At 43.2% G+C, this 71,923-nt stretch overlaps 2 protein-coding genes across 4 annotated transcripts; both read right to left on the bottom strand.

Moving 5' to 3' along the window:
- Positions 1 to 1,414: 1,414 nt before the first annotated feature.
- Positions 1,415 to 14,684, bottom strand: CFAP20 (cilia and flagella associated protein 20). Its single transcript, XM_055552582.1, has 6 exons — positions 14,348 to 14,684; positions 4,659 to 4,738; positions 3,851 to 3,962; positions 3,044 to 3,232; positions 2,339 to 2,449; positions 1,415 to 1,843 (listed from the first exon to the last, which is right to left on the bottom strand). The coding sequence occupies exons 1-6, from the start codon at positions 14,429 to 14,431 to the stop codon at positions 1,838 to 1,840; spliced, it is 582 nt and encodes a 193-aa protein (XP_055408557.1). The 5' UTR covers positions 14,432 to 14,684; the 3' UTR covers positions 1,415 to 1,837.
- A 7,852-nt stretch (positions 14,685 to 22,536) lies between these two features.
- On the bottom strand, positions 22,537 to 58,044 carry CSNK2A2 (casein kinase 2 alpha 2). 3 transcript variants are annotated; one of them, XM_055551108.1, is made up of 12 exons: positions 57,829 to 58,042; positions 56,945 to 57,056; positions 48,397 to 48,498; positions 45,531 to 45,581; positions 36,466 to 36,525; positions 33,287 to 33,370; positions 32,370 to 32,480; positions 31,996 to 32,097; positions 31,054 to 31,154; positions 30,107 to 30,255; positions 28,597 to 28,690; positions 22,538 to 22,999 (listed from the first exon to the last, which is right to left on the bottom strand). In XM_055551108.1, the coding sequence occupies exons 1-11, from the start codon at positions 57,930 to 57,932 to the stop codon at positions 28,614 to 28,616; spliced, it is 1,053 nt and encodes a 350-aa protein (XP_055407083.1). In that variant the 5' UTR covers positions 57,933 to 58,042; the 3' UTR covers positions 22,538 to 22,999; positions 28,597 to 28,613. The 3 variants fall into 3 exon arrangements, with proteins under 3 accessions (XP_055407086.1, XP_055407083.1, XP_055407085.1); XM_055551111.1 differs by lacking the exon at positions 33,287 to 33,370 and having other exon boundaries at positions 22,537 to 22,999; positions 57,829 to 58,044; XM_055551110.1 differs by lacking the exon at positions 22,538 to 22,999 and having other exon boundaries at positions 27,038 to 28,690.
- Positions 58,045 to 71,923: the final 13,879 nt, after the last annotated feature.

A 71,923-nucleotide genomic window follows, 5' to 3' on the forward strand; every position in this document is an offset into this window, starting at 1 on the left:
ACCCATTTCTGAGGATCCCTCTGTAACCCAGAAGGCTCAGGACAGACACACGGAGTCTAAGCACGGGAACCCTTGGGTGTTTAAGGATGGAGAAGCAGAGTCAATGTTCAGATGTGACTGGGGGTGGCCCTGAGAGAGCAGGCTGTCACCTGGGCCGACGGGTGCTCTGTGACAGAGCCGTGGTGACTCTCCAAGGAGAGCAACCGTGGCGAAGGTGGCTCCATTCGGTTAGCAGATGAGGAAGGCAAAGTCATCTTGGCTGAACCTACCTCAGTGTCAGGCCCCCGACAACCATAAGAAACAAGAACTCAGTGAGTGTCTGAGGCAGCAGCAGGGCACGCTCCCCTCCAGGCCTCCACATCCTCAGAGTCTCAGCCACGCTTACCCAGAGTGCAAGCTGGAGAGTAAGGATGTGGGACAACAGGGCTCCTTGCCACTTAACTTCTCAGGAGGCAGCCACGGTAGTGACCAATTCAGCCCTGTGGTTTTTTTTTTTTAACTTCTAATCAAAGTAAAAATGCCCACAATTCCAGTCTTATCCTGTGGGATGAAGCCAAATCCGGGGGAAAGTCGGTGAGAGCACGATATCCAGGGTGGCCTTTTATTGTTTTTTGACTTTGAAATTTTATTACTAAATACTACCTCAAAGAAAATGTTTTTTATAGTATTGACAAAAAAGTATATAAGCAACAGCACCATTCTCTCCAGTAGTAATCACTGCACAGTTCTTATGCATCCTGTGAGATCTTGCAGGTGTAGTTACATAGGCTCTTCTCCGCCCCCGAATTGTTTTCCCTCCAGAAATATTACATACAGTAGAGTTGTGTTAAGTGGTCAACTTTTGTAAACTCAGCTGTCTGTGGCAGGGTCATTTCACTAGCCCCAAGCACATGCCCTAGAGTAACTGGGAGCTGGGAGAGTGGTGTTAAGATGTCAGTTCTTTCAAGTGAGTCCGGTGGTTTTTTTAAACACTTTTCTTCTAAATTCCCAAACTCAAGGCAAGTACTTCATCTGGAGCTCAAACAAGGAGGAGGTGATCCGTTCCAATGCTGAGGAACACTAGACGTGCTGATGGTCACACAAGGGCCAGTGAGGCTTCAATGTGACACCTTCCCAGGGGGTTTAAGAGCAATCTGGCATATATGCTGTTTTGTCTAAAGCTCCACTTGAGACCCGCCCCGCCAGAATAAGATGATTCTAGGTGATACGCTATTCATGTTTCTTCCCATTTAGTTTATCTTGGGAGTTGTTCCAAATCAGCATCTATAGATGTCCTGTTCTTTCAGTGCTTACTGCAAGCTACTTCACCACATGAATGTACGGGATGTTCTTCGCAAAGAGTTCTATTTTCATACCATAAAGAAAGAGAAATGTCACCAATTAAAAAAAAACCAACACACAAACCAAGAACAAATTTACAAACCAAGAATATAACATTTTATTCATTTCCAGATTATGAGCGCTACACAGCATATACATATATTTAGATAACATATAAAAGAAAGAAAAAACCGTAGGAAGAAATACTGGTCTGAAACTGCCTTATGGGACCATCTTTAATTCTGTAAGTTCGTGGTAAATCTATCTCCCCACACATCAAGGCAGGCAGCGAGATACACTCCAGCATTCACGTATCAAAGGACGGCTTATCCCCCACTGTACTTACAACGCATGGCATAGTCACTGGTGTCCACGACAAGGGGTGCCAAACAGTAGGTAAAAGAACCACAGCACAGTGAACTAATATAAATATCTGTTTTTTTGCATTGTCCTCCAGATAGTTTCCTTTTTAAACTAAGAGTCATATCCAGGGTCTATCCCTTGAGCTGCATTCCAGTTATTGCTGAAGGGAAAAGAAAAAAAAAAAGAACAAATGCATCAGTTTAAGTTATTAGAAAATAGATGGTCAATGGCTGCGACCCCGTACCCCTAGGGACACTCAAGGGGATGCTGGCCCATGGGGCGGTGCATACGTGTCAGCAGTGGGCAGGCCCAGAAGCACCCATCATTGGGCCAGAGGGGAGGGGTCGGCTGATAATAATTGGGGCTGATGAAGAGGTTCAGATGGAAGATATTCTTCAGGGAAGGCCTGGGGGCAGGAAGGAGCAGGATGCCCCCCAAAGGGGCAGGGTCACTTCACGGAGGTGAGGCAGCAGCTCATGGGATTATTCCTGACTCCCTGCTAGTAGCAGGCTTAAGATCTTCTGATGTAAAGGCCCTTCATACTCCATGTCAACAGAGAGAGGGTCTGCACCTGACCTTGTAGAACGGAGCCCTTTCCAGGGACACAGTTTCTCCAACTCACTATCTGGCCTTCCTCTGAGGAAAGCCGGCTCACCTTTGCCTTGTTCTGAACTGGGAGATACAGTTTGAACTCTGCTGGCAGTTCGTCTTCTGAATAGAGTCTGTCTGAGAAGTAAACCCGTCGGATGCGACAGTTTGCATGGATCTGTGGATGCAAGACTTAAAATAAGTCTCTTAAAGTAAGAGGCAAATTATGACTGTCTTCCTTTTTTTCCTGACTCTCCTCCAGCCCCTCACCCTGCATGGCGCGGTCACAAGCGTCATCTCTTTGGCATCTCCTCAGCTTGGCTTAGGCGGAGATTCTGACAAGAGGGAGATGTTGCTTGTTGTATTCTCCACCATGAGGCTTCCCTGGTGGCTCAGCGGTAAAGAATTCGCCTGCAATGCAGGTGTGGGTTGGATCTCTGGGTCAGGAAAATCCCCTGAAGGAGGGCATGACAACCCATTCTAGTATTCTTGCCTGGAGAATCCCGTGGACAGAGCAGCTTGGTGGGCTGCAGTCCACAGGGTTGCAAGACCTGGACACAACTTAGTGACTACATCACCCCCCCACTCCCTACTATTGCTGAGCCGATGCCTGAACAGGTCCTGAGCCTCTGAGGTTAGAGCCCCCTGGGCGATGACTTGGGAACTCTAGCCAGAAAGCCACAGAGTTCTGCCACCTAGGTCACAAGCCCGGAGCAAACAGAGTGCAGCCCCCTCTCCCATCTGGGGCTCCCTCTTGAAAAAGAGCCAGTACCTGCACCCTGAGGGTCTCAATGTAATTTGTGCCATAGGCCCGCCGAGTGAAGTCTGACAGGTTGAACTGAATCTGGTTCCAGCCGTCATCCAGCCGCATGGGCATGGTACAGATGAAGGGCTTGACCCGGGTGGTGCTCTGGTAGTTGCTTGCCCGAAACCGCCGACGCACGTTCTTATCATCTAGTACCTACGAAATATGGAAAGGAAGAATCACAGTAATTCCATCTTGGAGCAAACAACCTTGGTAAGACCAGGACCTGAAACTCCCACAGCCTGGTTTCCCAAGGCTGAGACCCAAGGGAGAATAAACAGACCCACATGGGTCACACTGGATGCAGATGGCCCGGAAACAGTGAGTTTATCTTGTCTGTTGCCAGGACAACATCAGCTGCTTATGACATATGACACATGCATCAGGCCCTCAGACCATAGCATGATTCCATAAACATTCTTCCCTTTGAAAAATTAAAAATGCTAGACTAGAGACCAACAATAGCCAGCCTGATATTAAATAGTAACTTCCCAGATAGATACTCTTCCAATCCTCAAGCTTTGAAATCTTAGAGCTATTGATTAGATTTTCTGGATGCTTTACTGCTTCTTTTAAAACTTGGCATGAAACTCGGATTACTAATACTGAAATTATGTCATAATAATAATGGCAGAATCAAGTGTACAGCAGAGGCAGAAAGGAATACACTCAAAAGGATAAAGATACTTTCCTACGGTTACTTTTTTCCCATAAATTGACCAGCCACCTCTCTGGTATAGTCGAGAGTATACAGATTCACATGCATATGCTTACCTGTACTTCAAAGGTAAAATATTTCTTCAGGTTTTTGATGATCATGACAAGGAAGGGAAGTTTAATTCCCAGTGTTTTCTTTGGGTCTGCAGGACATGTGATATACGTGGTGCTGTAGAAAGAGGAAACACCAATAAGCACACCACCAGCCTCCTCCTTTGTGATAGGCACAGCAGTAACACTCAGCCCAAGAAGGTAAGCTGGAAGGCAGATCTAAAAGATCCAAAGATCCCTTAACCTTTAAGTTAAGCTAATGCTTCTAAAAAAAGTGCCAGACTCTGAAACAAAAGCTTAACACAGCGGTAGACACCAACAAGAAAGTATCTGAAAAGCGAAAGCCAGGCCAGCAGATCGGATGAAGTTCTTCCAGTGAGAAAAGATTTAATTCTGTTCTAAGAAACTATTAAGTGATAGAAAACCAAAACCAAGACCACTGTAACACTGAAAACTACACTGACCACCCACTGGGTGATTCCGGTAACACCCTCAACCTCACTCCAAAAACACTGGGGTTAAATATTAATAACTAAGACTTACATAGCCCTTACTATGTGCTAAGCAGGTTTTATATATATTCACTTATTTAATCTTCACAATAATTCCCTAAGGAAGATGTATTGTTCTTATTCCTATTTTACAGATGAGGAAACTGAAGCCTGAGGGATAAAGTGACTTGCCCAGGGTGAGCCCTAAGCAGCAGAGCGGGATTCTCACTGGACAGTCTCGCTCTGCAGTCCCCGCTATCAGCCTCTGTGATGTGCTGCCTCTGGGCATACAACGTCTTTGGGAGAACAGGCTGGCAACCTACCTGACGTTTGTTCCTTCAATCTCTAGCACCAGGGACTGGATGTCATTATCAGTGATTCTTTTGATGTGGCCATTCCGTACCTACAAGGGAGAAAATTAAACTGGTGAATACTGAAATATTTGGCAAAAATTTTGTTAAGATTTCGAAGGCTGAATGCAACTATTTAAAGAAAACTACAGTAGTCTAAGAGGCATTAACACAGAACTTTGTGACATGATATGTTGAAGCTTCTACGTAAATAAGCCATGCAATTACCTCTAGACAGGGCCCAATCACCCACCACAGGAAATGCAGATAGCTGGGCCATCTATAAATCAGGACCAATTTCTTCCCAAAGAAATCAATTCAATTTCAACGTAGCTAATGTTTACCAAGTGTCTGCTAAGCACTAGGAACATTCCTAACAACAACAGCAATCTCAGTCCTAACAAGACCAACAACAAAAATCACAAGGTCAGACTTCCCTGGTATATGACTCTGCCTGCCAATGTAGGGGACACAGGTTTGATCCTTGGTCTGGAAGATTCCACGTGATGTGGAGCAACTGAGCCCATGAGCTGCAATTATGAGCCTGTGGCTCTACAGCCCAGAAGCTGCAACAACTGAGCCCACGTGCTGCACCTACTGAAGTCCATGCACCTAGAGCCTGTGCTCGACAACAAGTCACCACAATGGGAAGCCCGTCCACTGCAAGGAGGACTAGCTCCCGCTCACTGCAACCACAGAAAGCCCGAAAGCAGCAGTAAGGACCCAGTGCAGCCAAAAGATTAAACAAAAAAATAAATGTGAAAAAAAAATCACAAGGTCATTGGTGTTGTTTCCACTTGACAGATGTGGACACTGAGAGGCAGAGAGTGCAGATGACAAGCCCTAAGTGAGGAAGGCAGGAGTAACAGCCAGGCTTTTCACTGCCCGATACTGCCTCACACAGATGGTTCTTTGGCTAGAAAGGTCAAATGCTAAGTGTCACTGACAGGGAGGGTGGCAACCCAAAAGTGAACACATTATTCCCCGAGGTTTACTCTGACTTCACGCTTCCATATCTTCTTTTCCCTAAGTTTCTACTTTTTCAAGTATGACCTCAAGTCCCATCTGAGCCACACACAGAAGCCTTCTTTAGCATCTTCAGCCTACACTGACCTCTCTTCTCTCTGATTTGCTTCTCTGGCTCATGCAGCCCAGACTACGTGATTTAGCACCTCACCCTGCATTGTTTGCACTGTTTGCAGCATATGTAGGGGTACATGATGGAGAGGAATCAATATGCAGTATGGAATCCTCCTCTCAAAAGTTATTTAGGAAAGCACAATTATCTTCAAGTATTACATTCGAGCACTGTATATGGACAGAACAGAGGCACATGGAGGCACTTCTGAGATGGGGCTGCCTCTTCGGGCTGAAAGTATTAACTAACACAAGAAAAAGATCAAGCAGGGTTAGAACTGCATGCACCGGAAAGGTAAGCACGTGGTCTCTTAATGGGTAGAGGGAAAGTGGCTGCCTGCGCTGTCACCGTCAGTGATTATCACGTGGCTCGCCATCAGACTCGCGCATAGGGAGAGAACACCGCACTGACTCTGATAGTTGCACTGTTCAACATGGATTACTGGTAACACGGCCTTCTGTCTTGAGACCTCAGCCTCTGTGAGCTCGTTTACTGTGAACTTGATCCACTTGTGGTGTGCTTGGTATTCCCCAGGTGACATCGGGTATTACTGCCCATCTTTTTCTGCAAGATGTAACTGAGTCTTGTTGCCTCCAAAAAGTATAAGCGCAATGGTAAGGATAGAGCATGAAACACTGTATGTTCTACAATGCTCAGTACTCTGCTAGGCATCAACTAAGCATTCAAATATTTGCTGACTTCTGGAATTTGTCACGCTAAGAGCTGGCACATCTGAAGAGATTCAAGGAGGGTTTTTTAAAAATTCCTGGATGACATATCCCCCATGGACTATTATGGGAGGCCAGAGGCCCCAGGGTATATCGCAAAGACAGTGCAGTTGCCAGCATCAAGAATGCCTTCCCACAAATCACCCTTCGGGACCCATTGTCAGAAACGGAATGCTGGGTGCATGGGCCCCGGGTCTCTGCCAAGGCAGCATTTCTGGATTCTCAAGTCACAGACACCACATTGAAGCTCAATCAAAGCTGGCAACATCCAGTGCCCTCCTGCTTTGAATTCCGGGCCTCTTTCCAGAGGAGATTAAGAGCACAAAGGCTTGGATCTGCGTAGCCCATGCCAACACTGCCCACCTCATTCCCCACATAAATGCTCCCAAAGTGGCAATATTCCTCCTCTATTTGCTAGCCCACAGCTGCTGTGGAAAATTAGGCTGACTCGCTGGTAAAGGAGGAATTCATCCAGAAATTCTTCCATATAATATGATGTAGTCACATTGATAAGAACTGACAGTACCCCACTAATTTTATAACACACCACTAATTATTCTCTGAAAAGTAACTTCATTCTTTCTTAAAAAGGTACAGAATGCAACAAACCAAACAGATGGGTAAAAACAGAATTAAGCAATCAGGGTCCAGAAACCACTATTGCTAAAAGGCAACACGTTGCAATTTATCCAACATTGTTTAAAAGTGCGACCTCCTGGACTTCTCTGTGGTCCAGTGGTTAGGAGTGGAACTCCCAACACAGGCTGCCTGGGTTCGATCCCTTATCAGGGAACTAGATCCCACATGTGGACTCCCAACCAAGAGTTCGCATGCCACAATGAAAGGTCCCTGGTGTTGCAAACAAGACCTGGCACAGCCAAATTAAAAGAAAAAAAAAGCAGCGTGACCTCAGATCTTACATCCTGGATGGTCTCTCAGATCACAGTGGACAGGAAGCCTCCCTCAACTCCAGAAAACTCAGCCAGATTACATAGGGAGGAAATGTTAGGAAACTTGCCTTCTGCCCATCTCAAAGTTTACAGCATACGACTTCACTCCAGTAAATGTGACCACTCAGGTCTTTACAGAAGAAAACAATGCCTTATACTGCAAGCAGAAGCCAACAGACTAAAAGCCAAAACAGACTCTGTGTCTTCTTACAGACTTCTGGCCCAGAGGCAAGTTAAAGCTGGACTGTCAGAGCTTCTTAAGAGAAATTTCTTTCACATCAACATCCACACTCACAAACTTAATTCTTACAAAATTAATTAATGCAGCCCATAAAAACTCAAAAACCCAGAGGAGAAAAAGGCAGTTTTTTTTGAAGGAATACCCACCAGTTTCTCTAGAGTTTTAACCCGCCCAGTGGTGAGAAGAGTCTATAAATAGAGCTATGCCCAAGAGCAAAGTTCAATCCTCAAAGAAGAAAAGCACAGGTATGGTCATATCACAAGCTGCCAGAGCTTTAAAATCAAATTGAATTAATTTCTTAGTGAATTATGATTTTTCTTCTTCATTAAGTTTTAAGCACTATAGATACAAATTCACTGGAAGAAACGAGTGGAGTGGGGATGGGTGCAATTAACCAGAGATATGAGCAGTTAAAGAGTAGGAAACCTCCCAAAACTTTTCTCTAGGCTCTCAAACTAGGATCAAAGGAGAAAGAGAGGTGGTCAATTTGGGGCAAGGCCTCCCAACCTCCCTGGCAATCTGCCTGTCACTGCCTTAGCTTGTCAAGGTCTTCCAGGAAGCAACCCCCTCCTCAGTCCAGCTTCTGACAAACATGGATAATAAGATACGTGGCCTCAGAAAGCATCAACTTCCTTTCCTTACCTCCTTCCAGTTCAGAGGCCACTAGGCAGGCCTCGCTGTGAAATGAAGATAAAATGCACGAGGCGGCATTTATTGCTCGTGGTGAAAGTAGGTTTTATTTTACTTCCTTCATCTAAATTAGAAAGTATCTTTTGTTTCTGAATTGCTGTGAGTGTGTGCTCAGCAGCTTCAGCCATGTCAGACTCTTTGCGACCCCATGGACCCATAGCCCACAAGGCTCCTCTGTCCATGGGATTCTCCAGGCAAGAACACTGGAGTGGGTTGCCATTACCTCCTTCAGGGGATCTTCCTGACCCAGGGATCCGACCTGCATCTCCTGCATTGCCGGTGTATTCTTTACCACTGAGCCACCGGGAAAGCCCTCTGACTTGCTAATTCTTTTTATTTCATGACAGGTTCCTGCAGTGTGACTTATGAGTGTTTCATTCCTCCAAAATAATAATAATAAAAAATAAAGCCAATCTTACATTTTTTAATTTCATGAACACCTCCCCTCCTACCCCCACTCCCACCCCCACCCATGAGCTGGAGGTACTTTAGAAGCTTCAGAACCCCAGGCTACTAGCAATTAGCAATCAGAATGGGTCTCAGCCTCTGCAGACAGCAAAAGGGAGCCTTCAAGCCCTTCTTTGCAATCACTCTCCCAGGCTTTCCATGGTTGCTGGGGCAACTAATAAAGAACACTGATTTTTTTTCTTTCCCAAAGTAAGCCCCAGGGAGGAGGGTCAAGCTGAGGCGGGGAAAATACTACTGGGATGGGGAGGAGGCTGTCCAATGCTGCTTTAAAAATAACAGGAGCTGTATCCACTCCCTACTCCCACTTTTCTCTTCTCTGGCCCCACCCACTTATCGTGGCAGACAGCTGAGCCCTTGGGCCATCTGGCATCCTAGTCTTAATGACACATGTTCCAATTTACATTAAGCCTTTAGAGCTGTCCATTTCAGTGGCAAAGTTTCCACCCTGAGCTAGGGGCTGGGCTCTAAGTCAGAAAACAGGCAGAGGGAGACCTCTGTGGGGAGAGCTGGGCATAGCGGTCTCAAGGCCTGGGCCTTGCAGGCGCCAGCGGGTCAAAGGCTTCTCTCCCTTTGCGGCACTTAACAGGGACTAACCAAACAGCAGACAGGCGACTCTGCATTCACAAGCAGCCTTTTAAAGTAAAGATGATTCTGTGTACCATAACCAGTCTCTTTCTAACAATGCCATGGAAGGGCAAGTGTAAAACCCAGGCCTTTGCCCAATTACAGTAAAAGCTATCACTTGGAATAATGAAGAACATCCTCAGACTGACTCAGGGATAATCTGAAAAAAAAAAAAGTGCTACTACTTTCATGTCCAAACGCTCTCAAGTCTACTGTTGGAAACTGCATTAATTTAACACGTACTAACAAGGTTTGCTAATTAAAAACTAGGGCGTGGGAACTTTTTTTCTGCAAAGAGCCTTCATTCATTTTTAAAATTAGGAACTGAATGGGAATCTAATATCTTCCAGCAACAACCACAAAAACTATGGTTCTAATACTCTGGGAATGTGGAGGATCAGCAGCAGCTGAGAAAAAGACAAGATGAGAGGAAAGATAAAGATAGAGACGCTTGTTATGAATTATCAATCTCATGTAGCAGACTTTAAGGATATTGCCGGTAAAGCCTAAAAGTTATATGTTTTACACCGGTCTAAGTGGGAATGGAATCTCCTGGTATTTTCTTTACAAATCAGAAGTAATGTTTACATTAAACACAAAGAGCCCTTTAATAATGTAGTATTTGCTGATCCCAGAAGTTAAGGGATTGTTAAGAAATCCCTGATATGTGTTTGTGTTTAGTCACTCAGTCCTGTCTGACTCTTTGTGACTTTTTGGATTGTAGCCCACCAGGTTCCTTTGTCCGTGGGATTTTTCAGGCAAGAACACTGGAGTGGGTTGCCATTTGCTCCTCCAGGTGATCTTCCCGACCCAGGGATCGAACCTGTGTCTCCTGCATTGCAGGTGGATTCTTTACCCCCTAAGCCATCAGAGTGTGTGTGCTCGGTCACTTCAGGAGTGTCTGACTCTGCAACCCCAGGGACTGCAGTCCCCCAGGCTCCTTTGTCCCTGTCAGTGGGATTTTCCCGGCAAGAATACTGGAGTGGGCTGCCATGCCCTCCTCCAGGGGATCTTCCCAACTCAGGGATCAAACCTTCGTCTCCTGCATTGCAGGTGAGTTCTTTACTGCTGAGCCACCAGGAAAGCCCCTAATTTCTCCTAAACTCTTGGTTTGAAAAACTACAAAGGTCTCTATCAGGAAGCTTACCATTCAGCCAGGAATATAGATCCTGAGAAACTAATTTCAAGTTTGATGAAAAGGAAATGGAAGTGGATATAAATTAACCTAACCTGAGGAAATGCCTTTGAGCTGTGACCTAAGACTAATAAAGGCGGAAAAGAAGAAGTGGGTCCCAGCAGAGGGGCCGGCAAGTGCAAAAGCCTGAAGCTGAGAGAAAACAGACTTCTTCCAGCTCAGTAGGAAGTCACTGCTAGATGGGGAGGTGAGCCTGGAGAGCTAGTTAAGCAGGTACCAGCCCCCAGGCTATGTGTCCTGAGAGCCATGTTAAGCTTTTGGACTGGGAAAGCCATGGCACAATGACTAAATTATCCTAATTTCAGAAGTCTGAATTTACTGGACTTCCTGTTCTAGGCATCTGAATATTGGGCTCAGTTATAAACTATTCCTTTACTCTTGAGCAAATGCCTCAGCTCCCTGCTTTATTTAATACTGTATGCCCTAACTGTTGCTAAGCATTTATATACCTCTTCATTTAATCATCATAACCAGGAGAAGCAGGTGGCATTATTACAACATGAGAGAACTGAGTGAAGTATTGCTCAAGGTTACACAGCACAGGACATCATGTCAGAGCCAGGACACAAATTCAAGGTGTCTGACAACACCCAGCACTGGGGTTTCCAGGTGAGATACTAGTCTTCCCCTTAAGGAACCTGTAGTCTAGCGGAAGATATACAGTAAATAGGCAACTGCCATACGGTGTGATACAGACCACCACAGGAGCACACGGGAGACATAACTGAAGTTCCCATTGAAATAATGTTTAAGCTGAGAGCTGAAGGATGACATGGAGGAAGGGCTACCTTCAGTGTGTCAGGTAAACGCAGATATTGTAAATGTAGCCACACCCACAAAATGAGTATGACTACGGCATTCACTTCTCACATTCACAAGACACAGAGCCTAAACAGAAACCAAACCTAATTTTTCCAAGCCTGTTCTTTGCTATAAACAAATGACAGAAACTCTCTCTATAAATTCAGGAAGGAGAATAGTAAAGTTTTGTGAAATCAAAATATGTAATAACTAAAAACAGGCAGTTATAGCCAAAATGCACCTACTGATAGCAGGCAGGGTCATTTCTAGGTAAGTGAGGACTATCCTTCCTTCCTTTATGATAACTCTGCCTTATTCAGAATCATGGGAGTGGGGAAAATGTCTTCTCTAACTCTATCTTTCCAAATCTACACAATGCCTCACTTAGCTGTTGCTCAATAAATCCTTGTTAAGTATATCAATTCCCAGCATTTCCCCTTCTGGACTGGATTCCCAACACTGTCTGAGGACTTCGTAATATAGCTGAGAAAAGGCACACATATACATATACCAAAGCCTATGGATCTGGCCCCAAACTTTCCCTTTTTTCCTTCCTTTCCTTCCCTTGTCCAAAGGGGAAAAATTCACAGATAAACACTTTTTCAATCTAAATAAAAAGAGTAGAAACATTTAACTCCCTATTACAAGAATTTCCCTTAAAATGAGAATTCCTCTAAAGGTTTTCTTTGCCAAAATGTCTGCTTGATTTACTCCACATAGCCCTGCCAGTTGATCTAACAATATTTTCACACACGTTTATGTCATTAAGGCACCATCTGACCTCTAGTGGCGTTGTTAAGGGACACAGTGCACTATGGTTACTCTGCTTTTATATTCTGTATGTAAACATGTTGACTAGTCAAAAAACTGCATTTGAAAAATAAAACATACCACAAAAGATCAAGCCCAGAAGGGTTAAAAGGGGGCAACTCTGATAGAAGTTTCACTTAATAGAACTCTTAATAGCCTTTCTAACACTGGAATTGGACTTAAGTTCTTTGACCTGCTCTGAAAACCTCTTCTCCTACATCAAGTCCCATTCTCTATTTCAATTGACTCCTACTGACACTTTTGTTTCAACTGGCACACAATCCACTCTCTCCAGACTTTGGACAGTCCACAATTAAGTCAAGCCAGGTGGCTCAGTGGTAAGGAATCCACCTGCCAATGAAAGGGACATGGGTTCAATCCCTGGGTCCGGAAGATCCCCTGGAGAAGGAAAAAGCAAGCCACTCCAGTACCCTTGCCTATAAAATCCATGGGGTTGCAAAGAGTCAGACACGACTTAGCGACTAAATAACCACCACCACAACAGCTGAGAAGCCATCATGCTTACAAAGTGCCCAGGTACACTCATTTTGAGCTCTCTTTGTAGAGGTGTAATTTCAGAGTTTACAAGGTTTTTTAATCCAATGTGAACAAAACCATGGAACTGACAAACTCAGTAATGTAGGAAAGCAACTAAGGAACCGCTTTCTTGTGTAAAAAGCAATTCCCAGCATTAGATGTAGTTTTGGGACAGAATCACTGTGAAAGAAGAGAAGCTGGTCAGATTCCTCACACATGCATAAGGCCAAACTCGTTACATTCAGATCTTTCAAATGTCTTGTAAAAATGACACTGAATACACCACCCCGAAAGCTGCTCTCAGAATGAAGAATTCCGTAGCAGCAACAGGCAGAAAGAAGGCTGTTTGTGTTCTCAGTCTCTCTGTGGCCAAAAAACCTTCAACTGTGGATGTGGGAAGACAAAAACAAGGACTTGTTCTGAGATGAAATCCAAGATTCTTGGCCTCATTGCCAGTAAACTGCTTATTTGGATGATCCCACATCCTTCTCTATAAAAACAGCATTCAACATACCACCTCTCTCCATTTTCCCTGGAGGAGTGCAGTACTAAGTCACCTGTCTTCCATAGTAAGAGTGCTTTATATTAACTTTTATTTTAAAAAGAGTACAGAAAACTGAGAATTTGCATAAGAAAGGAAATAGCACAGTAGTTAAGTGAGAACCAACTCATAGATTGCTAGGCACACATGCCCCCTAATCAACATCTCTAGAATGTGGACAGGGTCACCACCCTCTGGAGTCGGTGGAAGCATCACCCGGTGGACGCCTGAATAAAGACGATGAGGCTTGTACTTGGCTTTGAGCACGTTAACCTAGACAAGACTTGTCACCATTTTACAATTTTCCTGATGGAGATCAGTCACTGAAGGCACAGCACAGACCCCAAGTCACAGTGAGTGTGGAGCAGGTGCCAAAGACCACTGAATTCCGGCTCCGTTGGGATCAGTGAGAGGAAGGGAGCAAATGAATGAAACCCAAACATAACCGCGTTCTGGCTGTGCCTCTATAAGGGAGCCTGGGACAATGGCTCTGTGTCCAGTGCCCAGCACAGAGCCTGGCACAAAACAGGATATCAGTAAATACTTGTGAAATCAGTGAACAGCAGTTTCTTTCATCTGCACTTTCCCAAAGCAACCTCATGTGACTTGACGCTTTTCACACTGTTAGATGGGTACTACCAACCCCACCATACTGTAAGTGGGGAAATCGAAGCTAAAGAACCGCATGTCTGTCAAGTCTGCGGAGAGGGACACTGGGCCACACCACGGCCGTAGGACACTTAAACTCCAGCCACGCCCATCCCACATGCACCTCCGCTGCTTACACGATGCCCTCACCTCGCGCCTCAATCACCCCAGGCTGGGGCCAGGGCACAGCAGAGATCGCCTGGCCTCCCCCAGGCCCCAGCTCGTCACAACTACCTGCCACCCCAGACCCAGCCCCGAGGCCTCGCCCCGCCGCCGCCCTCAGTCCCTGACCTTTTTGTCCCAGATCTGCAGGGGTTTGCTGCCGATGCTGTAGAGGATGGAGAGGAAGCCGCTCTGGAACGTGTTTTTGAACATCTTGCCGGCGGCCTTCTCAGCCTCGCCGAAGCCGACCTAAATATGGGCACCAATTGGCGAAGGCAAAACAGGGGGCTGGCTGGTCCGAAGAAGGGAAGCTGAGCCCCTGACCTCCAGATCGGCGGCCACAGACACCTGGACTTGGACGCGGGACGCTTAGTCCGTGAAGCTACGCTCCCAAGAAAACAAAACCACCCTAACACGGAAACCACAGCAACTGCCGCCAGCACCGCACTCCCCTCCTTAAATGGAGGCGGCGGGCCTCCCGCCGCCAGAGATGAATCCCTCCGCTCACCTGAGCCCGCCCCCTCAGAGCGCAGAGCCCAATCCCGCCACGGGGATTACGGACTTCCTGTTCCTTTCACTCTTAAGCCCCGCCCTAGTGCCGCCTCCTTGGGAAAAGAACGCCCTTGCCGAGGGACTATTTTCCCATCGCTGTCCCAGAGCCGCTTTTAGAAAGCGGAAGGAGACAGGATAATAGAATGGGTTAGCACCTGCGTGGTGTCAAGGGAACCTGGAGGGGATGGAGTCTAAGGGCGTGAAGGCCAGGTTCCGCCCACTAGGGGCTAGGAGGAGTTAGAAGCGGAAAAAAAGTGGGGAAAGGCAGGACCTGGAGTCCTGAGACTAACAAATAATTGCTTGTTGGCCGAGTACAGAATAAGGTTAAAGCAGCTAACCAGTATTACGCAGTAAGTGTGCTAAACGTCTTCCTTATAGGCATCATTGCTTTAATTATTGACCGGGTCGCTATGAATATGCAGCATAACCCGCGGAATGAAGTCAAAGCAATCCTTGAGGAAAAGTTACCACCTTAAATGCGTGATTAGAAACAAGAAGGTCTGAACATCAAATGCAGACATTAATGCAATTAAAATAAAGTTGGTTGAGTTGAATCAACAGTTTTTTTTTTTTTAATCAATTCTTAGAACCGTTTTTAAAAGACATAAACTATGATATTTCAAGTGTGGAAGAAACATGAAATGTTGGAAACCATTATTCACTGAGCCTCTAGTGTATGAACTTCCAGTCCCTCTGTTTCCAGCCTTCCTTCCAGGCTCCATGTCAGTCAGCCTACAACATTCTCTTCTCCTGTTAACTTGCTGCTGCTGCTGCTGCTGCTAAGTGGCTTCAGTCGTGTCCGACTCTGTGCGACCCCAGAGATGGCAGCCTACCAGGCTCTTCTGTCCCTGGCATTGTCCAGGCAAGAACACTGGAATGGGTTGCCATTTCCTTCTCCAATGTATGAGAGTGAAAAATGAAAATGAAGTCGCTCAGTCGTGTCTGACTCTTCGGATCCCATGGACTGCAGCCCATCAGGCTCCTCCGTCCATGGGATTTTCCAAGCAAGAGTACTGGAGTGGGGTGCCATTGCCTTCTCCGACCCTGGGTAAAGTCCAAATCCTGTTCTATATTTAAAGTCCTCAGAACTCACCAGGTGGGGCATCCAGGTTTTGTGGCGCCTACTGTGATCAGGCTTCCCCAGTGGCTCAGGGGTGAAGAATCTTGCAATGCAGGAGCCATAGGAGACTTGAGTTAGTTGTCTGGATCAGGAAGATCCCTTGGAGAAGGATTCTTGCCTGGAGTATCCCATGGACAGAGGACACTGGCAGGCTACAATCTATAGGGTCGCAAAGAGTCAGACATGACTAAAGTGACTTAGCATGCACACACTGACCACTTCTATTTAAGACAGTTTCGTAATGTCATTTTGTAATTAAGAGAATAGGATATTTGAGTCTTCTTAATCATGACTGATTTCTTTGCATTGATCGCTGAAGGCTTTCTTATCTCTTTCTTATCTCTTCTTGCTATTCTTTGGAACTCTGCATTCAGATGCTTATATCTTTCCTTTTCTCCTTTGCTTTTCACTTCTCTTCTTTTCACGGCTATTTGTAAGGCCTCCCCAGACAGCCATTTTGCTTTTTTGCATTTCTTTTCCATGGGGATGGTCTTGATCCCTGTCTCCTGTACAATGTCACGAACCTCATTCCATAGTTCATCAGGCACTCTATCTATCAGATCTAGGCCCTTAAATCTATTTCTCACTTCCACTGTATAATCATAAGGGATTTGATTTAGGTCATACCTGAATGGTCTAGTGGTTTTCCCTACTTTCTTCAATTTAAGTCTGAATTTGGTAGTAAGGAGTTCATGATCTGAGCCACAGTCAGCTCCTGGTCTTGTTTTTGTTGACTGTATAGAGCTTCTCCATCTTTGGCTGCAAAAAATATAATCAATCTGATTTTGGTGTTGACCATCTGGGGATGTCCATGTATAGAGTCTTCTCTTGTGTTGTTGGAAGTGGGTGTTTGCTATGACCAGTGCATTTTCTTGGCAAAACTCTATTAGTCTTCGCCCTGCTTCATTCCGTATTCCAAGGCCAAATTTGCCTGTTACTCCAGGTGTTTCTTAGAAGGAACACAAGCTGGAATCAAGATTGCCGGGAGAAATATCAATAACCTCAGATATGCAGATGACACCACCCTTATGGCACAAAGTCAAGAGGAACTAAAAAGCCTCTTGATGAAAGTGAAAGTGGAGAGTGAAAAAGCTGGCTTAAAGCTCAACATTCAGAAAACGAAGATCATGGCATCTGGTCCCATCACTTCATGGGAAATAGATGGGGAAACAGTGGAAACAGTGTCAGACTTTATTTTTTGGGCTCCAAAATCACTGCAGATGGTGACTGCAGCCATGAAATTAAAAGATGCTTACTCCTTGGAAGGAAAGTTATGACCAACCTAGATAGCGTATTGAAAAGCAGAGACATTACTTTGCCAACAAAGGTTCGTCTAGTCAAGACTGTGGTTTTTCCTGTGGTCATGTATGGATGTGAGAGTTGGACTGTGAAGGCTGAGTGCCAAAGAATTGATGCTTTTGAACTGTGGTGTTGGAGAAGACTCTTGAGAGTCCCTTGGACTACAAGGAGATCCAACCAGTCCATTCTAAAGGAGATCAGCCCTGGGTGTTCATTGGAAGGACTGATGTTGAAGCTGAAACTCCAGTACTTTGGCCACCTCATGCGAAGAGTTGACTCATTGGAAAAGACTCTGATGCTGGGAGGGATTGGGGGCAGGAGGAGAAGGGGACGACAGAGGATGAGATGGCTGGATGGCATCACTGACTCGATGGATGTGAGTCTGAGTGAACTCCGGGAGTTGGTGATGGACAGGGAGGCCTGGCGTGCTGCGATTCATGGGGTCGCAAAGAGTCGGACACGACTGAGCGACTGAACTGAACTGAACTGAATCATGACTGATGGATTCATAAAACATGCAACTTTACCCACATATGTGCTGCTGTTTGTACTAGTAGTACTGCTCCTTATTTGTGCCCTCCAAACAGAGGGATTGATCAATTCTATTTTGCATGAGTCTTATTTTTTTGTAAGTTTAAAAAGGAGAAAAAACATGTGGTATGTTTAACTATATACCCTGCATTATTGACTTTATTTCTGATGGGAAGGAAATTCTGTTTTGATCCAGCTTTGATGAGACTCAAATCTTCTGCTTACCTTTGCAGATTTTACAAAATCATATGAACTACTTGAATAAATTTCTAAGGCCCCTGCCAGGGCCTTGGAAGGGACCCAACAAGATCAATCAAGCAAGCTGATGGAGAAAATGAAGGTGCTTGCTTCTCTTAACTACTCGTTCTCAGTGAGTATCCACGTGAAAACTGTGTTCAGTTTTTCCTTATGTGGGGGTTCAAAGTTTACTATGATCATGGCCTTGGCTAAGATGATTTGATGATTTGATCAAAGATATGGAGGACATAAATGAGTGGGTTTGCTCCTATTGTAGACTTGATTTCGGCAAGCTCCTTCTGGGGGCAGACTGTGTCTTCTGGGCACGTATCCCCTCACGTACCACAGTACCAGCATGACAGACACACAATGAATGAATGAATGGATTAGTGCTAAATGGTTACCTCTGACGTTGCCTTCTTTTCAAAGTAATGTAGAACAAATTTAACCTAAAATCACTGATGTCTCTCACAGAAACATGCATTAAACACTATACAGTCAACCCTTGAAGAGCACAGTTAAGGTCACCAATCCACTCCTCAGAAATCTGTGTGTAACTTATAGTTGTCCCTCTGTATAGACTGCTTCCTCCATATCGCCAGTTCTGCATTCTCAGATCCAACCAACTGTGGATCATGTAGTATTTATTATTGAAAAAAATCAACATATAAGTGAACCCTGTAGTTCAAATCCAAGTTGTTCAAGGGTCAACTCTATTTCTTCAAGATTGTTTTCTCTTCATCAAGAAAGCTAAGGACTAAATACATGAAAAATCTTGATATGTTGCTTCCTTCAATGATTATGATTAGAGCAAGGTGGATGAGTCAGTTTTAAAAAGTAATAAATGAAAAAAAGCAGAATTTAATGAGGTAGTAATTACAATCTAAGTAGTGTATGCAGAAGCTCAACTGATGTTAATCAGGCCATTAAAAGATGCAGAAGACGTAAAGGTAAAGTAACTGCATGAGGTAAAAGATATGAGGTGGTCTTGAGAATCCCATTACTATTACTATAGGATTGACCAAAAAATTTCGTTGGGGTTTTTCATACATTAGCTTGTATGGGAAAACCCCAAATGAACTTTTTGGCTAACCCAATACAAGCAGGAGGGTAGAACCACTGCAGAAGCAGCAACCAATTCTGTGCCCAGCTCAGAATCTCTGGCCATGAACGAATTAGAGTTCTGTGTTTAGACAGAATATCTCACCTTGGTGGCATAGGTGTCAAAATACTCACAAGATTATGGGAAGTAAATCAAATACACAATGTCAGTAATACATGTCAAACAGAGGAATACATTTCTGATTATTGTGATGTTTTGTTGTTTAAGATATTTGAAATAGTTAACCCATTTAAAGGATTAGAGGATCTGGTACTTCGAATTTAATTTGAAATGCTTAAAGGAATTTGAAATTAGACCTGTAATTATAATTTTAAAATGCTATGCAAGTTTAATTAAGTTTGTAAACAATGTTCAAAAGATTTTGATTGATTAAATATATGAGTTTAGACTTAGATATGTTAGTATTTGAATGCTTAGGAAGATTTCAGCAGATTTTAGGTCTTTCATATAAACTATGGGAAGTGTTTGTGCAAATCAAACAGATTAAATATGTGGTTTACTTTCAATCTGTCTAAGGAAACTAGATTAAGTATGTGGGTAACGTGTATGGTTTAACCCTGGAGTCCCCAACTTCTGGGCCTCAGACCAGTAATGGATGCCTCCTGTCAGATCAGTGGTAGCATTAGATTAGAAATAAAGTGCTTAAAAAATGCTTTTGAATCATGCTGAAACCACCCCTCACCCCGACCTCAACACCCACCCCCCACCCCCGGTCCATGGAAAAATTGTCTTCCATGAAACCGGTCCCTGGTGCCAAAAGTTTTGGGGACTGCTGGTTTAACCCATTAAGTTTTGAATTAATTGAACATCAATCAAAGATGAACCAAAATAAATGTTCAGATTTACATACAAAACCAAGCAGTTGGTAGTTATAACAGGATTTGTAAAGACACAAGACAAATTAGACTTTTAATCATACAGCTTAATAACTAAGATATTAAAAAAAACCCACCTGGAACTGTAAAAATCCCTTTTAGTGCACAAAAGCCCTAGTTACTTGTGAAAAACCAGTGGACAGCATCTATTCATGTCAGTCTGAGACCAGAACCCCAAGCACCTGGCCAGTAAAGGACACAAGGGACTTGCCTCACACTGGAAGACAGTTTGTTCTTCACCCCTCCTTGCTGACGGGAATGGGGAGGTATAGTGATGAGAACAGAAATTGTGCCTGGAGTCACCCCTTAGCTGGGAGCAAAGATGGAAGAGCACCTGAATGACAGGTGCTCAACTGGCAGACCGCTGGATCCTAGCTCCAGTGGTTATATCCAAAGACACTGGTAATGAGCCAGTGCTGGACAGATGAAGCTCCTGCTCATCTCAGAAGTTCAAAGGGGACTGTGTTGGGACTCTGCATGTTTTTGTTATTTTTGAAAACTTATTTTTAAACTTACATACACTAAAATGTACACTTTTGGGTGTGGTTTTGACAAAGTCATATAACCATCACCATGTTTAGGATACATCGCCCTCAAATTCCCTCATGCTATCTGTCCCTTTGCAGTCAAGCCCCCCAATCCCGCAACCCCCAACCTTAACCCTTGGCAACTGTGGGTCCGTTCTCCATACCAACAGCTTTGCCGCTTCTGTGCCTACGTGCGTGCTAGGTCGCTTCAGTTGTGTCCCACGAGGCTCCTCTGTCCATAGGATTCTCCAGGCAAGAATACTGGAGTGTGGTGCCATGCCCTCCTCCAGGGGAACTTCCCAACGTAGGGATCAAATCTTCGTCTCCCTCGTCTCCTGCATTGCAGGCAGATTCTTTACCACCGAGCCACCAGGGAAGCTTCTTTTTCCTTAATGTCAAATAAACAGAATCATCTAGCCTTTTGATACTGGCTTCTTCACTTAGAACAATGCATTTGAGATGCACATTAAAGTTTGCAGAAGATTCTGCAGAGTTGCTCATGCATTCCACCATCCAGTCCCCTCTGGCCAGGAATATTTTAAAACATTTCCACCTCTCTGCATTCTTACTTTTGAAGGCTTCTCCATAGCATTTCAAACATTAAAAGGCAGCCATTTTTCATATTTGATAACTTTTCCTTGTAATTTTTTGAGAAAAGAACTTTAGAATTTGATTCTGAAATTATGTGATTATTTCATGATTTTCTGTGACTCATCATTAATTATCATGAGAAAAATAACATTTTTAAATTTTTATTTCTTGGCTATGCTGCAAGGCACATGGGATCTTAGTTTCCTGCCCAGGGATTGAACCCATTCCCCCTGCATTGGAAGTTTGGAGTATAAACCACTAGAGCACCAGAAAATTCCTGAAAAAAATATTTTTAAAATAAAATACTGAATTCTCAGTTCACAGGATTGGAGTAACATCTAGTTACACTTATTTTTATTTTGTAACTTTCTATATTAGAGCCAACACCCCTTCTTCAAGTCTCAAATATCCAGTAGGTTTCTGGAAAGTTCATAGGCCCTGGGCAGGCCTGACAGAGCCCAAGAATTCCACAGCTTAAGGCATCATGATGCCAGCCTACACCAGTGAGAGAAGGGAACAGAAGACTGCTTTTTCTGAACAATGCCCTTCCTAAAATTAAAAAGAAAAGAAAGAAAAAGATATGGCACAGTAATTCTTTTTTTAAGATTTTATCTCACAAACATACAGACTGTGTAAAAATATTGTCCAAATTTGTTCATTGCAGCAATACTGGCAATAGTATTGGTAAGAGTCTATCCATAAAGGACTGCTTCTACTATGGTACATTACACAATGGAATAATATACAGCCACGAAAAGGGGTGAGGTAGATCTATACATGCTAACAGTGAAAGCACAAGTTGCAGAAAAAGAAGGTAAAATCTACCTTTCTGATAAAATCCATTTTAATTTCAAAGTGTTAGTAAATGCATAGAAAAAAATTGAAAGATACATATCAAATTTGACTGTGGTTTCATTTTCTCCCTGAACAGACATGTCTGGAGCTCCTGTTCCATTTTCTTTCACCTTTGATGGGCTGCTGCTTCTCCCAGGATGCTCTGAACCCAAGATCTGACTCCTTCCCCACCTTGGGTCAACGAACTGAACCAGCCTCCGAGGTCAGATACTTTTCCTGAAGTAGGGGGCCAGGGTGGACAGGATTTGGGGATGGAATGGAATACTGAAACATGTGCAGTGGAAAGCAAAGCAGGGATTAAGGCAGCTTCCTGAGTTCATGAGAGATAACGTTTACCTGCCACCTGAATGGCTGCGTGACTCACCTGCTTTGGAAGGAGTGGTCTAGGGAGATGAATGCGTTTGAGGCAAGGTCCGCTTTCCTGGCTTGCCAAGTCTTGCTGGAATCACCTGCAGTGCCCCATCACCAAGATGGGTTCACATACCTCTTTCATTTCTCATCTGTCCTGGAAACTGCCCTCCTCCCTCTGGCTAGAACCTGTCTCAAATGCTCTTCTATCTCACTCTGTTCCTCTGTGGCCATGGGGTCTCATTTAATGGCCCTTTCCACACTGAAAACTCACCATACGTTTCTTTTAAAACCTTTTATTCAATAATATATACTTTTAAAATTATAATATGTAACCGCCCGTCATGCCATATACACCCCGTGCCCCCACTGGAGTCTGGTCAGCTGGTTAACGTGGTCTGCTGGAAAAACAGGTGGCCACGGGACGAACCAGGGGTGCAGGGGAGCAACAGTAACCAACAACCATTTCGCATACCCTTCACATTTCCCATGCTTTCTGGGTCAGGAGGAAGTCAACAGGAAGCCAAAGGCGTGAGAACCTTTTACATTCGGAGTGAGGTTTGATATACGGTGGTGGGCTGCCCTTCGGTTGGTCTAGTTCGTGCTCGCCAAACCCGCCACCGTTTTGTGTCTGCTCACGGAACGTGATCTCTCTACACACGTTAAGACGTTTGATTTGGTTCTTGTTCTGCTTATGGAAAAGTGGGAGCAACAGCAACAGACCTGGGGAGAGACGGGAGGAGGGGAAAGACGGCATTAATCAATCTGACTGGGAGTGAAGAGAGGCCTCCACGGGCGAGTGGCTCCCTTCTGGGGAGCTCTGGAGATAGTCTACAAGCCTGACTTGCACATGTGGAAAACCAGGTAAGGACTGACTGGTTTCAGGTTTCAAATAGTACCCTTTCCCATCACCACTTGCAGAGGCAGTCCTGGCCCCTCCTCTGCTCTCAGGTCCAGGATGCTCATCTAGAAGCATCATTCTTGACCATCTTGGGTGAGCCCAAGCTACAAGTTCAGTAGCCCAGCTCCAGAGTCCTCATTAGATCTGACCCGGTTTACTCAGGATGTCTTTGGACCAAGAATCAGATGACTGTTTACACAGGGAAAGGCCCCAGGTGAATAAAGAGCAAAACGGGAGCTCAAGTATTTTTAACTCTCCCCTGGAAGTGGCTGTCTGGCATGGCCTGAAAACCTCGTTCCTCTTGCCATGTCCAGCACAGCAGAGTGGGCGGTTGAGACGCCAGGGGAATTCTAGAAGCAGCATCTCAGAATGGTACCAGCAGTAATGGAAGGGACAGTGCACCTGAGAAGCTGTAGTACAGAATCATCTCATGACCCGCTTTCTTTGGATACAGGAAGGGTTCAACTGCTTAGTGTTTGAGAAAGGCTGCATGGTGCATAAGGCTAAGAAAGAAATGACTCTTCAGCAAATGATTTTCAAGTGTCCAATTCAACCAAGGGAGCAGTGAGAACAAGGGCACTAACAAAAGACTCCATTGGCCACACAACAGCACGTGCCCGCCTGTGTTGCAAGGAATGGGGGTGGGGAGAGGTTTTCTTTCATAAATGCAGAAAACTGCCACAAAGGTTAAAGTTGTGCAGCGAAATAGTCAACCCCAAGCAGCAGGTTCTGAGTTGTACCTGAATTCAGGAGCAAGTACCAAGAAATAGGACTGTCCTCCTACCACCCTAGTTCCACCACTTCTGCTAGAGGAGTCTTCACACCAAGGTGATTAACTGCAACCGCCCACCCACACATCTTCTCAATTCCAGGTTTATTCCTCCTCTCCCCCAAGAGACAGGAAGTACAAGCTTAAGGTCCTCATATGGCAGTGGCTTGTGTCCCACCTGGCAAGGCTGGTGATTGTCAACATTTTTATTTATGAAAACAGGATTTCACATGACGTTTTTCTTTCCTCTAAAGGGCAGCAGCATAGAAATTATACATCAGTCATCTAGTGATACAAAGTGGTGGTCAACTGTGTACTAAAGTACTCTTTAGTACAGGATCACAACCCAGGCAGTGTTGCTTTTCTGCAAACAGGAGACAGTCGGCTCCGAGGTTCTGGAAGGTTTATTCAAGCTTTCCACTGGGTGTCAAGATTTCTGTCCCAACCTCTTAGTCACCATTTACAGCAAGAAAAGCCAGCAAGTGAAAAACTGTTAATTTATTGATTCAGTGAACTTAAAAAAAAAAAAAACACACAATCCCCAATACATGCAGTTCAGGATTAAGTATCACATTTGCAGCACATTGTTGAGTCTCTACATAAAAGTATGCATCACCTGTATAATCCCATTCCATCACTTCCCCCAGCCTCTGTAATACCTGGTTGGGGTTATTTCCATTGACACATCCATATAGCTCCAAAGCATTTATTACTGGTTTTGAGCCAGATGTTTCCTCGCCACCTCCCCTCCCCTCATCCCCACCCTGGGGTTACTTTCTAATGGCAAGATATCACTCAGTCATAGATTTAAGCAGCTCACTGACAAACTTTGGCTAGTCTGCTCATATGGACCCTGCTTTTGCTTTTGGGTTTACATCTCAATGGCCTTGACGCTGATCAGCTACTATCCACTGCTATTCATGTGTCGGAGGGCAGGTTGCTCTCTCCTGTGTATGCTTGTGCAGTAACACAGGTTTCTAGATGAATCATTAATCTGAACTGGCATTAAAGGAGACTGTTGATGGGGCTCTCTCAGATCCATTTCAATGCATATATAAAAATTCTTCCAATTGTTTGTGTCCCCAAATGATTTTGCTTCCATCCTCATCACAGCAGCACCTGGGAGAAGCTAAGTCATTTCCCTGAGTAGGCGCAGGCGGAGGCCCACGGCCGCGGGCTCTCTCTGGGACTCAGCACCTGCCTCGAGAGCACCACCGTGTGGTCCCGCTGGAACCAACCCATGGGGGAGTGCCCATCTCAGGGCGTGTTCCAGAACTTGAACTCTGTGCCCTGCCTTGCTTTCACCCCTCAAAAGTCATGTTCCTTCCTCTCAAGATCTACCTTTGCACTGCTTTATTTTTAAACTGATTCCCTGTCTTCTTTAAACAACCCGCTCTCCCGTCCTCTCTCCCTGCCCCAAGGATTACAAACTCTTCTGTCTCCTCTAATCAATCAGATGGAGAGTACCTTCCTTCTCTGCAAGGGAATACACATGCTTTGAGCCTCATGAGTACTGGTATGCTGAAGAATGCCTGTGAGGGGACCCAGCAGAGGGACTGATGTCCACACGCCTCATGGAACTGGCACTGACACCCCTCTGAGTGCTAAGAAGACTGGGAATGCCTGGTCTGCGTTATACACTCCATGTATACTTCTCCCGCCCAGTCACCCACCGCTGGCTAGAACAGGATAGGGGTGGGCCAGCTGATAGGATCCTGGGGAGAGTGAGCTGCAAGCAAACCCGATGAAAATCTTAGCACTTCATCAGTTCTGCTCTCACCATGCGATTTCTCAGCTGAAGCAGAGAAACCTTGCAGCTAGACCCACTTGTGGCCAACAACCTCTGATACACCCATCTGTATTTGGCACAGGAACCTTCTGTTCTCGCCACGCCAGGTCTATGTTTTTGAACATAGGCAGTACCTGAGATGACAGTGTAACACTACCCTGTTCCCCACATTATTTTTTCTTTTCTTTAGGAAACAGTAAATCCTTATCTTAGGCACTTTTAACCTGTTATAAGGTAATGAAGCAAACAAAATGTCTAATGAAACTTACTGAGATGAATTTAAGAAATAATATGCTAACCAGAAAGGATACTGGGTGGGTGAATCTACCATAGCTTTGTCTAGATATTAGACTAGACTCACACACACACTCTCTCATCTGTCTTTTGAATTTTCCAAGACTGCTTCCTAATCCAGGAAAAGACTAAAATCTCAGGGGAGCTAGGTCCATCTGCACACAAAATGGTTTTGGAGCTAGGAAAAGAGGAAAGGTCTGGACTAGACTCAGTTCAGTTTGGGAAAGAACCAGTCATAGTCAGCCAGCCACAAGTTGGGTGTCAAGACCAGCCTTGGAAAGGAGTGAGCATTTTCAACTCAGTTATGCTTTATGTCTAGGGCATGAACAGAGGTAAAAAGTAGCGGTGGCGAAAAAGTAAACTGTATGCATAAACTGGAACAATTACTCCTCTGCCAAGCTGCAGCCACAGAGCCTGAGGACGGGCAGGTGAGCTGTGTTTGCACATACTACATCATGACGAGAGACAGAAAGGCATAAGTCAGTCACCCGACCCTTTTCCACATGCTTGTATTGCCTCTGGGGGACTCAAGCAAAAGAAGCAGGGTTACTACTTCATCAAGACTCTTCAGCAGGCTCTCCCTGCCTGGTCCAGACAGGTGACTTGAAGGAAAAAAAAAGAAGAGTGGGGGAAGGGAATGGGTGACAAAAGAGGAGATGGGTGGGGCAGGAAAGACACACAGTGGCACATCTCCCTAATAAATAATAGCCAACAGCTTGGTGTCACCTAGAAGGGCATGTCAGAAGGCGTCTGACAATCTGAAACACCTGCGTGTTGCTGCCTACCATATCAATATAGGTTCAGCCAAGAAGTGCTGTCCAGTTTCTCATTTTCAGGTAGAACAAATGTGTACATTAATATACAGGACGTGCAATGAAGGCAGGAAGCACTGGTTTGAGAACCTTAACTGAATGCATTTCCTGGCTTTGGGATCTTGTTTTATTTGTATTTTAAGTTCCCACTGACCAAATGACAAAAATAGAATCTACATTTAGAGATAGGACCTGCTACCAATATCAATACAATTTTATTGGAATATGGAATGTAAACAGATGCTTTCAAGCAAACAATCTAACCTTATAAAAATGTATGGCATTATTAAATAGTTAATAAAGAAATCCTAAAGTGTGATGTGGTGGTAGACACCTTGAGCTCTAGCCCAGTGTGAGAGGTCCCCACAGTTGTGGCATGGCTCTGCAGCTGGGGTCAGGGGGCTGCGTGCAAACCATGCTGATAACAGGTCCCCAGAGTAACATCAGCCCCTATTTTTCAAATCTTCTTAAACAAAATACAGCTTCCTTTGCTTAACACGAAGGCTAGCACAATGGATCCCTATCTTTGACACCTGTCCCAGCAGCTCCACTACCTCCCCAAGTCCCATGTATGTTGCTCTCTCTGGTCGCTTGGGTTACGGGTGGCCCTGCCCACATAACACCAGTCTCTGCACGTGAGAAAGACTTTTCTTTGCCAACACATTCATGGATACCTATCAGAGTTCAAAAATGCAGATTACCCTGATTACAGAGGGAAACTGTTTCTCATGGGGATAAAAAGGGGTAAAGTGTAGGAAAGGACTTTCCCTCCCCTGCCACCCAATTTGTCTTTCCTGAATAAATTCTAACAGGATGTTTTTATCCTCCCTCCCTGAAGACTGACTTTCCAGCTTTAGTCATGGTTGTGAACAAAAAATCTTTGTTTCAGAGATGTGCATTAAAATAGGTACACATACAGGGATGTGCTGGGAAATGAAGTTTTCCTTAAAAGACTGGAAAAAGAAAAAAAGCTACATGAAAAAAAGAGCAACAAGATTTTAAGGTTAGGCAAATCAACGAAGGTTACATACAGTAAGCTCCAAGTTATGCAACTTAGCATTCAACTTTTGATGGAACAGATGGACCTGTCCGAGGCATCACAAGGTTTAAAGTGATGCCTCCTGACATCAAATGGGACTCTGGTGAGAGTGACTGCAGTTTGCTCCCAAACGAATACACTTAGAAGAAAACGGCAGGGATGAGGTACATTTCCCAGAGAGCTCATGTCATTAAAAAAAAAAAAAAGAAAAAAAATACATAAAACATGAATCTGTAAAAGAGTTTAGAAAAAAAAAAAAAATACTGTCACTGTTTTAGTATCTCCTTTTCATAAATGAGGCTGGTGTGTCAGTTCAGACTGCTAAAACTTGAGCCTGAATCTCACCAAAGGAAACCCAGACCGCAGTGGAATAGATAGGAAGTCAGATATTCAGAGCTTGTTGACTTCAACAGGTTAATTCAACAGTGGTCTCCTGTTAAATAAAGGAAATGTACAACAACTCCGAGTCTCTCATCTCCCATGCATTCCAAAGGGAGAGGCCCCTCAGATTCTCAACTATGTGCATCGTCAGGCTGCCCAATGGCAGCTCCCTGTAGACTAGTGCTGGGGAGTTTCTTTTTGACAGACTTTTAGGTCTTTACTCTTCTTTGCGTTTAGAAGGAATGGCTAGAATTTCTTTTTATCACACTGTAGTTTTCCTTCAAGGTTTGTGTTTGGTTGGTTGGTTTTATTGGCAAGCATCAATGCTGCATTACCCGTCGCTTTCCAGTCTTCATCGGGCCGCCGTGAGACCACTGGAAAGTACGGCGTTATCTGCACAAGGCTGGGACTGCTCCTTCACCACAGGGTCTGCAAGAAACCAGGAGGACACTCAGCAGAGGCAGGACCAGCCCGGGTTAGGGGCAGACACCATGCAGACCCGACCTTCCTCAGTGAGACAGAAACGCAGGAAACCAGGGTTGAGAGGGCAACAAAAATCAGAGATGCTGAGAAATGACTGGGAAATGCTCTCATAGTCAGCTCATACCTCTTCAGAGTACACGTGCAACTGCTGAGAATTAGGGAAAAGAGAGGCACAGAAACACCCACTGTCCACTGTTCAAAATTTCTACTCATTTTCTTATGTGTTATTTTCCTTGACTACTAATGACATATCCAACTCCTAATTTCTTCAAAGTATGTGTGATGATAAACACTTCAGAGAATGGAAAGGGTGAATAAAAGGAACCATTAGAAGGTCTATGGATTTCAAGCAACAGCATAAAAAATTTTTTGGAAGTATACCATGTATTTGGAAAAGCAGACAGATCATGATTTGCATAATATAAACATCAGTGTTCATAATACAATCAAACTCAGAGAGTAAAAACAGCTTTCTGTGATGGAACCTGGAGAGACGACATCCAGTTGCACTTGAAGAATGAAGGGTAAGATTTTTTAAAATCTGCTTTCAACTACAGTTCATGGGCAAGCAGGCTCACAACCAGAGAGCGTGAATTCTTTGGGCAAGATTTACTTAATCTCCAGAGGGGGAAAAAGAAGGAGGAAAGATATTGAGGAAAGATAGTGTACTGGTTAAGCAAGAGACAGGCTGAAAAGTCTAATCTTGCTTCAGAGAGAAAACTAAGACAGGTCACTTAACCTCCCTTATGCTCAAGTCTCCTCTGTGACTGGATTAAATAACCTCACACTGTCTCTAATGAAAGTCTGGGACATCCTTTATCAGAAGGAGAACCACATGCATGCAGATAAATAAGCAGTCACATAAACTGAGTATACACACACATACTTCAAAGTGAGACCTAAGAAGTCAGTAATACAGATAGGATCTTAGTGAGGGCTTTCCATACTTGCTGTCCTTTCCTCAAATTCCTTGTATTTATTTAACTTCCTTCTTTAAAAATATGCTATGATCACCTTATTATTTTCAACAAGTCACTTGTTTTTTTGGAGGGGAAAAAATCTTTGATTAGGTTTCCACACAAATGTATGTATTTTAAAACTAAATCTTAGATACTTCTGATCTATCAACTTGGGGGTCATAGGCAATGGTCATACAGACCTGACTCAGGGGAACTATAGCAATGAACAAGCAAACACCTGTGAGCATCAAGAAACAGATCTGCAGAGTTATTTCAAGAGTCTAGAACTAATGGGGCCAAAACCCAAGGACAATTCATCCAAATTTCCAGAATTCTTTTGTCTGGCCTCAAAGATAGAAGGTGGAAGAATCTCCCTTTGACAAACCAGGCCCCAGAGACTCACAGAAGTATGGGTGCTCCATGGCCTCTTTGGCAGTCAGTCTCTGTTGATGGTCATATCGCAGAAGTTTGTCCAGAAGATCCAGGGCCTCAGGGCTGACGAGGTGTCTGTTCTCACTATGGATAAAATTTTCCCAGCGTTTCCGTGAATGTCTGAGAAGAAAAGTAAAGTATTAGTATTCTGAGGTTAAATTCTACAAAAATCCTTTTTAGGGCTAAAGCCAGCAAAGTCTTAGAGCACTGCACTGATTACAAGCTGGTTAAACCTCACTGTTATTGGTACCACCTGTCACACCCCCACCCACCAGCACCCTCAAACAAAACAGTACTCTGAGATGGATACATAATTAATTAAAATGTCTACATTTGGTGCAAAATTTGCGGAACCTTTCTAGATAATGTTTTATGCCTCAGGCTTTGAGTCAATTCTGGGTGAGGCATGGAGGTAGGTGAGTAATCTTTATTGTTTAGCAGATATATTTAGAGAGCTGGCCGCAGAAACATGGAGGTTCCATAAAATTACTCTCTGAAAATCGTCAACACAACATTTACTTCTCAACACCATTGTACTGTATCTGAAAATATGCTTTAAAATTTGCTCTTACAGAAAATCCATTATACAGAAGAAGAAGAAACTATAATTCTCTTATTCAAAGAAGAATCACAGCATTCTAAGATTCTGCATTAAAATAAGCAGATGCTGTTTCAGAAAGTTCTTTCCTGTGGCATGATTTTTGTTTTCCATTTTCTATTAACAGAAGTAAAATGATTAGAAGACAGATGTAAACAATGCTAAAATAGCTCAAGTTAAAATATATATGGGGGAAAAAAAGAATATCTCAATTCTGATATAATTAGAAAGGGGAAAGAGCTTCAGAAAGTGATTTCGACTACCCTTTCCCCTTCTGAAATGGGATAAATTCAGAGTCTCTTTCTCTCTCTCTTACTTACTGTCCCAGAATATCGTTGAAGTGCGGATCTAGGTCTATGTGATACTTCTTCAGATACCCATACAGCTCATCTGTACCCAGAACCTTGGCAATGCGAACAAGCTGAAACACAAAACAAACTGACCAAATCACTGAGCACAGAGCTCACTGCAAGCCCGCAGGGATGCTGGACCAAGGAATTAGAAGGCTTCCACATCACTACATTTCCGGGGAACAGATACAGATCTGAGCCCAGGGCACACAGGCAGCAGACTCACGGATATGAAGTTCACATGAACGCACATTTTCAAAATGCCTTTAAAAGGATAACACAACTTATGACAATAATCTTTTAGAAGCTGATGATTACAGGGACATAAGACCTAATACCTATGGGCTCCCCTGGTGGTCCAGTGGTTGAGAATCCGCGTGCCAGTGCAAGGAACGTGGGTTCGATCCCTGGTCCCTGAATATCCCACATGCCATGCAGCAACTAAGCCCATGAGCCACAACTACTGAGCCTGTGCTCTAGAGCCCGGGAACTGCAACTACAGAAGCCCACATGCCCTACAGCTGTGCTCTGCAACAAGAGAAGCCACCACAATGAGAAGCCCGCGCACCAAAGTGACAGAGTAGCCTCCACTCTCTGCAACCAGAGAAAGGCCATGTGCAGCAATGACGACCCAGCACAGCCTAAAAACAAACAAAAAACAAAACCAAACGACTAGAATCTTGTACAAGGAGGTACTTAGCTTTTTTATAGACTCAACTTGGAAGTTGGGCATAAAACAGCACTGTCTGTCACTATCTTTGGGACCACAGATAAGATTCTGTGAAATTCTTTACCCTGAAGAAAAGCTTACACTGAGTGGTATTTAGGGACTTAACGACAGCATTCCTATCAAGATGCTATTTTCTTGGCATCTGCCCCCAAATGCATGGGAGTCAGATGGTATTTGCTTACCTGATCATAGTTATCCTGTCCATGAAAGAAGGGCTCCTTTCGAAAGATCATGCTCGCTAACATACAGCCCAAACTCCACATATCCAAGCTATAATCATACATCTATGGAAATAAAGACAACCTATCAGTGAAGGGGGTTTTACAAATGTCATTTTTCTGACCTGAGTTTCTAATCTTCTATAGATATTTTAAAATTCAAAGCCAAAAAAAGTAGCTGAGACAAATCCATCATTATCATTTTATCATTTTGAGGTATAGACTGGATTTGAATGTAACCAAACTGACTATAAATAAAAACCAGGAAAAAGAAAAAGCCAGGAAAAGCCCTAAGCAAATGTAAAAAGAACTCAGAGGTGCCTCATTAACAACTTTACCTGATAGTCCACAAGGAGCTCTGGTCCCTTGAAGTACCTGGAGGCCACTCGGACATTGTACTCCTGGGCGGGATGATAGAATTCTGCCAGACCCCAGTCTATCAGTCGCAGCTATAAATATGACAGAAATAAAACATGTGAAAGGAGTGTCTCCAGATGCCTCTGTCTTACAACAAGGCCACATCCCATTTGATAATCTTTGGCCACATAAAAAATGTTATCAAGTGCACTGGCTAAAAAGGCACATGTACTTTCTGGGAACTGCTAAAAGGTCATTTTTAGAGCAGAGGACTTGGTTGCAATCTTAGTTGTTTTTCCTTAACATTTAAATTATCCTGGCTTATCATTTCTCTAGATCAATAAAGCTTAAGCTTGTCTTCTGCCCCCATAACCAGCTGCATGTGTTAACACATCCCTCATTACTCACAGTTTCCATTACAAGCTCTAGTCTAACAGAAAGGGTTGGGGACATGTGCCCCACTCCAGGACTGAAGCACTGCTCTAGCTCTTCACTAATCTAACACTAGTTGATTCATTCACTCACCAGTCGGGGCAATCAGAACTGAGTTTCAAAAACAGGAGGGACCCATGTGTACTTTTAAGGCCAGGCAGATTGGTCTGAGGGTCATGAAGAAAGGAAGTAAAAATCACCAGCTGTAGTTTCTTTTTGAGGCCCTCTAGGAAAACCATGAACATAGTAAACAAGTGACTACAGTTAGGGTCAGCTGTCTACTTTGCTTGTGTGCTACGCTTATGTGAAGTAGAAACCAACACTGGAGACTGGAGAAATAACAGTATCTTAAGTCTGCCAAAGGAAACAGCATGGGTCTTTAGAAACCACCTAGGTACTGGCCAGAGTTCGGGTCGGCCCTGAGCCTTCCAATCAAAGGCTTGTTGCTGCCTGGCTGTAATGGTACCTTTTTCTGCTGGTGATCTATCATGACATTGTGAGGTTTCACATCCCTGTGCATGATTCCCTTGCTGTGGCAGTAATCCAGAGCCTATTAGATAAGAAAGCACAGAGAAAAGTAAGCAAACCCTCAACCACCCGTGCCCCCCAGTGCAAGTATATGCTCATTGTGACAGCTTGACTTGAACACCATCTCCCAAAGGGTAGTCTTACTGCCTGTAGTAAAAGAGAAAAAACATGCTCCAGAAGGCACCCCTTGCTCTCTGGGCACACTATGCTGGCAGCTGGTAGAAAGGGGGCTGTCGAGAGGACACCAAGGGCTATTAGAGAAGTTTCTTTACAAGGGGGATGATATAGTAATACTTATTCAGGTACTCCTTTCCTACTTGGCGCTGGTAGCAACAGACCAGCCACCTGGATTTAGAAATCATACGTTGGCTTAATTTGGTGTGTTTAAAACCAGACTGAGGAACCACACTGGAGTCACTTCTCATAATAGTTGGAACAACACATGAAGGATCCACATGGACATGAAAAATGACATCCCAATCTTATCTGCAACACGGCTAATCTTTCAGGTAAGTGTCCCATATGAGTTTTCTAGATTAACATGTCTTCTAATATTAGTATTGTCCTTAAAAACAATCCCTGAGCCAGTTGGGCTTTACAAACTATGATTATGACTCTAAGGGAGAAAATTGCTTCCTATAAGATCACTGATATGGAGCTAAGTTTTTTAAATGTACAAGTCAATGGTTTTTTTTAGTAAATTCCTCAAGTCATGCCACCATGACCACAATCCAGTTTTAGAACTTCTTCATCATCCCAAGAACTCCGTTAAGCTTTCAATCCTGTCTGCTGCTCCTTTCCTCCCCTCTCCTCCCAACCACTGCTCTACCACCTGTGCTACAGGTTTGCCTTTTCTGGATCTTCAGAAAATGAAGTAATACAATGTAAGTACTTTATCTTCTCTTATACAGCACAATTTTCCTAAGATTTATCCATGTTGCTTTGCTGAATCCCTGGCTTCTCCCCACAAGATGCCAGCAGCATCCCTCCATTGTGAGAACCAAAAATGGCTCCAGACATTGCCAAACGTCCTGAGGGACAAAGTGAACCTGATTGAGGCCCGCTGGGATTAGAATACCAAGGGCACTGTACTAGGAATATGTAAGCCAGAATATGATCCATACAACCAGCATTCCAAGAATATGCAAATTTTGCTTCTCCCAGACACAAAAGAGTATACAGTATATGATTTTTTTCACATGAAGGTCAAGAACAGGTGAAACCAAACTATGGTGGAAAAGGTGAGAATATAATCTACGCAAGGAGAGAGATCTTCTGTAACTGCACTGTCCTATATGGTACCTTCAATTTAATTTTTCTCGTTGTCTTGTTTTCTATCAACAGTGGCAGCAAGACTCCACATTGGCTCTGGGGCAGTGTGTAGGGAACCAGGGCTCCTGAGAACACATCTCCCTAAACCGGAACCAGGAGCTTGGACAGGAAGCCTGAGTGAGTCACCAAGCGATCCCTCTGCAGCCCTGGACCTCAGTTCCTTCAACATTTTCTACACTTCTTTTCCCTATCCCTATTTTTCCCCATCTTTGAGAAAACTTAGCAAGTATTGATTCTGTCATTTTGCCCAGTCTTTGCCCAAAGGAATAAACTAATTAGGACCACAATACCTAAGGTGTGAAAAGTACCTGAAGAAAGAAACAGCTGAACAAATATAGTAAGGGGATGAATTCTTTCACCAAGTTCACTATTTGGCTTCCCTGTGGAGGTACTGACTGCTCTTAAATTCCTTGGGGGACTTATTTCAATTTAAAAACCTGATAGTTTCTGACCATTAGGCATGAAAGATATTTTTCAAGTTTCATCTGGGATTCTCTGCCTCATTAGCAGAAAGTATGACCCCCACCGTGTAGCTGCTGCCTCCAGAAGGCAGAGAGGGCATCAGGCACTGGGGGGGCCACTGAAATGACCAGCCTGCAAAGACGTGTATTATTATTGTTATTGGGACGCTGTGACCTGATCCAAGGACACCTCTACATTCTTCCAGAGGTTCTTAAATCGAGATCCATGCATTCCATCCTAAAACTTTATGTAATGTTATATGTATATTTTTATATGCATGGGGGTGGCTCAGTTTTCATTAGATTCTTAGTGACCCCTGACCCTAAAAAACCATTAGTCTACTCCATTGTACAAACCTTTTTAGAATTCTTAAGTTTTTTCCTAGACAAACTAAAAAAGATCATTCCTTAGTCAATCAATAACACCTGAAAATTTCAGTCCTGGGATTAGTAAGTCTCCTAGAAAATCCACTCATCGCCTCTCCTTGCATGTCACGGTTAATTAGCCAGGGCTAAACACGTAGGTTACAGGGCAGGTTGTCTCATATAAGAAAGGGACTATGCGAAACGGCAAGAATAGGATGGCTGTAAAATGTTCACCATCCTTGGATGCATGTCCTTTCATGATGTAACTTAACGCTCTGCCCATGAAAAAGTGGCATCTACTACTTCACTCTTTGAATCCAGGCCTGGCCACGTGCCTTGCTTTGGCCAATAGGGCATTAGCAAACGTAACAAAAGCAGAGGCTTGTAAAGGGCTTACATATATCAAGGTTTGCCCTCTCTTGTTGTTGGGACTTGAGACCACCACGGGAAGTAGCCCAGACCAACTTTCTGAAGGATGAGACCTCAAGCTACACTGGCTGCCATCCCAGCCTGGACCTTCTTGCTCTAGTCAAGCTGACCCAGATCAAAAGACCCACCCATCCAATCCAGTGAATTATGGCAAATAATAAACTGTTTTCCAAAAGTCACTAAGTTTAGGGTGATTTGATATGTAATGAAAACCAATAAGCATTAAACAGCAAAAAACAAAACAATTAAAAACTAAGAACCAACAAGAGTTATGAAGACAGAGATTCTAACCTGTGTATAATGTTTCCAGTACCCCTAACCTGGCCATTTTTCTCAGGTCCACTGGAAAGTTTCTATGTAAAGATCCCACAATGAAGGCCTCAATAAGTTACCCACCCACCCCCACCTCAAACCCATTAAATTCTCTGGGTGTCAAGATATATTCTTCTTGAGTTCTATTATGTTCTCTCAAAAAACTCCTTTAATGAATAATCCTGAAAAAAATTCACTGTTTATGACAGTTACTTACTTTAAGTAGTTCATACATATAAAACCGGATATCAAAGTCTGTCAGGATCTGGTACAGTTGCTGGAATGGATTTCAGAAAACAGAAAGTTAATTTAGTCTTACTGCCTGTTGCTATCCTGAAGTTTGTCATTATTCTCTATAAACATAGTGCTTATGCCACTCAAGAACCCCAGAACCTCTTGCTACCTGATTTGGAACAAATGAAGGCAAAGACTAAAGACAAAGGTCTAATATTTCAGTCTTCAGAAGAAAAAATGAAAGAAATTCCAAAGGCATTAAAAAAAAAAACAAACCCATTTTCACCAACTTGGATCTTTTAAAAACTTGTGTAAGTGCTCCATAATTTCAACAGTCACAATTACATTATTATAGAGGTGAAGTCCAAGCTGTCCAACTGTCCTCATATTCTTAATGAACTTCAAACAAATGACCCCACTGCAGCACCACAGTTTACTTTAGAGAACTGAGTTCCCAGTGGACAGTAGAACCTGAAAACCTCATCAGCCCACATGGTAAAATGGTGGCAAGACAGACAGTCTGCTCATGAAACACGAGCAAAATGAACTGCTATAGCATTTGGAGATGGCAAGAGACTTAACGAAATAAAAAAACCCAGAAAAACCCCTCCAATCCTCCAAAAATCAGTTTCAGGCTGGAAAAAACAACACTTTATAGGCAAAAACTGATGGTAACTAAAGATACAAAATGTTTGGGGTGTGGGGGAGGACTGGTAGGGTGAGATGTTAAAAAAAAAAAAAGAGGAGGAGGAGGAAAGGAGGGAGGTCTGGATGGATATGGGTTCTGAAAATGATTTCAGGCCTAACTGACACAAATTACAGTTTTCATAACTGGTAATCAAAGTTTGTTTTGGATTGAGAATTTTGTTTGTTTTTTTAAATGTCAATTTCTAAGAGACAGAATAGAACCTAGCATATCCAGGTTCATTTAAATCATCAAAAACCCTGTCGGAAACTGTATTATTATTTAGACAATAAATAATAACTCTTTTCCCATCAGTTCAAGCCACATCTTCTACAAAATGAATCAGTACACCTTTATCGAACCTATTTTGTTTCTCTACTGGAAGACTCAAGCCACGTAGGGACTCTCTTCAAGGGGAACAGAACAGTGTATATACAGTGCGTCTGTGTAAAAGGGGGGGAAACTACAACATACGAGTATTTGTATCTGCAAGAATGTCTATTCACTGTGTACTGCTTTTATTAATATTTTGCTAAGTGGCTTTAGTTGTGTCCGACTCTTTGTGACCCATATACTGTAGCCCACCAGGCTCCTCTGTCCATGGAATTCTCCAAGCAAGAATACTGGAGTGGGCTGCCATTTCCTCCTCCAGGGGATCTTACCAACCCAGGGATCAAACCCATGACTCATGTCTCTTGCATTGGCAGGTGGGTTCTTTACCACTAGCGCCACCTGGGAAGCCCATATATTAATATTTTAGATCCATGTAAACATACTACCTGTTTGAAAAAATTTTTTAGGAAAAACAAATTTTCCAAGAATCAAACCTAACTCTAATACCAGGACTTAGTCTCTTTCTCAAATTTCCCCTTATAAGTAACTCTCCCTCCAGTTTAGTACGAGTTATCTGATTCACTCAGAGCACTACAGAGAATGAAAACATCCTTCCCAGTACACTGGTGGTGCCTTGGAGCCGCTCCACTACTGGAGGCTGACCCTGCTTGGACTGAACCATTTTCAGGCCCAATGGCATGAACATGCCACTACTTCTGCTCAGGAGAGACTCACTCATAACAAAACACCCAGGCATTTTGTTCTCCCCCAGGTCTGCACAGCAAGAAAGGCTTCTTCAGCAGCACACCAACCGACAGCCTATATGTGCAGACATAGGCCGGGGACACTATCTCCTTGAGTGCCAAATCAGCTCTTTCTCTGAGAGTTAGGGAGATCACACCTAGAGATAGTGCCAAGTTGAACCTCAAGTCAATAAACAGACCATGAAAGTGGAAAGAGCGTTTTCTAATAATCCTCAGAGGGCTAGAATATTCTATTTCCAGAAAACAAATGTGGGCTATTATTTGGATCTTTATCATGCATGGAAGGCTTTCCTTTTGTACCATGTGATATCCATACCAAGCAATGGCGTAAGGCATAAAAAAAATGTCCTTGGACTGCCAACACAATATTTCCAGCTACTCCAACCAATATCACTTCTAATGCAACCAGATCAGATCAGTCGCTCAGTTGTGTCCGACTCTTTGCGACCCTATGAATCGCAGCACGCCAGGCCTCCTGATACAAAAAACACCTGCTGAATATAGTGTTTAGGTCTAACACATCACAAAGTCCTGAGTGACAGACTGACATTCCCTCTCATTTTTCAGCTCTGGGAAGGAGGAGACCAAACTACACCTGTAACAGGACTCAAGAGTCTACGTTGGGCTTCCTCCAGCTTCTGTAGCTCCTTCTTCACTGAAGCCCTGAGGAGTTCCCCACTCTGATCAAACAAACCTGTATTTTTCATCTCTGTTCTTCCCTCTGGCTAATCTATAATGCCGGCCCTGCTACCTGAGCCGGTAACCCAGGCTCCCGCCCACAGCGGTCTCCTCCTCTTCTGAATCTCAGGCAGGCCACTGTTCTCTGGGGCGCTCACAGGACACTGAGAGCAGCAGTGTCCCGAGTGAACATTCCGCACCTGGGCACTGGCAGTGACCTGGAATTCTCAAGATACTTTCTCACTCTGCTGTGAACAATGAGAGGCTTCTTCACTTTGCCCACACACCGAGTTCCATGCTGCCACCCCTGCGTATCACACACAGCATATGCATGACAGGGTTGAATGGGTGCCGTGGCTGCTGGCAGTCACTGATCTGGCGACTCAAGGCCTCTGAACTTTCCCTCCCCCAACCAAGCATGTCCAGGTACAATCCTGATAACCAGGTACAACTCTGTCTATATTCTAAGTCCCTGCATGGCAGAATGACATGTTTTATATACCTCACACCACATGTGGCATTTCTGTGCTTGCACATAGAAGGCGGTCAATAAATATGTCTTTGATGATGCTCACTAGTCAATAGAACAGAACTAAAACCGTCTTCAAGAAACACAAGTACTAAGGCTTCATGACAAATTAGGAAGAGAAATTTCACAAGAACCACACTTCTCCTCTATTCTTCTTAGCTAACGTGGAGAACATTAACTAACCAACTGCCAAATACTGATAGGAAGTTAGTTTTACTTACATTTGCATAAAGTTTAAGTGACTTTGAAAAACAAAACAACCCTACGCTTCCTGGAAGTCTACAAAGGTGCTGAGGAAGAAACTACTCACCAATCCTAGTTTGGTTCCAAAGCCTCAAACACACTGGCATCGACCTGCAAGTCAGTCGCACACCAGGACTATTCAAAGGGCCCAAGGTAGAAATTTCCTGGACCTTTTAATTAACCTCAGAAAGTCTGAGAAGAATGGGAAAAATGAAATCTGCTTAAGAGAATCACAGTGCCCTCTTGATGTAAAACCAACACCCAGAAAGGAATGGCCACAAGGGGGCCTCACTCATGCCGTCTACACACAGTTTTTGAGGTCCGGTCACAGCGCAGCTTCAGATTCCAAGCCTCCATTCCCGACAACCATCATTCAAGAGGAATTCTCACTTCAAGAAGGTTCGCAACCAGACACGGGAATCACCAACACAGCAAACTCTCACCGTACATACACAGTCTGCACATTCCCTGCCATACACAGCTTGGCTACATCCAGAAACCAGTGGTCCCCATGAAGGGAGAAGAAAAAGTGAGGGGAGTGTGAAAGTGAAAGGTGTCGAATGCAGCAGGCACTGTTTACACACAATCCCAAAATTCAGAATGAAACCAAGAGCAACATTTTTAGAAATTTAAGGAAGCAGAACAAATCATTAATCAAGCACATCAAAGTTACCACAAATTACCTGAAACATGCCTTACAGAGAAATAACAAAATGTCAATCATCTATAATAAAAGTAAATTTTGTTCCCCCAATTAAGGAAACTTTTAGTCTGTGAATGCACCATCTCCACATCAAACCTTAACAGCATTAACAAGGCCTCAAGATAATCAGGTAGTCAAGGCCTAATTTTATGTGAGTGATATGACATTTTCCAGGGATTAATATCAGTCTACCATCTTCTCAAGATGGAATCCATTTGGGATGTCTTATAAATTTTTTAAATGCCCAAATGATATATATTTTACTTAAAATGCATATTCACTTTTATTTACATTTTCCCAAAGGCATGGAAAACTGAGACCCATGTCTCAACAAAAACTCTTTCTACCTTAAAACAGTACCTTAGCTTCCTTGAAACAATTTTGAGTTTGGGAGTTTTCTATAACTACTCATTCCAATTTCAAGAAACTGGCTTTTTCTATTCACTTGTTTTCAAGTTTTGTCTTTTATTCTAAATATCACAATGTATCTTTTATCATCATTTTGACATATATGAATCAAAACTGATGATTTTAAGGAGAAACTGACCAAACCATTAACACTACCACAAAATAAAATCAAGGGGAAAAAAATCAGCAAGGCCATAGAAAATCTGAATAAGATCTAAATTAACAAGCTTGATATAAAAAATGACCATGTACCAAAGCCACAAAGTAACCATATACAAATCCCAAATATCAAAATTATACAGATCATGTTCTCTGGACACAATGTATTCAATAAGGAAACAATTAAAAGAATCTTTTGGGAGGGTTGGGGGGCGGGGTGGGGGTGGGGGTGGGGGTCATGCCATGCAGGCATGTGGGATCATAGTTTCCCAACCAGGGATCCAACCTGTGCCCCCCTGCAGTGGAAGCTCGAAGTCTTAACCACTGAACCACCTGGGAAGTCCTAAGAATCATTTATAAAACAAAACAAAAAAGCCAAGTGGATCCTGAATGGACATTTCCAGGACAATAATTACTGGGAAACTTTTGAATATAAACTCTATACTATATATTAGATGGCATTATATAAAATTCTTAAGAGTACTAACGGTATTGTGGTTATGTAGGAAAATGGCCTACCTAGTTCCAGGGCTGGCATATCTGAGAGTGAAGTATCATGATGTCTACAACTGTCCTCTAAGATAATTTCAACAAAAAGATAGAGGGTAGGGTGGAGGAGAAGGAGAAATAACTACAAATGTGGCAAAACAGTAACAACTGGTAATCTAGGTAATGTAAGGGTATTAACTGTGCTACTGTTCTCAATTTTCAGTAGATTTTTAAATTTTCAAAGTGAAAAAGGTTTGAGGGAAAAATTCCAAATCCACAAGTTTGGAATTTGTACTTGTAGTCTGACAACTATATAGGCATGAGTTACATAACCATTGAATGTGGCTAAAATGGTGCTCAGGGTTGCATAGACTTAAAGCACACTTACTACCCATCAAGAAAGACAGCTGACTTCAACTCAAGAAGTTAACAGGAAAAATAGTGAAAACCCAAAAAAGAAAATAAGAAAGAAAGAAGGAAGAAAATAATTAATACAGGAGTAGAAACAGAATGAAATAAACAATTTAACAAAAACTATCTGAACAAACCAAAAGCTGATTTTTTTGAAAGCATTAATAAGAGATCTCTAACAATCTGAAGTTTTTTAAAAAAGACAAAAAAGAAAGTAAAGGTACAAATAATACTACAAATGTAAAGGAAGGTGTAATTACAGGCCCATTAAAATTTTAAGTTCTAAGAGAATGCTGTCAATAACTTTATGTGAATATAATTTAGACAGCTTTAGAAATAATTATCTAAATAGACCTAGGAAGATATATAAAACTGGAATAAAACTTTAACCAAGAGTGTATTTTAAAAAGGAAAGTGTAGTCTGAAGTCTCTTCTCCCCACCTCAGAAGACACCTAGATCATTCCCATTTTATGTAATTTTTCAGAGAACAGAAAGGAAAAGTTATCTAACTTAGGAATTTGGTATAACCTTGATAGCAAAATCAGAAAGACTCTAAAATAAATAAAAACAACCTTTCCTAATAAGATGGACACAAAAAGCCTGAAGAACACAGACATTAAATCAACCAATTTCCCCACTTACGGCCAGTTATACTATCCAGAAAAGAAAGTGATTTTCCTGTTACAGTCTGCTCTTCCAAAACACACACAGGCTACCTGATATTTAAGATCTTTTAAGTTGACTACGATGGCATGGCTTGAACATTGAAAAAGGACCTCCAGTTTAATAACATGGCAGAACCAACCAATCCCTACCTCTGCTTCTTCCCAAAGTTCCTCAAAAATATCTGTAAAAGAAGCAGGGGGGGAGGGGATTCACCCACAAAACTAACAGAATGGGAAGAGACAACCAATTTTGAAGCTGTAAAACAGATGTCCAGTTGACTGAGCAGACCAAAAAAACTGAGAATTCTGCCAACATTCTGCCAGCAGACGGGGCCCAGTAAGTAGCAAACACTTCACACCAAAAAACTATAGAAAGGCTCAGGAATTGATGACTCCAGGTATCACTGAAAAAGGGCAAAGAGACTGAACTGCAAGTAGGAAAACATTTTCACCACCACATTGGAAAGGGGAAATTAAGTCTTAAGCCCACAAGGCACTTCCTATAGCTCTCTCCTCAACGAAGATTCTGGCAGGCAGGCTTGCATCCTTGAGACAAGAGCTGACAATCAGTAGTCAGTTCATTAACACTAGTAGGCACAGGCGTTCAAAACCTGTGACATTTCAGACAACTGTAACAGAGACAAAAACCAAAAACACCCCCAAAAAGGGAATCTGGAAGAAAAACAGAAAAAGACACGAAGAAGAAAACATAATGGGGGGGGGGGGAGCGGGGAACATATTCTCAGTGAGAAAATAGAAGATATGACATAAAACATAAAAGAACAGAATACTATTTTTAAAAATTCAGAGAAGAAAACAGAGTTCCAAGATAAGAAGTCTAACATTTGAATGAGTTCTAGAAAGTGAGAACAAAGAAGAAAGGGAAGAAAAGAACATTAAAAATATTTTTCCAAAACGGACGGACATGAGTTTCTAGACTAAAAAGTCCTCAGAACAAAGGATGAAAGCAACCCATATGAAAGCACATCACTGTGAAATTTCAGAGACTGAGAATAAAGAGAAAATACTAAAAGCTTTCATAAAGAAAAAAAAGGCAGATCACACATAAGATGAAACCAGTGGCTTCAGTGGTTAATAGTGGAACAATGCCTTCAAAATTCTGAGGCAATTCTTCACTACAACATAGAATTCTCTATCGTGGCAAATATATTAATTGGGAGGACAAAATAAAGATGTTTTCAGATATGCAAACCTCAAAAAACATCAATTTCCCATGATCCTTTTAAAGGAAGCTCCTAGAGGATATATACCATCAAAACATCTCCTTTGTACAAAGTCAGATTTCTCTAGGAATTCAAAACTGATCCTCTGTATGTCATTAAATCAACAAAGCAGCTGTCAACTTGAGAAACACAAAAATGGTGAAGTAAAATTTTTACATGTGTGGCTGTATGACTGGTAAACATTCATTAAGGAAGCAGCACTGAAACCTAAGGGATTTCACTATGAAGTTCCATTAAGACAATCTTTTAAACTTGCATTACAAAAATGTTTGGTTTCATTAAAGCCTGTTTCTTAAGAAACACACACACATTCCCAATGACAGACATTCTTAATAAACCTCAGTTGTTCATAGCAAAAGTGTGATCAGTTACATATATCAGCACAGTACTCTACCAGCTATGCACTGCTCTGCTCGTTAATGAAGAGATATACATCCCACTGTTCAGAGTTCACCTTTAAGGAGTTACATCACGAGGAAACTTGTTAATATGGGAAAAGCTATACAACTGTCCCTCTGTATTCGAGGATTCAGTCAACCATGGACTGAAAAAACAAAAATTCCACAAAGTTGAATTTGCTGTGCTCCACCAATTACCTACACAGCATTTACTCTGTATTAGGTATAACAAGTAATGTAGAAATGATTTAAAGTACCATCTTTTATGATGTGCATATGTTACATGCAAATACTGTGCCATTTTAATATAAATGCCATTTTTATATAAGCCTTGGGTTTTCGTATTCTGGGGAGGGGGTCTAGAACCAATCACCAATCTCCCATGGATACCAAGGGATGATTGTACTGAATGTAAAACCTGCTTACTGTTTTATAAGGCATAATACCCATTTGTGCATATTTTCACTAATTGACTTTAGAGTGATTACTTAAGAAAAAGTAAATGTGAGGATAAAATTCTTTTATTTTCACCCAGAAGGATCACTCCCCATTAGCACAGCATCTTTCAATTGCCGACTGGGTTTTTTCCTAATTTCCACCACAACAAAATCACAAGCCTTTTCTACACTGATGAAGAATTATAATCACCTAAAAGCCCCTAAATATTAACACTATTATTTGTTTTTATATTGGTTTTCATATTATGCTCTACCATGCTCAGTATGTCTGATCTCTTATCAGAAGGTTGCAGTGTTTGAACAATAAAAAACACAACTTCATGAAAAATCAGCTTAAAACCATGCTTCTAGAACACTTTAAAAGTCTAAACTAACATGCACTATAAACAGATGAAAACCCCCAAACCAGGGCTTTTCTAAAAGCACAGTATTCTGTCATTTGCTTTATATACAGTGTGCATGAACACACACACCATTTGATAGCTTGAATCCAAGGTACAATACTGACTCTTTTCACACAAGTTCTGTATCCATTTATCACTTCCTATTAGGAATGTAAGATTCCTATCAAAATTAAAATTAACATCCACCCATCATGTCTACAACATGAGCATTATAGATGAGGGATTAACTTAGACCCAGCCTAGTAGTAATTCCCAGAGTAAGCAAGACAAAGAGTAATGCTTAATTTCACCAACTGCAAGAATCTAACCCCTTTCTGGATCCTGTACTAATGCTATAAGAAATTCATCCAATGTTATCTCCTGCTCTCAGCAATGACCTTTCCTGGTTCCCTTGTGCTCCAGAGTATCAACAGTAATTATCACCACCTCCTCACTCCCCATTAACCCCATGCCAGAAAGAAACAGCATATACGCACCTTAAAATCTGTATTATTGATATATTCAAATACCAAAGCTGGTGTCTTTGACTGCAAGAGAGAATATTAATGCTTCGTTAAGTATTCAAACAATAAATTTAATTTGCTTCTGTCATACTGGCCCATCCCCAAATCCCACTTGGATGAAAGAGAGATTCACTCATTAGGGAGAGCTTATTAAGAAAGTATCCCCTTGAAATGTTATGTCTGAAATTTGCTTCAAAACAACTGGGGACGGTGGGTGGTGGGGAAGTGGGTGAGGTCCAGATGAAACAAAGTGCCTCAAGCTGATTAACTTGAGCTAAAATTGGGTGATGTGTGCAAAGAGGTTCATTATACTATTCATTTTACTTTTGTAAATGGTTGCAGTTTTCATTATAAAGGTTTTATTTTTGTTTTTTAGGAGTCTATTCTCTGACCAACCTGTCAGTGGGCCTGGCACATTATGTGAAGATGTATATGCTCTGCAGTGTTCCAGCCTGCCAACTACAAAGAGAGTAATAAGTTTTCACCTTGGTTTAATGAACCAGACGCATTTTACAAAACTATCATAGGTCTTGGGAATTTACCATTGGTCTTTCCACAATCAAAAAACTCCCAAGTCTATGATTGTCACTAAGCTATAATGTGAAATTATGCCGTGGCTAGGGATAATTAGAGAATGTCTCTTTTCAAAGATGTGCTCCCCTCCAAAACCATATAAAATCAAATATTTTTAAAGCACTATAAATTTTAATGTAATGAGTACAAAATGTTCAACATTTGATGTTCAAAAGTCAGATTTACTTAAGGTAAAATAATGCTAATTGGCAATAATAAGCTTTCAAAATTGAGAGAAAAGCAGGGGCTTAAAGGGCTATAGGAAGAAATAAAATCATGAAAATCTTTATGACTGTGCAGTTCTGCTCAAGGAAGTAGGTAAAAGTTACCTAGCAAACAGGCCACAGTGCACACATGCATGTCTTTACCAGAACAAGGAGCAGTCCAAGGATTCCTCGCTAGCCCAATGTTGAAAGGTTTCAACAAGACCACCAGATTTCTCTATAGGCTAGGAGCAAGCCTGTGCCCCTATAAGTTAGCGGACGAGGGTTCCCTGTTGGTTTTCATTCACTTTGATTTACTTGTATTACGTATCATGTAAAACACGCATGCTTTAAGTAACATTACAAAAATAATGACAGGAACCGCTAAATTTTGTTAACACACACACATATCTGTATAAGGCAAAATAGAGATGCACTGGGTGTAAAACTACATACTGGCTCACAATGCAGGCCATTTCCAAGGATCATGCAGTCCAGAGTTACTGTAAAATCAATCTGAACTGATTAGGCTGGGATAAATTTTTTTTTTTTTAAACATAGTAAACCTTTAATGTTCATCCACTTAACAGTCATTATTCCTACTTTTGGAACTTGTGTGTGTGTGCTCAGCAGTGTCTGACTCTTTTGCGATGCCATGGACTGTAGCCATGGAATTTTTCAGGCAAGAATACAATATTGGAGCAGGTTGCCATTTCCTTCTACAGCGCATCTTTCCGACCCAAGGATTAAACCCGCATTTCTTGCGTCTCCTGCATTGGCAGGAGGATTCTTTACCACTGAGCCACCTGAGAAGCCCAGGCTGGGATATATTTTTAATGCCAGTTAGATATAATCTAGCATGTAACCATTCTTCTCAATCTTTTTAGGATCTAAAGGAAAACTATAATCTTGGGAAACTTAAACTTAACCTCTGCAGGCTTCAGTTTTCTTATCTGTACACTGTGACAACATGGACAACAATGGTACCCACCCAACTGGACTGTTGTAGAGATTAAATGATGTAATTCCATTAAACACTCAGACTAATGCCTGGCACATAGTAAGTGTTCAATGCATGCTAGCTACATTATGAGAATGTCTTTAGCAGACAGAAGCAAAGATGTTCTTAAAAAACTATCATGGGAGAACAGAGAAATATTTGAGGTAGAAGAGGTAAAAGAACAGAAATTGGATGGGAAGCTTGGCTAATCATAAATACTTAAGGTTAGGTTATTTCCGAGGAGAAGAGAAAACAAAATTAAACAGCGTATTTTAAATGGCTAAAAATTAAGCATTTTAACAAAAATATTTAAACTGCATCTGCATATACCATGTGAGCCCTAATGGTAGATGCCGAATTAAAGACCAGTATGAGAAACAGCAAGATCGTGACCTCAAGGGGTCTGTGATCTGTTCAGCTCTCTACGGAAGTGTCCACGTGGACACACTTCCTATCTCCTTCTGTAAACCCAGATTTTCAAATGTCAGGCTTACTTAAGTGAGGTAAAATAATGTTAATTGGCAGTAATAAGCTTTCAAAGTTGGGAGAAAAGCAGGAGCATAAAGGAGCTTTGAAGCAAACGTTCGTGGACTGAATCAAAATAATGTGGTATAAAACTGGGAAAGGGATTTTTTTTTTCTACAAATACTTTTCAGTTCAGTTCAGTCGCTCAGTCATGTCCGACTCTTTGCGACCCCATGAATCGCAGCACGCCAGGCCTCCCTGTCTATCACCAACTCCCGGAGTTCACTCAGACTAACGTCCATCAAGTCAGTGATGCCATCCAGCCATCTCATCCTCTGTCGTCCCCTTCTCCTCCTGCCCCCAATCCTTCCCAGCATCAGAGTCTTTTCCAATGAGTCAACTCTTTGCATGAGGTGGCCAAAGTACTGGCCGCCATGATTTTTTCTGGTTTTCAAAATTGTTTAGTAGTAAAGACAAACACAATCATTTCCAGCATATTATAACAATGTTTCCCATTATTTTCAGGTTCTCTCTCTCTCATACACACACACACTCTCTCTCTCTCTCTCTCTCTCCCCTTCAACAGCTAGGCACCTACCACAGGGTCCTTCACAGTGTCAATCAGCTTAATGATATTTGTTCCACCACGAAGGTTCTCCAGAATCTTAACCTCTCGTTTTATCTTCTTTTTCTTCACTGGCTTAAATACACAAGAGTAATCAGAAGTAAGACTCCTTTTGAAGTTAATAAATAAAACTTTAAAACAATGTTTCTATCAAATGGCTATTGCACTATCCTGCACAAGGGCATGTCTAAATTGGAAGAGATTGGGGAAGAAAATGAGGTTTAAGAGGAGCCTGTCCATAAGAATTTTTACGATTATGTGAAATAATTCACAGACTCATACAGCTTACATGTCAAATCTTTTAAGTAACATTTAGGACACATGAAATTTTGAATGCCTATGTCATACTTTAAAAATAAAATGTTTACTAGTTAACTGCCCAATGGCAAACGTTATAGCTCTCAACAGCTGTCTATCATGCACTCATAAATGGAAAAACTGAAACAAACTGGTAAGACACCTGCTCTTCCAACGGGTCGCATGTAATTTTGTCTTCTAGGAGTGAAGACCAGTTCACTGACATCAAGTTACAAACTTGTTTCCCAGCTGCTGGCTCCCGTTTCCTGTCACCACTCCCATTTCCTTAATATCTAGACTCTGAAATCAGCTCAGAGCCTGTAAAGCTTCCCAACAGACCCCATTCCTAAAGGAAGAGATGATGGATCACCAAAGGAAAAGACCAACCTCTGACACAGCAGTGACTGCAAACCCTGCTACCCACTAACCTTTCAATCTGCTGGATAGGCAAACCAGAAACCTTAATCAAAAATGTCAGCATTATGGATGTTATTTCTTGTCATAAATGGGCTAAAGAGTCTGAAGAATAATTAAAGCAGCTCTAGAAAAACAAGCATTATCACAATCAATTCTGCTTTATAAGTTCTTAAACAGCAACTAGTATATAGGAAGCAGTTGATAGATGTTAGGTCCATTATTTTCATGTTTCATTCTCACAAAATTCCTATGTAGTAGACTCAGCCAAGTTGAACTATCTGCAGAAGATCACACAGCTAGTAGTAAAGAGCAGGGGCAGGATTCAAATCTAGCCGGCTTGACTCTGCAGGCCTCGCCCTTAGCCACTGTGCTTTCATTTCCCAAGTGTGGCCATGGGAGCATCGTAACTTAGGAAGAGGAGTACTGCCTCACCGAGACACTGTTACAACAGCACAGGCCAAGACAAAGACAGCCCAGTGGATTAGCCATGATGGAAAAGATGGAAAAGACTGTGTCTACGTGGTGGCGGCGGCAGTGGGATGGGTGGAAACGCAAGATACACACAAGCCAGAGAAACTACCATCTCTTGCTGGTCACCAAGCTACAGCTTTGAACACCAAACAGACGGAGACTATAAAGCACACAACACCTGCGTCACCTGTAAGAGGGCGCTGCACTGAGGGACTGGAGCCTGGCTGCACTCTTCCAAGCCAGCTGCCACAATTGTGCCCACTCCATTTTGTCAGGATTCTCAGTAGAACAGATCTGGCTACTGTGCTTCTTTCTCCATGTCCACTTAGGAATTTTACTATTTCCCCTTTTCATAATTACAGAACTCAATACTTTGGAAAAGTGAAGCACTCAAACATCAAACACAAACTTGGTCAGAAAACAGCCAGAGAAGGATATACTACAAAATAAGTAGTCTACAAGCTTTAAAAATGTTTATGTCACGAAACACACAGACTAAACAAGTTATCCAGATTAAAAAAATATGACAACTGAATGTAACGCATGATCTTGGATTTTCCTTTGCTTTAAAGAACATTATAAGGACAACTGGCAAATGAGAACAGAGGCTGTAGATGCATCAATATCAATTTTTGATTTTTGATCATGGCATTGAGTTATGTAAGAAATTGCTTTTGTTTTTAGGGAATATAGGAATTTAGGGATAAATAACACACTTTCAAGCACTTAAGACAAGTAAAAGAAATATAGTTATATATCAGCACATACATACATATCTGTATGTGTAACACGTGGGTGTATATATATAAATAAAAGGAGAGAAAAAAAATTTAAGAAATCTGCATGAAAGATACATGGGAATTTTTGCAATTTTTCAGTAGTCTGAAATTTTGTCAAAAAGTTAAAAGAAAAAACAAATGTAACCAGTATATTCAACATAAGAAAATTCTGGGGGTTTTTTTTGGCCACACTGTGATGCATGTGAGATCTTAGTTCCCTGACCAGGGATCAAACCTGTGCCTTGCCACAATGGAAGCTCAGCATCCTAACCACTGAATTACCAGGGAAGCCCCAACAAATTCTAGAGTTGTCATCCACTCCTGGGAAGCAGTTACAAATCTGTGGGAGTGGCAACAGAGGGAAAAAAAAAACAATGGCCAGAAGCCTGTGTTCACCAAAACCCCCCTCTCCCTCTAAAAGTGAACAAGTACAAGGTAACCATTAAATAAGCTGCTCCTATGACAATGTCCCATATAGAGCCTTGCCTTGTTCTGTTATTCAGCAACGTATCAGGCAGGCACCCAGTTCCTGGATAATCCAGTTCAGATGAACATATCTTTCACTGTGTCTAAAGGTAACTCATAGAACAAGTGAAGCACAATTGACTGCCCAGTTGTCACCTGTCAGACTGGGGACAGCAGGACAAATCTGAAGTGGCAAAATGGAGCCGCAGTGTAGCTGGAGTCCTCACATACTGAGAAAAGACCAAAAGACTGTAAGGAAAGTGATGAACAGTGCAGGATACTACCCTCCAAAGCAGGGGCACCAAGTCTCTACAGGAATCAGGCTTCAGATAACTCTCCCTAGCCTCACGCTTACTCCTCTGTACCTGAGAGACCTCCAGAAGCCGAAAAACCAATGAATGCCCAGATACTTATGACTGTGATGATTTACATTCTATAAATAGAATTCAAGAGAAAAAGTTAGGATTTATAAGGGAGGATCCTTGGCATCTGAAGGAAGACAGACCATGAATTTTTACAGAAATAAGGCTGCTCTGATCCTCCAGCCCACTGTCCACACTCACTCGCCACCACTGAAGTGGAAAATGCATTTCCACCATTTCACATTTCATCTGCATGTTAGATTAAAAGCCCTTCTCTCACCTAAGGCTCATTTATCCCAATTCAGAGAATATCTGGCTCTAACTGAATCAGTTTAGCTACTAACAAAACAAAAACTTATACTCAAAGTCTAGTAGATAAAAAAGCTAAACAAAAGAAATTAAAGTATTAATTCAAGTTTTAATAATAAATGAATTTTGGCATACACCTAAAGAGAGTATTTAAAGGGGAAAAACGCCTTTAAATTTTTCTGTTCAAGAGCTCTGAAAAGAAAGAAAAAAGATTTTTTTCAGGTTTCTGCCCTCAGGTGAAGAGTCCTAGGTAGTCAGCAATCTTGGTTCAATGGGATCCAAATCTTGTTCAATGCGGTCCTGGTTCTCTTTCCCTATTCAGCAACATTAAACATTTTAAAACAAAGACCAATTTAGTGATGGCTGCTCAGAAAGACAAAAGTTGATAAAGTCAGTTATCTGTCCTATTTACTTACTCAGAGCTGATCTTTAAAAAGCCGGATCTGAGAATGATTTCAACTGCTAGCATTTAATTGTGACTGAATTTGCAAGCTTATGTCTACTAAAAGGCATTAAGAATTATGACCTCAATAAATCCCAGCAAATATTAACAGGTAAAGTCCTGTTTTAATTTCTTTCCAAGCACAACTGAACTGATACATTCAAGGAAGGCAGGAACACAGCTCAGAACCTTCAAACCTGGGATTATTTTTGTTCCACTACCAAATCAACAACTGCCCCACTAAGATTTTAATTTCGTCACCTGCAATACACAGTTACAATGAACAATGGCTGTCAGGCCTGCAGGACAGAACAGAAAGAATGCTCAGTCTGGATGATGGCTTTTATTTTATTACCCTGGCAGAATCCACTGCAACTGACTTAAATATCAACATTATTTGTGCAGTGTTTATTCTTCACAACAAATATCCCCCCGATTTTTCAACTCTCATCTTCCCCAATATATGATCAATTTCTTAAGGGCAATTGTTATCCTCAGGATTTAAAAAATTTTTAATTTAAAAGTGAGGCACATAGTAGGCCTTTTGCATCTCACAGAGAGGATGGTACAGTCCTTTCTCTTACTGGCTCTGCCCTCTTAGCAAGTCATTAGGATGAGATCTGGAGGTACTGTATGTGTTAAAAACAAAAGTATAAAAACACTGGTCCTTATGATGTCAAACAAGGAAAATAACATTTCACTTATACGTTAAATATGCTGCTGTGGATACAAACCAGAGAAGCCAAGTCCGAGTCCCTATAGCTCTCCAGGCTTTCATCTACCCCACATGTCAAGCAGCAACCCACTGACGTCAGGTTTTTCCTCCACCTGACGGAACACCTCCAAAAATCATTAGAAACAAACTGTTAGGAGGTAGTGTTAAAGGTGATTGATCCCAGATCGTTTTTAGTTACTTCACAGTGAGCTGGTGGCTATGGAGGTTTTATGAAAGTGATGTTTTTTTCTATTTCTGCTTTCTCAGCTGGTAGGTTTTTTGCCCTCTGTTTGCTTTATTAGGCAAGTGTACCAAGACATCCACTACGTGAAACAAGACATTAATGCTAATACGTCTCTTGGTATAAAAAGAGGATTGTTAAAGTATTAAAAATAATACAAATTTTAAAAATTGTGAACGAGTCAGTGCTGTATCCAGTGCTGTGAGTCAAATTCCATTTGACTTATAGTACATGCTCGTCCATCTTTCCAGTTCAGTTCAGAACATCCAGCTGATGTCCCATTCGTGCCCCTCACATCTACCAAGATTCTGCAGCAGGGATGGAAGGTCATGAACCCAATGCTTCTATCTCACAGGCCACGGGACCCCGAGCAAATTGCAGGTTCTCCTGGGTCTTGCTTTATCTGTAAAAACAGGTTTGGGTTCTAATAATGTCTATGCTCCCCTAATGTGATTCTGTTTCACAGGCTGACCACACTCTGAATCTCCGACCCCACACTCACAGCACTGGATACAGCACTGACTCGTTCACAATTTTTAAAATTTGTATTATTTTTAATACTTTAACAATCCTCTTTTTATACCAAGAGACGTATTAGCATTAATGTCTTGTTTCACGTAGTGGATGTCTTGGTACACTTGCCTAATAAAGCAAACAGAGGGCAAAAAACCTACCAGCTGAGAAAGCAGAAATAGAAAAAAACATCACTTTCATAAAACCTCCATAGCCACCAGCTCACTGTGAAGTAACTAAAAACGATCTGGGATCAATCACCTTTAACACTACCTCCTAACAGTACAAAGTTAAACTTGTGTTACTACCACTCTTTGTTTGAAGCTTGATAATTAATTTGGGGGGGGGGGGGGGCGGGGCAGGGAACGGACAAACTCTATATGAAGTAATACCAACAGGAAGCCTAAGATGAGGATTTCCAGTACTTGCAGCATGGGTCCAAAAACCTGCACTTTTGTTTTTTAAAATCTGGTATTGCTTTTAACTTCTATTTAGAAAATAGTTGAATTTGCAGCCTCCCAAGGACTTCAAGAAGAGATGAAATCCACACACAGAGGTGATACTCACAAAGTGCTTAAAGTTGTCCAAAGTGGCCAGATGCTTTTATTTCTGTGTACGCTCTCCTAAAAGGTACTACAAAAGAACTGAAAAAATGATTTTTCAAAATCAAAAGATGAAACTTGAGGCATGAAAGCGGCTTTCTGCCCTGCTATATTAACCTTTACCATTCCTGCCCCACTTCTCAAAACAATTTGTCAAAAAAAGACACAACCTCCCTATTGATTGGGAAGTGTTCTTTGAAGATTTCAGTTTCAGAATCTCAATTCAGGCCAAAAACATTCTGCTCACCAATTTCTAAATTCCTAAAACCGCTTATTAATATTTAGACATCTACTGATGTAAATGAAGAGATAAGAAATTTCCCTGTGGTCATTCATCATCCAACCATTCTCATATGTTGGAAAGCACTGGATGGAAACATTCACCAAAGCAGCAGGCCGTTCCTGTCCTCAAGGAACGTACTCTGTCTCGGTCACCGTGTGCACATCAACACAGAAGTTCCTTCCTGCGGCTGAAATCCAGTAGGCCAAGATGAAGAACAAGCTCTTTCTGGAGTCCTTCAAATTATGAGCAAGTGGCATTCTGTTAAGGAACTAATTTCCCGTGGCCAAACATGACAATAGTAGTATTAGTCATAACTCTGACTTATCTGAATAGGGGCACAGAACTTTGGATAAAGGCCCTATTCTTTTTTTAAAAAAACCAATATTTTTAATCTACTTTAATTCAGCCTGTCGGAAAGAGAAAAGCCAACAATACCATCAGTAGTTTCTTAGCCCATCCTTCAGACAGAAGAAAATCTGGATAGAAATGTCACAGTGCTTTGAAAAACAAGAGTGAGTGAGTGTGCTTTTCATCAGCAGAAACAAGGTGGTGTGGGCTGCACCCCGAGAAGGACTTGTGTGGAAAAGATACAAGAAACACTGAGCCCGCTGGAACATCAGGGGGGCCTCCCAAGTCTTATTTCAGAACAATGGAACTTTCTCTGTGCTCAATGTTAAGATCTTACAACCCAATGCCAAAATGAGCAGTAAGAGACAGGGCCTCCCAAGTCTTATTTCAGAACAATGGAACTTTCTCTGTGTTCAACGTTAAGATCTTACAACCCAATGCCAAAATGAGCAGTAAGAGACAGGGAGAAATAGGAGCCCTGGCTGAGGGTTACTTCAACACAGTGATGTCAGATATGTTTCTCTGTGCCTATATTTCTTGTGGGTTAAATATAACCTTCAGCTTCCATACAGGGTTCCCTAAACATATCCTGTGCATCTTCAGAGCAGGGAGAAAACCATCTAGTAACTGAGGCTATTAAGTTCTCTACAAAGATGATCAAAGAGCAATGTGACGCTTCTCTAACTGAACATACTGTTACTTCCATGTACACCTGAATGTTGTTCCTTTTCAAAAAAGACACCACAGGAAGCTGCACGCTTACTCTAAAGATGCTGCCATCACATGAAAGTTTAGACATTTTTCTGAAATTGCTTTAGCGTCAGCAGTTTATTCTTCCAAATGCACAGTAATGGAATGTGGATATTCCTAACTTCAGTTTATGCCTTGCTTGCTTCCTAGAGAGATTCTAAGCAGCTTATAGTAAAAATATTTATGCTAATATACTAAGAAAAAAAGCTGTATGGCTTTTCCAGGTGACTTCTCTGAAGAAAGCATCTTTTTAAATATTTATGCTTGTGAAGAAAAACAATAACAAAAAAGATGACATGATTCTGTGGGTGCAATTCATATTTAGGGAAGAGAAGAGTCAAAAACTCCACATTTTCAATATCAGTTCCTCACTTCTTACCCCCAGCATTTCTGACAGCACAAATAAGTAACTTGCCTATTTCTCTCAACCGTAATCCTGTCTCTTCATCACTAGGCTAGGCTGGTACTGAGTATCCGTAGAGTTGCTCTTTTTTCTGAAAAGCGATTTTCAGACAGTCCAAGCCTGACCCCTCTTTTTAAATAGGGACACAGCTGTCCTAACTCTACTTAAGATGACAAAAAAAGTTTTTCAATCCTACATTCTTATCCACAGAGCCTCTCCAAAATGGCCATACTGGAACTCCTGTTTGTGTAAAAGTGCTTATATTAATTAGCTCTTTGGTTACCTCAAGATTCCACTAAATGACATGCACACAAATGAAATAATCTGGCAATAATGAATACCCTTCACAGATTCTAAGAACTATTTTTTAGTCCATCCTGTAAAACATTATCAAAGCTACACAACCAGTTACCTGGAAGAGAATTTAGCCAACTCTTCATACTTCCTAAGATCATATCTCCATCCAAGAGATGACAAAGTGTGTATCTGGTACAAACTTAGGCTGCTAAACCAGATTCAGGCTGGTTTGTTCCAATCATTATTTTAGTGATCCTAAGTGTACTATCTACTGCTCCCAACTTCACTTTTACTGGCTGATAAGCAACTATGAACCTCCCTGGCCCTGCTGGCTCACTGTACGTACCCCCTCTGAAACGTTTATCACCAAAAGAGAAAAAAACAAGCAATTATTCACTGGGGTGTTTCCTTGCACTCAGGCTTCAAACTCCTCTTTGAAGCTACTCTGTTTCCATCTTTCTTTCTGGAATAACAAATTCAGTGCTTAAGGAGCCTTTGTATCAACTGGGCTCTTCATGAAGAGGCTCTACTTGCATGTGAATACCTATTTAGTTTGTAACAAATGGAGGCTCTTTGGAATATTCACTTTGGGAGCCCATAATTACATTTTAGAACAAGGATGTTCCTGAACTACAATGTTTAGATTTGAAAAAGGTCTGTGTGAAAAAAAGTTCAAACAAAAACAGTGTGGGAGGAGTAGCAGAGGGACATGGGGCAGAAGGTTTGTAAAATGAGCTTGTCCTGCTCATTCTAGAATGTGGTTGGAGTAGTTTGTATCCTTCTGACCTGTGAAAAAGAAATTTTAATGCCACTCATAAGACACTCACCTTGAGAATTTTTACCACCACTCTCTCGTTGTTGGTGATGTTAATAGCCTCAAATACTTCACTATACTTTCCTCGACCAAGTTTCCGAACCAGCTGGTAATCATCTTGATTACTGGGAAAGACAAGAAGGACACATAAATGCCAGGACTTGGGGTTAACCAAGCCTATGCCCACTACACATCCTCATCCAGGCGCTTCCATTGATCAAGCACTTGGAAGTGTCTATATACCTCATGCCGTAACTTATTCCCTAAATGAAAGCCACAACATAAACCTGGCTCTTTTCACTGGACGAAGTTCCTAACCTAACCGGTCCCTCATAACTAGGGGGAGACAAGGTGGGAAGGCAGGGGTCTGAGCCAATCTAGAGAGGTGAGCAGAGCATCCATCCTGGACGCTCACAGGTGGCCCTCTGCCCACAGCACCTGCCTTATTACTTCACTCCCGCAAGGTAGACAGCGCCCGCTTTGAGAATCTGGACGTATTTAAAAAATTTCCTCCCACCCAGCCTCATTTCAAAAACCTCAAAAAGGCAGAGAATTTTAATAGCTCAAGAGGACAGCTGCTGACTTCCCACCCCAACAGAAACCCCAACGCGTGAGAAGGAAGGGCTGCTCCTTCACTTCCACCAGGCTCTGGTCCCTGGATCCCTACACTTGTCAGTAAGAGAGCACTCCTCGGGGTGAGAGGGGTGCACACGGCTGAGACGAAGGGACGAGAAGAGGGGAGAGAATACGGAGGGGAGGGTCTGCTTCCCACTCCAGAGCCGGAGGCGCGGGCCCAGCGGGGAGACAGACCGCAGGGGGCGAGTGCGGTTTGCGGCGGGGGGCTGCCGGGCGGGGGTGGGGGTACGAGGGCCCGGAGGGGGGCTGCGGCGGCTTTACCCCCAGCTCGGGACGTGAGCTTCATAGTCCCAGTACTCGCGGCTCCTCAGGCTGTTCACCTCCGCGTAGACCCGGGCCCTGCTGCCCGCGGCCGGGCCGGGCATGGCGGGCGGGACCGGGGGGCGCCGCGGGGCGCCGAGGGTGGCGGCGCGGCGAGGGGCGCGGGGCGACGGGCAGAGGAGGCGGCAGGCAGCGGGCCGCCGGAGGAGGAGGAGGAGGAGCGCGGCCGCGGGCGGCCGCGCCAGGCCGGGCCCGCGGGGGCGGGCGGGCTGGGGGGCGCGGGGGGCGCCGGCCGAGCCGGCCCGGCCCTGGAGCGGCCGGCGGGGCGGCGGGGCGGGCAGCGCTCGCGCTCCGCGGCGGCCTCTGCTCGGCTCGCGGCTCCGAGGCGGCGGCGCTGTCGGCGGCACCAGCAGCGGCAGCCGCCGGCCGGGAAAGGGGCAGCGACGGTGGCGGCGGCGGCGAAGAAGGAGGAGGAGGAGGAGGAAACCCGGAAAAGAGGCCGCGCTCACTAGGAGCGGCCGCCGCCCGGCCCGGGTCCGCCCAGGCTCACAGCGCCCCCTGCAGCGCGGGGGGACCCACCTGGCGGCCCGGCCCCGCCCCTCAAGGCCCAATTCCAAATCTCCCCATCCTGGTTCTGGCCCGCCGCGCTCACCGCAGGGTCGACCCCACCTGCAGGCTGCGGCCCTAGAGCCTTATGCCTCGTATACCGTTTTAGGACTCCCCTAGAGACCCCTGCCTCAGACGCTCTGGCCTCTAGTCATCCAGAGTTGACCCACCCCAACCTCCCGGGCGGACCTGTTGTGACCTTTTTGTCACCCAAACTGTTCCCATCAAGTCCCTTCTAATGACTTGCTCTTAGCTCTCAGAACCGCTCCGTCATAAGAGTTCCCCTTCCTTCCCAGAGACACGCCGTCTTCCACTCAATGGACCCTGACCTGTCACCCATAGACCCTTGAACCTCAAGACTTGCCCTTATCTCTCATCTAGCACCTTCCTCATAAAACCCTTCTCATACACTGTCCCCAAAATTTCCTTCCAGAACCTTCCCTAAGACCCCTCTGTGTGTTCACATCGGACACTTGGTTAAGCTGGAGTCAGCCAGGTTGCTCGCTGTAAAGCTCCTATTTTTGCCTCCATAATTAATAAGTGATACTTTGAGATCATGTAAATACTGTGGTTTTGTTTGGGACCACAGCAGGAGAGGAATTGTGAGAGTTCTGCCTGTAGGGTTGGGCTGGGGGTTGGGCATGGACTGAGGGTGGCCAACCAAACCTTGGCCTATTTTATTATGTTGCTTTCTAGCCCTGAACATTCTTCTTTTTTTGATCTTCTGGGCCTTTCTTTTGTCTTACTTTCCCATCCCACTTTTTTTTTTTAAATCAACACAACTTCCTCGCACAGCCCAGTTTGCTCTGATTCTAATCTTTTTTTCATATTCTATTCTCTAGATGAGACTATGTTTCCTCTTTTTTTGATATAGTTAAGAGCACAGATAGTGGAGTCAGATCGATCCCAGGTTTGAATCCCAGCCCTGCTACTTACAAGCTCTGTGACCTTGGGTGAACAACTTAACCTCTCTGTGCTGTAGATTTTAAAAACTGTAATGGCACCTACTTCATAGGGCTATGGGGAAAATTAGACAAGTTAAACCGTGTAAAAGGGGCTTCCTTGGTTGCTCAGTGGTAAAGAATACTCCTGCCAATGTGAGAGACATGGGTGTGATCCCTGGGTCGGGAAGATTCCCCAGGAGAAAGAAATGGCAACCCACTCCAGTATTCTTGCCTGGGAAATCCCATAGACAGAGGACCCTGATTGGCTACAGTCTGTGGAGTCACAAAAGTATCAGATATGACTTAGCAACTCAACAACAACAAACCATGTAAAACTCTTAAAATCTGAGTGTCTAGCACATGCTACGTGCTCAATATTATTAGGATCAGATCAGGACCTTCTCCTGTGACTTTTCCCTCCTGGAGATCACCACGCACCTCTCTTTCAGTTCTTTCTAGCCTCCCAGCTTGGCAGGGTCACCTCCACCCCCTCTACTCCCATCTTCCTGTGCTTGACTCCTTTTTCCGCTTCAAGTCTCAGGTTTCAGTTCATTTTAAATGTTGGAGTTGATAGTGCTTTATCTCAGCATCCACCCACATTCTTCAGAAAACTGTGTATTTTGTAGCTAGTTTCCTAGGACATTGTCCTCTTTAAAAACAGCTTGAGAACAAAGACTGAGTAGATACTTACAGCTGGCTCACCCAGCATTTGCCACAGCTCAAGGTTTTCATTGAATACAGTGTTGCTGCTGCTGCTAAGTCGCTTCAGTCATGTCGGACTCTGTGCGACCCCATAGACGGCAGCCCACCAGGCTCCCCCATCCCTGGGATTCTCCAGGCAAGAACACTGGAGTGGGCTGCCATTTCCTTCTCCAATACATGAAAGTGAAAAGTGAAAGTGAAGTCGCTCAGTCGTGTCCGACTCTTAGCGATCCCATGGACTGCAGCCCACCAGGCTCCCCCATCCCTGGGATTCTCCAGGCAAGAGTGCTGGAGTGGGTTGCCATTTCCTTCTCTAATGCATGAAAGTGAAAAGTGAAAGTGAAGTCGTGTCTGACTCTTAGCGACCCCATGGACTGCAGCCCACCAGGCTCCTCAGTCCATGGGATTTTCCAGGCAAGAGTACTGGAGTGGGTTGCCATTGCCTTCTCCGAATACAGTGTTACCCTACTGTATTCATTGAAAACAAAGCGTGCATTAATTACAAAGGGGATTGTGGAGATCATCACTCTAATCATGAATCAAACTTAAATCATCAGTAAGGGACCAACTGACCCTCTGATATGATGCACCAAGAAGGGACACAACATTTGCCCCAAAACTTTAACTTGAATCCAAACTGGGGAGCATTCTGCAGAACAGCACCTGCACTCTTCAAAAAGGTCACTGTCACAAGAGAAAACAAGAAAACAAAACTCCGGAATTGTGGGATCTCGATCAAAGGCGCCTGAGAGAGATAACTAAATGAAGTGTATCATCCTAGATTAAATCCTGGATTAAAAATATATATATAGGAAAGGCGGGGGGAGGGAGGAAGGGAAGGAAAAAGAATACAGCTAAAAGGTCAGTACTTACTGGGACGACTGGGGAAATTTGAATATAGGATGTAAATTACATAAAGTATAGTGTCCATGTTAAATTTTATGAGTGTGAGGATTGCCTTGTTTAGGCGGGTGACTCTCCTCCTGATCTTAGGAGTTACAAGCCAAGTGTTTAGGGATGTGGTAACATAACTTCTGCAATTTACTCTCAGATGATTCTCCAGAAAAACATGGGTTCCTGAGTGCACACGCATACATAGGGAGAGGAGAGAGAATAGGAGAACATGTTGACCACATGTTGACAATTAAAGAGTGTGATTGAAGATTACATGAGTTTGTGATTTTTTGGTATTTTGAAAATTTTCAAAATAAAAGCTGGAAGAAAATGAAGTATTTATGGATTAAGTGGGCTTTGGAATTTAATTCCCAAACCTGCCAGCCTCTGTTACAGAAGAAGACACAATCGTTCTCAGATTCTTAGTGTAGCCCTAGGGTTTCTTTCTGACAAGTCCCTGTGAACTAGTCTAGACAGAGGTTTTTAATCCTGAGCCTTTGGCTGAATTTCCTAGGTTTTCGGAAACCTGACGCTGTATGCAAATTTGTGCAGCAATGTGTGTGTGTGTGTGTATGCGTTTGGGTGTGTGTGCATTCTTTCCTTAGCATCCATAGAATTCTCAAAGGAAGCCATGACCCAAAAATGGTTCCAAGCTACAGGTCTAACTACTAGGTCCAACCCCAGCTGCGGCCCCATTCCTCACCTCCACCCTCGCCCACCTCTGGCCCCACCTACCGTCTCTGCACCTTCCTTTCAACCCTCACTGCCTAACGCACACCCATCTCACGTAACCTGCTCCCACACCTGCGGGATGTCTGAAGACTCACCCACACAACAGTCTGGTGCAACATGCCCTTGGATTTGGCTGACACTTCGCTAACTCAGCTCTGAAACCTGCAGTCAGCCCTCCCACGGCCAAATAGAATATGCGTTTGTGGTTTCTTGTAGGTAGGTTGGGCACCCAGTGGACTTGGTAGAGAGACCCATCTCCTCTCTTTCCTGCTGGTTTGCTGTGCAGTGTGCTTGGTGTCAAATAAGATGGGCAACTGGAGATGGTACCAGTGCATCTCTTACTGAAGGAATAAGACTCACTTGGGTATGGAGAAGGACAGGCTAGTGTCTTTGCAAGGGTGGACAACAGGGAAAGGACATTCCATGAACCTGAATTGACTTCCCCTAATTGCTCTGTGTGTGGGGGCTTGGGGATGAGTCTAATTCAGGGTTACACAAGGGAGAATGAAAGAGAGCATCTTGAATCAACGAGCCCAAGAATTTTGTACCAGCATCTGTGCCCCTAAATTCTATCCAATACTAAAAACTAACCCCCAGCCCCCCAAATTTAAAAACCATCATAGGAACACTTTCTGTCTTCACAAAGCTTATTTCCAAAATATTTGAGAGGTTTACAGGCATTTATGCTATATTGCGGGCTTCCCCAGTAGTTCAGAGGTTAAAGCGTCTGCCTGCAAGGCAGAAGACCCTGGGTTCGATCCCTGGGTTGGGAAGATCCCCTGGAGAAGGAAATGGCAACCCACTCTAGTATTCTTGCCTAGAGAATCCCATGGACGGAGGAGCCTGGTGGGCTACAGTCCACAGGGTCGCAAAGAGTCGGACATGACTGAGCAACTTCACTTTCACTATGCTATATTGCTGGTTCTAAGAACCTAGCCCAAGAAAATGATGAAAATTATGAGCAGAGAATTATTAATAGTATTGAAATTTTGTGTGTTCAATATCATTGAATCCTGGAAAAACCGCCAGGCTAAAAACCATTGAATTTACCTCTTAACTGACAGGATTGTAGGGTATGTGAATGATATTTCAAGAAAACTGTTTAAAAATCCGGTGAGATCAGAGCTATTGTAAGGATCTCCTTTTTTGCAGTTGTGGAAACCATGACTCCAATGACATGGATAATTGAAGCAGAGCCTGGATTTGAACTCTGGTCTTTCTAATCACCAAGTCCATTTCCTTAACTCATTTCAGATTCAGTATATCTCCCCAAAGACCTAAGGTGCTTATCATGAAAATCATCATCTTTACGGACTTCCTCGGTGGTCCAGGGGTTGCTGCTGCTGCTAAGTCGCTTCAGTCATGTCCGATTCTGTGTGACCCTATAGACAGCAGCCCACCAGGCTCCCCCTTCCCTGGGATTCTCCAAGCAAGAACACTGGAGTGGGTTGCCATTTCCTTCTCCAATGCAGTCGTGTCCAACTCTTTGAGACCCCATGGACTGCAGCCCACCAGGCTCCTCCGTCCATGGGACTTTCCAGGCAAGAGTACTGGAGTGGGGTGCCATCGGTCCAGGGGTTAAGACTCCATATTTCCAAAGGAGTGGGTACAGATTTGATCCCTGGTTGGGGAGCTAAAATCTCACATGCCTTGGGTCCAAAAAACCAAAACATAAAACAGGAGCAATATTGTAACAAATCCAATAGACACTTTAAAAAATGTTGTGTGTATGGTAGCCACTCAGTTGTGTCCAACTCTTTGGGACCCTACGGACTGTAGACCACCAGGCTTCCCTGTACAGGGATTTCTCCAGGCAAGAATACTGGAGTGGATTGCCATTCCCTTCTCCAGAGGAACTTCCCCACCCAGAGATCGAAACGTGGTCTTCCTGCATTTCAGGCCGATTCTTTACCATTTAAGCTACAGTAAAGTACTAAACTAGAATGAAGGTGAGTGTAGTGTTAGTCACTTAGCCGTGTCTGACTCTTAGTGACCCCGTGAATTGTAGCCCTCCAGGCTTCTCTGTCTATGGGATTCTCCGATCAAGAATACTGGAGTGGATTGTCATTCCCTTCTCCAGAGGATCTTCCCGACCCAGGGATCAAACCCAGGTCTTCTGCACTGCAAGCAGATTCTTTACCGGTTGAACTTCAGGGAAGTACCATTTTAAAAATGGCCCATGTTTAAAAAGAAAATCTTAAAGAGAATTATCATCTTTAAAGTCATGAAAATGTAGACCAGCCTAAAGATCCCAACTGGGGCAACCAATTAAATAAACAGTGGTGTGTCCCTACAGTAAAACATAGGCATCATTAGAAATTACGATTTTCAGGGATTTTTAGTGATGACAAAAATTTTATTATATAAGGTTTTTTAAAACTTACACAAGTAATTGTGATAGCAGAAGAATACCACCATCCCTGCCTTGTTCCCCAACGAGATCTACTTTCTAATCTCTGTGACCTGTGAACATGTGACTATGTTACTTTACATGGAGAAAGTCTTTGCAGATGCAATTAAATAAAGGACTCTGAGATGGGGAGATTATCCAGGATTAGCCAGGTGGGCTTAATGTAATCACAAGCGTCCTGATAAATGACAAAGAGAAGCAGGAGAGTCAGTCAGGTAGATGTGAAGACGGAAGCAGAGGTCAGGATGATGCAATTGCTGGCTTGAAAGGTGGAGCGGTCCACGAGGCAACGATTGCAGTCAGCCTACAGACTGGAAAAGGCAAGGAAATGGATGCTCACCTAGCACCTCCAGAAGAAAGGCAGCCTTGATTTTAGTTCAATGACCCCCATTTCGAACTTCTGACCTCTTGAACTATAATAGACCTGTGTTGTTTTAAGCCACCAGGTTTGTGGTAATTTGTTGTAACAGCAACAAGATGCTCATAACTCAACAAGAAACTCTACAAGAAACAGTAGAATATAGTTACTAAATATTCCTCAAGAAACTCATTCAGCAAAGTCAAAAGTGAACAGTGTCTTCTTTCTCTTCCACACTCCCACAGTTTGATGTGTTTCCTTCTAGGCCTTTTTATCTTCAGTTCAGTTCAGTCACTCAGTCGTGTCCAACTCTTTGCGACCCCATGAACTGCAGCACGCCAGGCCTCCCTGTCCATCACCAACTCCCGGAGTTCACTCAAACTCATGTCCATCGAGTTGGTGATGCCATCCAGCCATCTCATCCTCTGTCGTCCCCTTCTCCTGACCCCAATCCCTTCCAGCATCAGAGTCTTTTCCAATGAGTCAACTCTTTGCATGAGGTGGCCAAAGTATTGGAGTTGCAGCTTTAGCATCAGTCCTTCCAATGAACACCCAGGACTGATCTCCTTTAGGATGGACTGGTTGGATCTCCTTGCAGTCCAAGGGACTCTCAAGAGTCTTCTTCAACACCACAGTTCAAAAGCATCAATTCTTCAGTGTTCAGCTTTCTTCATAGTCCAACTCTCACATCCATACATGACCACTGGAAAAACCATAGCCTTGATTAGATGGACCTTTGTTAAGAAAGTAATGTCTCTGCTTTTGAATATGCTATCTAGGTTGGTCATAACTTTCCTTCCAAGGAGTAAGCATTTTTTAATTTCATGGCTGCAATCGCCATCTGCAGTGATTTTGGAGCCCAAAAAAATAAAGTCTGACACTGTTTCCACTGTTTCCCCATCTATTTGCCATGAAGTGATGGGACCAGATGCCATGATCTTAGTTTTCTGAATGTTGAGCTTTAAGCCAACTTTTTCACTCTCCTCTTTCACTTTCATCAAGAGGTTCTTTAGTTCCTCTTCACCTTCTGCCATATAAGGGTGGTGTCATCTGCATATCTGAGGTTACTGATATTTCTCCCTGCAATCTTGATTCCAGCTTGTGCTTCTTCCAGCCTAGCGTTACTCATGATGTACTCTGCATATAAGTTAAATAAGCAGGGTAACAATATACAGCGTTGATGTACTTCTTTTCCTATTTGGAACCAGTCTGTTGTTCCATGGAACATGGAATACAGCATATGCTTTTCTGCTTTGCTTTGCACCGAAGTGTATGTACATATTTTGCAGGTAAATTCCCAGTCTTGTAACAACTATGTAGAAAAGGGACTGCAAGGAGATACATTAAGTTCCTTTGAGTCTTGTAATCATTTATTTATATAATTGAAGAAATAACTAATGTTTAGTGGCTGTTGACTTATCTTGGCCTTTCTCCCAATGCGTATGGGTTAATGGGAGCTTTTCACCAGTTGGGAGGTTGTAAAGAGGTGGGGAGGCTTCCTGGTGGCTTAGACAGTAAAGAATCTGCCTGTGATGCAGGAAATGCAAGAGACAAGGGTTCCATCCCTGGGTCGGGAAGATCCCCTGGAGAAAGAAATGGCAACCCACTCCAGTATTCTTGTCTGGGAAGTCCCATGGACAAAGTAGCCTGGCGGGTTGCAGCTCATAGGGTTGCAAAGAGTGAGACTCTGACTGACTGACTTAACATGCATGCACGGGCTGAACTCTGGTAATAGCCACCACATCCCCTGGCAAGACCATTGTACTTCACAAACATTTATCCTCATCTGGGCAAACCAACTGCTCTTCCAAATTGTCCAGAATTACCATCAACTCCCACCTCTCATCCATCACCAAGTCCAGCTGGCAGCTCACTTCCACCATCCTGTCTTGATTTAAGGCTGAATCATTTCCTCCTTAGCTTTTCTGTGGGTCCTTTTCTGCAGCCATTTCTTGGTTGTCAGGCTTGCCATGTACTAACCAGTGTGTGTGTGTGTGTGTGTGTGTGTGTGTAGGAGGGTCCTTAACCTGGGTCAGTGTTCTAGAATTCAGTGGGTTCAGAACCTTGGGTAAAAAAAATTACATCTTTATTCACTAACATCTAAATAAAATTTAGCATTTCCTTCCGTTATGGATGTAGTAAGAAAAACAAAAGTAAAAACAAATAAAGCATGGTAGTATTAGCGGTCCCTGCGAGTTTGTCACCCGTGGAAATCCCAGATATGTGTTTGTCACTTTACAGTTGGTATTATTCAAACTGAGAAAAGTTTGCTCTCCAGAAGGACCATCTGTTCTGAGTGTTGAAAGCCGAAGGATCTGGTGGAATCCTCCTGACTTTGGACTTTTCCCCTTGGATTCCAGTCCCTACTCTGCCACCATGACGCCTCTGTTTAGAAGATTCTGAACCTGAGATTTGATACTTTTTATTTCCCCCAATAGATTCCAGGGGATATACCATGAGGAATAAGAAAAACACACACATATAAACCAATAAAGAAGCAACTAAACGAAAAGATGATGTACTTGCAAGCTTTACTTTTTGTTTTAGAAAGGACATCATTTTCCGGATGCTTGAGGAAGCCTTCCTCTGTTTGACTGGACAATGACACAGAAAGCCCAAATGCTAGTATTGGGCTGACCCTGTGAACGGAGGGGCTGCCACCTCTGCCTCTCACAAGAGCACAACGTACAACAGAGGTTCCTGCGGATGGACTTCCAGCCCCAAAAAGCGCAGTCCAGGCCCAAGAGGAAAATCACAACTCCACACCCCTAACTGGGGACCAATCTGTTCACTGAAAAAGTGGAAAAGGAGACCCAGACCACAGGGAGAGAGACGGGAGGGAGAAGGTGGCCCTGGTGGCAAGCACAGCAGACACCTGTGGCATTGCTGGAACCATCGTGGAGTCAGGCAGGGACTCACCCTAATTAGCTCAAGAATTGGTTACTTCTGCCAACACCATAATCCTTAGACCCTCGTCCTAATTTTCCGTTTCCCCACTAATATCCTTTAAGGCCAAAGGATCTCCTCCAGGACCCCATGTGGCATTTCAGTTCAGTTCAGTCACTCAGTCATGTCTGACTTTTTGTGACCCCATGGACCATAGTGTGCCAGGCTTCCCTGTTCATCCTCAACTCCCAGAGTTTACTCAAACTCATGTCCATTGAGTCAGTGATGCCATTCAACCATCTCATCCTGTGTCATCCCCTTCTCCTCTCGCCTTCAATATTTCCCAGCATCAGGGTCTTTTCAAATGAGTCAGCTCATTTTTTCAAGTTGAGATATAAAGAACATATACTGAGTCTTGATAACATCCATTGCCATACAGTAACTATTGTCATGGTTCTTTAATCTCTCTCAGTTGAGGACAGTTCCTCAATTTCTTCTAGAAAATTATAGGCCAGTACTTTTGTAGCTTGATCCTCATTTGGGGGATATCTGATATTTATTCATGATTTGATTCAGATTGTATAGCCTTGACAGATATATTACAGAAATAATGCCACGTTCTTGTAGCATCCATTCAGGTGACGTATCATGTCTATTGTCCTGTTTGCTGTTGCTGTTTAGTCATTAAATCATGTCCAATTCTTTTGCTACCCCATGAACTATAGCCCACCAGGCTCCTCTGTCCATGGGATTTCCCAAGCAAGAACATTGGAGTGGGTTGCCATTTCCTTCTCCAGGGGATATTCCTGACCCGGGATTGAACCTGAATCTCTGCATTGTGAGGTGGGTTCTTTACCACTGAGCCACCAGAGAAGCCTATCATCCCCTTAACCTGAGGTACTAACTTCAATCACTTGCTTATCATGGTGTGTGTGCTCAGTTGCTAAGTTGTGTCCAACTCTTTGCAATCCCATGGACTATAGCCTGCCAGACTCCTCTGTCCATGGAATTTTTCAGGCAAGAATACTAGAGTGGGTTGTCATTTCCTTTTCCAGAAGATCTTCCCAACCCAGAGATCAAAACAGAGTCTTCTGAGTCTTCTGAATTGGAAAGCGGATTCTTTACCACTGAGCCAACTGGGAAGCGATTATCATGGTAGTGTCTGCCAAGTTTCTCCACTATAAAGTCACTCTTTTTACCTTTTTAAGGGATACATATTCTATAGGGAAGTGTTTTGAAAACTGTAATTATCCTGGTCCTCATCAGACTTCCCATTTGTTTCTTTATATTGATATGAAGGAAATGGCAACCCACACCAGTATTCTTACCTGGAGAATCCCATGGACTGTAGACTCTCAGGCTCCTCTGTCTATGGGGTCACAAGAGTCGGACACGACTTAGTTTCTAAACCACCACCATTGGTATGAATTCATAATCCATAGATTCCTGTTTTATTCTATGAGTTATAATCAATTCTTGTCATTAGTTATTTTGGTGTTAAGACTGTCCCTTATTTGGCTAGTAGGAGTTCCTTCAAGCTGGTGCCTGTATCCTTTTGGAGTGCCATCATCCTTTGAGCACTTTCTTATTTTTTGGCACCAAAAAAAAAAAAAAATGTTCTAAGTGCATCTTGTACTTTCCCCGTCCCAGGCCAGGACACCTGGAATTTCTCCAAGGTGTCATGATTCCTTTTAGTGGAGAAGAGTATTTAGAAATCAAGATCTGGGTGCAATGTATGCTCATTCTTTTTGGAATGAGCCTTCTCGGGTGGACTGAGCTATATAATATATATATTCTATATATATATTCTATATATATATGTAAAATATATGTGTGTGTGAGTATGTACATGAGTGCACTCACATCCACACACCTTCTATATTTATTTCTCTCTATATCTGTGTATATTGCAAACCATGAGTTAGGACTCCCTGCCTCCATTGCAGGGGGCATGGGTTGGATTCCTGGTCAGGGGAACTGAGATCCAGAAAGCATAAAACAAACAAACAAAAAGAATAAAGTAGAACATTTGTATGCAAAGCGCTTAGCACAATGTGGATTTCTCCATATCTCCAATTCCAGTCTAACACCATAGAATTCATCCTAGTTTTCCCCCCTCTCCATTCGTAACCCTCTTTTTCTGACAGCGGGCAACTTGGTACATGCAGGCCATTTTAGATGGAGGAGGGAGTAGTAAGAAAGGTCTCTCTGAGGAGGCAACATTTACGCTGAGACATGAAGATGCTGGGAGTGTTGTAGGCAGAACGCTGCAGTCCTTGTTGTGAGCAGAAGCCCATGGGTGTGTCTGAGGAGCAGCTGGAGTCCTGTAGGTGAGTCAGTAAGCAGATGACATCCACCAGGTAAGAGGGCCTAGTTCAGGTAGCAGCACCCTGTGTGGTGAAGACTTCGATTTTTATAGTAACTGAGATAGGAAGCCACTGGAGCATTCTGCATGCAGGAGAGGAATCTTTTTAAAAGAGTTGCTGTGACTGAAAATATGGAAGCCGGGAGCCCAGTGGGAGACTCCTGCAATAAACCAATGGGTGAGCTACGGGGCTAGGAAGGTGGTGAGGAAGGGTCAGATTCCAGAATCATTTTTCAGGAGGAGCCAACGGAATCTGTAATAACTTAGATGTAGCATGTGGGGTGTGAGAGATCGGTGGTGGTATATGGCGCTCCATAAGTGCTTGTTAGGAAATGAATCAGTAGGAACCTCTCTTGGTGATCCAGTGGTTAGGACTACCTGCCTCTACTGCAGGGAGCATGGGTTGGATTCCTGGTCAGGGGAATTGAGATCCCGAAAGCATAAAACAAACAAACAAAAAGAATAAAGTAGAACATTTGTATGCAAAGCGCTTAGCACAACGTGGAACATATAATAAACTAATCATGATCACTGTTTTAATCAGTTGATGAATGGAGGTGAAAACTTACCCAGGAGGCTTCTTATTCCAACTCTGGGCCCATCCTAGCCTCCAGCAACCTTACTTACCCCTTGAGCAGAGCTACCCCTTTCAACCTGTCCCTCCCCACCCTTCCCAGTGAGTCAAAACTCCCACTTTCTCTGAGCCCTGTCTCTGCAGGATGTGCGTGAGCATCTGATAAACTAATAATTCACAATAAGGTATTGCCATCTAGCGAGATGCCTACTCCTCCCAGAAGCATTCACATTTTCTAAAAGGTGGCAATTTATTTACTTAGCACTGGTTAAGGGTGGAGTCTCTGATAGTGTGGCAGGGTGTTGAAGGAGGTCATTTTGTTCTGGCCAGTACTCAAAGGACAGCTTATAGAGGTCTGGAGTTTCCTTGAAGGGATCCAGCCCAGGGCCAGACTGCATTCCTCCCCTCTTTTGCCTCCCACAACAACCTGGGTATTTCCCGCCTCCATTTACCACAAGAACCACTTGGCTAGAAGACCACGAGTTCTAGGTGCTTTCCCCAAGATGGTCAGGACTTGGTTTAGCTGCCCTGGCCCTTCGGGAGCCCCCAGCTGTGGGATGGCTCAGCAGGGTGGTCTTCACTCATACATCAGGCTCCTCTCCCCAAGAGAGACTTAAACCTTGAGGTCACTGGGCTGAAGTCCTGATTGTTTGCAAAATTGGTTTCTAAGCAAGGCTGGTTTAAGAAGCCAGACTACAAAAGCACAATGAGGTACCATTTCAGACCCATTGGTGAAACTATGAATAATCAGAGTTCAATCCATTACACCTGTAACTTGCCTTCACCAATCAAGGTAATTTGTTGCTACAAAATCCCTTGCATGTCATTCAAGTTGCACGTAGCCCAGGCCCAGACAATAAGATTTTTGCTGGAGTTGTTTCCCAGGAACTTGGAGTCAGCTGTGTTTAGTTAGAGCTGAGCAGGTTAAGACTGGATGGGACTGTTAGGGGAAGCACACTGATTGAAACCACCCACCCTGGCCAGGCACCATAGTAACCATTTGCATGAGTTGTTTTACGACAGGAGGTCCTGGTAAGGAACATGGAACTGATAAGCCTCCACCAACTGGAAAAGTTTGGGAAAGATCAAAAGGAGACACCACGTGTCCGACCACCTCCCAGAATCCTTCTCTCTGGCATCCATCTTGGCTGAACAAGGAGTGCACCACCAGGAAGGACTCTGAGTCAGAATGACTGGATAAAGACAACCGGTAAACTAATCCCATCACCGTAAAACCCAAGACTGCAAGCCATGTGACAGAGCTGTTCTCCTGGGTTCCCTTACTCTACTGCTCTCCACTGGGGTGCCCTTTCCCAATAAAATCTCTTGCTTTGTCAGCACATGTGTCTCCTCAGACAAGTCATTTCCGACTGTTAGACAAGAGTCCAGTTTTGGGCCCTGGAAGGGGTTCCCCTTCCTGCAACAGAACCACTGATTCTCCAACTGAGCATGCGTGAGTTTCTGCTCAGTGACCTTTTGATGTCAGATGGCCGAAAACTCCACCCTTAGATCATGTTAAGTGCCTCCATTTTTTTCCTTTTTATTTATTTTTTTCTTTTCCATTATGGTTTATTACAGAATATTGAATATAGTTTCCTGGGGTATACAATAGGATCTTGTTGTT

Source organism: Bubalus kerabau, chromosome 17, assembly GCF_029407905.1.
Source record: "Bubalus kerabau isolate K-KA32 ecotype Philippines breed swamp buffalo chromosome 17, PCC_UOA_SB_1v2, whole genome shotgun sequence".
Taxonomy (NCBI): Eukaryota; Metazoa; Chordata; class Mammalia; order Artiodactyla; family Bovidae; genus Bubalus; species Bubalus kerabau.

Excerpts from the sequence above, each read along its gene's own strand:
- CSNK2A2 (XM_055551108.1), bottom strand. The coding sequence starts at position 57,932 with ATGCCCGGCCCGGCCGCGGGCAGCAGGGCCCGGGTCTACGCGGAGGTG. Across the intron at positions 33,371-36,465 it reads ATATGTATGAACTACTTAAA|GCTCTGGATTACTGCCACAG; the intron begins GTAAGTAACTGT and ends CTTATCTAATAG. Across the intron at positions 30,256-31,053 it reads TTCAACGATATTCTGGGACA|ACATTCACGGAAACGCTGGG; the intron begins GTAAGTAAGAGA and ends TTTTCTTCTCAG.
- CFAP20 (XM_055552582.1), bottom strand. The coding sequence starts at position 14,431 with ATGTTCAAAAACACGTTCCAGAGCGGCTTCCTCTCCATCCTCTACAGC. Across the intron at positions 3,963-4,658 it reads ATTGAAGGAACAAACGTCAG|CACCACGTATATCACATGTC; the intron begins GTAGGTTGCCAG and ends CTCTTTCTACAG. Across the intron at positions 2,450-3,043 it reads TTGAGACCCTCAGGGTGCAG|ATCCATGCAAACTGTCGCAT; the intron begins GTACTGGCTCTT and ends TTGCATCCACAG.